Source organism: Leucopleurus acutus (genome assembly GCF_964270905.1).
Source record: "Leucopleurus acutus genome assembly, chromosome: 5".
NCBI lineage: Eukaryota > Metazoa > Chordata > Mammalia > Artiodactyla > Delphinidae > Leucopleurus > Leucopleurus acutus.
Window position 1 is genome coordinate 14436637 of NC_139147.1, and position 72089 is coordinate 14508725.

At 36.7% G+C, this 72089-nt stretch overlaps 2 protein-coding genes across 2 annotated transcripts; both read left to right on the top strand.

Annotated features, from left to right (window-relative positions):
* Positions 1-12934: 12934 nt before the first annotated feature.
* LOC309962499 (uncharacterized protein) lies at positions 12935-31722 on the top strand (the record flags this gene model as incomplete). The annotated part of the gene is made up of 3 exons (XM_082840384.1): positions 12935-13417; positions 15785-15836; positions 31193-31722. 3 exons carry the CDS (start codon positions 12935-12937, stop codon positions 31720-31722), a joined length of 1065 nt encoding a protein of 354 aa, XP_082696510.1.
* A 21379-nt stretch (positions 31723-53101) lies between these two features.
* LOC309962500 (keratin-associated protein 26-1-like) lies at positions 53102-54073 on the top strand (the record flags this gene model as incomplete). The annotated part of the gene is made up of 2 exons (XM_082840385.1): positions 53102-53538; positions 53953-54073. Coding segments are annotated over 2 exons (558 nt in total), but the record flags the coding sequence as incomplete, so codon positions are not given.
* Positions 54074-72089: the final 18016 nt, after the last annotated feature.

Consider the following 72089-nt stretch of genomic DNA (forward strand, 5'->3'; position numbering starts at 1 on the left):
TTCAGGTATTTCACAGCAAAAGGGTATATCAAGTTGATTGTGGACATTTGATCCACTGCTCCTAAGGCTGCACGGAGAGATTTCCCTTTCTCTTCTTTGCTTGCACAACTCCTGAGGTTCAGCTTTGGATTTGGCCCCACCTTTGCATGTAGGTCGTCCTCTGGCGTCTGTTCTTCACCCAGATAGTAGGACGTTAAAGGAGTGACTGATTAAGGGGCTCTGGCTTACTCAGGCCAGTGGGAGGAAGAGCTATGGAATGCGGGGAGAGCCTGAGGTGGTAGAGGTGGAGGCCTAGAGACGTTGCAACAGCCTGAGCCGCAACATGTGTTCTCTCTGGGAAGTTGTCCCTGGATCACGGGATCCTGGTGGTAGTAGGCTGCACAGGCTCCCGGGGAGGTGTGGATATTGACCTGTGCTTGTACACAGGATCCTTTGTGGCTTTAGCAGCAGCCTTAGCATCTCATGCCCATCTCTGGTGTCTGCACTGGTAGCCGCATCTTGTGCCCTTCTCTGGAGCTTGTTTAGGTGGTGCTCTGCATCCCTTCTCCTCGCACATCCTGAAACAATGGTCTCTTGCCTCTTAGGCAGTTCCAGACTTTTTCCCAGACTCCCTCCCAGCTAGCTGTGGTGCACTAGCCCCCTTCAGGCTGTGTTCATGCAGCCAATCTCAATCCTCTCCCTGGGATCTGACCTCCAAAGCCCAAGCCTCAGCTCCCAGCCCCCACCATAGCAGAGAAGCTTCTCAGGCTGCTGAGTGCTGGTCGGCACCAATCCCCTGTGTCAGAATCTCTGTACTTTTCCCTCTGCATTCCTGTTGCTGAGCTCTCCTCTGTGGCTCCGAAGCTTCCCCCTTTCCCACTCCCCGTTTCCACCAGTGAAGGGACTTCTTAGTGTGTGGAAACCTTTCCTCCTTCACAGCTCCCTCCCAGAGGTGCAGGTTCCATCCCTATTCTTTTGTCTCTGTTTTTTTCTTTTTTCTTTTGCCCCACCCAGGTACGTGGGGAGTTTCTTGCCTTTTGGGAAGTCTGAAGTCTTCTGTCAGCACTCAGTAGGTGTTCTGTAGCAGTTGTTCCACATGTAGATCCATTTTTGATGTATTTGTGGGGCGGAAGGTGATCTCCATGTCTTACTCTTCTGCTGTCTTGAAGGTCCTCTCCTCCAGAACACATTTTATTTTCCCTACTTCCTGGATCATCTCTTTCTAGGATTCACAAAAGAATAGAAAGATTCCAGCTTATTTTACAATAATTTGCTTAACTTAGGATAAAAAGTCAGGTTTACGTTTCTATTTATGTATTTCAGTGTGTTCTGTGTGCCTTTGGTCAGTTTTCTTTGGCATGAACATACATTGGTACTGCTTCCCCTAAGCAATACCATGTAACTGCAAGGTATAGAGTTTCTGAAGAATATGCAAACCAGGTGCCCCAGATATTGAAGTCATTGTTATAGTTAGATTCTTAATCATCTCTCCTTTTTCTCTATTTTCCTCTCTTGGTCTCTATCCAAACTTGGAGCCCCAAGCAAGATATTTTTTTAAAAGTCCAAACAATAATTGACCTCTCCCCATCTCTTGTGAGGTAAAGCAATGAGTACAACTTAAGAAATGTGCTGAGGAAAGATCTTTATTTCATGCTACCTGTTCCATTTGAGACCTAAGTGTTATCTCAAATAAGTAGAATCAAAATTCAGACTAAGTTCAGAATACAGTTCTTGTCATCCAGAAATATATTGCAGGCTCCTAACAAAGTCAGAGTTTGGGAGAATGTGGGAATGGATTTGCTACTAATAATTCAGACTTTCTTCATTTGCTCTATTGTTTGTGTATCTATATATCAACTCATCTGTTCAAAATTAATAAAATACCTATTCTGTGTAAGAAACTCATACTTATGAGAGCAAACTAAATGAATAGAAAGAGTAAATTAATGAATGAATGAAAAGAATGGAATTTGGAGTAAAATAAACCTGAACTTGAATCTTAATTCTATCACTTATAAGAAATGACTTTACATAAGTTGCTAATTTTTGTTTGTCTCTGCTTCTACATCTGGAAAATGTGAGTTATAATGGCATGTATTTCTTAAGAGAATTAAATTAGTTTGTATATGTAAAATTCCTGGTACGTAGTTGCTTTTTTTGTTGTTTATTTGTTTGTTTAATACATATTGAATCTTCTACTTTCTTTCTTTTCCATCTAACCTCTATGCTACTCCATATCCCCCTTTTTTAATCTCTCTGTACCCAGAAAGACTTTCTGGATTAAATTTTCTCGACTTCTTATTATTTGTGTCTATGCTTTCTCCTGTATGAGCTTGCTTCTGATTATTAGTAGTCCTGAACTTGTCTTTTTTATGATTTTTGTATGCTTAAATCTATGACATGTAAATTAGAAACTAAACTTTTCAGAGTTGACAAAAAAGGGTAACACTGATGAATATATTTGAACCAGGGGATCTTGTCAGAGCAAAGCTAGAAAGTCCTCATGAGTACCATTATTTGAGGTGGATCTAAAGTTCAACTCTTTGAATCAAAAGTTGAATCAAAAGAAGATGAAGATATTCAAGAAAGATTCAAGAATTTGTAATAAGTAGAGAATCAGGATGGAATATTTTGCTTTTTCTATTAAGGAATATAAAACATTTTTGGTGTCATTGAAGCCTAGGGTGGCATGAAGTTGTAGTATTTAGATCTTAGGTATTGTTTTTTTCTGGTTTGGTTCAATCATACACAGACTACAGTCTAATTAAAATTTATTTTCAACAGAATTGGGTTAACTGCAAACAAAATAGATCCTAAGCATTCCTCAACCCTAATTATTCCAATATTTCTCACTTTGTTCTTCTAATATTTTCTCATTCTTTACCCTGCCTCCAATCTTTTACTCTTGACCCTCCCCACCATCCTTATCCATCTTCCTTGTTATTGAGACAGTACACAGTTAAGGGTGTAGACTCAGATAAATCTATAATGGTATATAGTCTCTGCTCATCTGTGAGAAAATATAAATCATTATAGAACTACTGTGAGTAACATAGGATTCCTTATTCACCATGTATAATGCTTAGCACAATGTCTGACCCATACAAAACACTTATTAAATATTATTCACTAATGTTATTTTATTAAGAGAGAAAATTGAGATTAGGCATTGTGTTAAAAAATTAGTCATTAGACCATCCAATCTATGTTACCTGCTTTTCTGTTTTTAAGAACTAAGGATGTTTTCCTATATGTTTCTAGTTTCAAAGATCTCTCCAGGGCTTTCCCACTGCTTACACAAATTAATGATAATTAATTCAGTAATGTCATAGTTAAAATGTTAATAATCACAAGTATAGTGAGGGAAAATTCACATCCTACAGCAAATGGCAAATATAGTTTACAACTTTAAGTGAATAAATATATCTTAACAAATGTGTCTTCTATATAACAAAGATTTAGAGTCTCATGTTTCAAAGTCAAGAGTTCTTAAAACTATTATAATAAACATTTCAATATTATGGGAAATTAATTTATAATTTTTGGTAAATAAATACACAAGCAACAACTTTATGATGAGGTTTAGAGTATATATAGATTTAGTTTACATTTAATAACACTGGTATATTAATATTCTGAAACATTCTTTCTTATATATGTAAGCAAGATGTATTCATCTTTCCCAGATGGTGCTTTAGTTTTACAAAACACTTGTATCAAGAGCTTCTTCTTATTTTTTTTAAAGTGCTGTTGAGGTTTTAAAGCTTGCAACTTGAAATATAACTTTATCCTGTTGACTCAAAGATATTTAGATTTCCACAAGTTTTATATTATCAATATTATTAAAACAAACAAAAAATACTAAATCAACAAAAGGAGAACATGGTACAGCAACAAATAATTACATTTTTCTGATGAAAGCATTGTTTGCTAACACTTTAATTCCTGATAATACTTGATTTGCAGGTATTGTTTAAAGCCTTAATAACCATCTCTAGTGGTTAACTTTAATGTTTCCACTTGCCTAGTATATGGTGTCCAGTTGTTTGCCATACACCAATCTAGATGTTGCTGTGATTAACATATAAATCAGTAGGTTCTGAGTAAAGCAGACTACCTTTCGTAATGTGGATGAGCCTCGACCAATGAATTGAAGGCCTTAAGGGCAAACACTGAGGTTTCATTCAGAAGGAATTATCAAGGTTGCAACATTGAAACCCTGCCTGAGCTTCCAGCCTGCTGTATAGAATTCAGACTTGACTTCCTTATCAGTCTGAATTTCTAACTCGGTCTGTTTTGTAGGTTTCATACTCAATCACATGAGCCAATTTTTAAGAATAAATCCCTCCCTCTGTCTCCACATGCCCTCACATACATGTACACACTACATATAAGTGTGTATACATATCTTGTATAAAGACACACATTATATATATAGACACATATACTCATAAATATATTATATACATGCATCATACACATGGTTCTGTTTCTCTGGAGAACTCTAATACACTCTTCAAGAAATAGATGATTTCCTTAATGTTTGTTATCCTTATCCTCTCTAATCAAATTGACCATGTGCTTCCCAAATCTTGCTTGAACTTCACTAGGGAGGGAATGTACCCTTTCTTCACAGTCAGAATAGGGAATAAAACCAATATTTCAAAACTTTAAATACAGTATAATTTATAAAAATTTTGAATCTTTATTGTGTTTACCTAAAACAAATATAACATTGTAAATCAACTATACTTCAATTAAAAAAAAAGGAAAAAAATAAAGAACAAAATGTTGTCATATGAAAACTTGTGTAGATTGAATTATCAGAACATGAATTTTACCTTAGAGTCATAGAATTTTGCCATTGTCAAGACCTTCAGCAGCCATTTAGTCCTGTCTCTAATGTATGTAATAGCCAGTGCTGTAACTCAATGTTGTTCCCATCACAATACACTAAAACTTATCTTTGTCAGTGTAAGAAATTAGACTTTATAATCCATGGTTTCATACACTAGCATTTCCTTGGTAGGTTCAGTAATATCTAATTCTGTGAAATACGTTTGTGCGTTGCTCAATTCCTAGTTAGGTGCTTTTCTGTTTTGTCCACAACACTGAATTTAAACAAACAAAACAATAAAATAAAAAAAAAACTTAGAGTTGAATATGATACTGGACTCCCTTTCTGGTCCCTTAACAATTTTTTTCCAGATTATGCACATCTTTAAAAATTTTCAAGATGGTGATTTGAAAACTAAGTTTTGGAAATAGGAGTTAGATATTTTTCAATCCTCTCAGAAGAGTCAGAAGTGTTTATTAACTGACCAGCAAACTGGAGATTGAGGACTTCCACTAACCTCTGCCAGTTAAATGATCCATCCATCCCCCAGGAAAGGATCTTCACTTCAAACGCAAGGTGAAACCTATCACCACCTTCTGTCCCTTAGTAACACACCACTAAATGTGACAGCAAGAGGAAGTGAGGTAGAAAAGTGGCCAGGCATGTCCATAAAAAATAATGGCAATAAGACAACTGGGGCATCTATTCAGCTGGAGTGTGTATTCTATTTTGAAACAATAAAATTTAATAGGATTTAAAAGATGTTTGGTTTCTTTAAAAAACTTTTAATAAAGATAATCAATAAAATTTGATTTGAATGAACATCTGAAAGAGGGCAGGTATACTAGTATTACGTTATTTTTTAAAGATGGTTTCCATTTTTTGATGGGTAAATGCAAGTGTAAGATCAGAGAGGTCTGTAAGAAGAACCCTTTAGAAGTCAGCTATCCTGGCCTTTTCACTTTAAATAAAAGTTTTGGATGACGCAGTTCTGCAGATGTAAAATGGGTCAATTTGAAGCAGGAAAAAGCTGCAGTCATGCAAGTGGAGTACCAGTATCAAGAAGAATCTCTAACAATGAAGCAGGATGACCTCTGGAAAAGCAGCAGCCAAGGGCAGACTTCTGTGAGTACCTGCGAGAGAGGCCAGAGCAGAAAGGTCAAGTGGTTTATCTCAAGTCCTTTACCAAGAAATGATCTTTCAACCCATACCTAGCAATAATGCTTAACAGATGGATCTCCTACTGAGTAAGAAAATTTGGAAAGTAAAATGTTAATTAACGGATTTCCCCAGCAGCCCAGTGGTTAAGACTCCACACTTCCACTGCAGGGGACCCAGGTTCGATCCCTGGTTGGGGAACTAAGATTCCACATGCTGTGTGATCTGGGCCCAAAATAATAAAATATAAAAAAATGAGTAAAAAACTGGAAACAAAAAAATAAAACTAAAATTTATAATTTTTTAAAAAAATCTTAGTGAAGAATAGTTGTTATGAAGAAGAGCCTTTGGGGAAGGGGCAATACAAGGGTTTTGTAGGTCTAAACAAGGCAGTTTTGAGGACACAGGAGAAAAGTGAACAGGAAGGGAAAAAGTTCTAGTTGGAGCATATGGATTTCAACTCTTTCTATTACTGCCTAGTATTTGCCTAATTAGAAAGGTTTCAAAAATCTCTGAAAACTCATTGCAAAGGGGATTGTCATCTTTAAGACTGAGCTACATTAATATTGTGACCTGGAAAAAACATCATTATTCAAGTCATTCAGATCATAAGCTACTTATGACTAGTGGGTACTCCAATATTTGTTCTATCCTACATAATGTTGGTATTCCTCTATTTCTCAAAAAAAAAAAAAAAGTTTTCCAGTATTGCATTTTTCCTCTGACTTATCCAAAGAGTAAAATGTTTTTCTCTTAAACACTTTGCCTGTGTGTACAGAGCACACAGAGTATTTTATTAGTTCCAGGATGTACTTCTGAACTATTATAACAACTTTAGTTTTGTTTTGCTTTTTCTTCCTTTCAGAGGGACACATTTATTAGCATTCATGAGTTATTAATTAGCATTTGTACAAAGTGCACAAAAGACTAATGAAAAGTGTTCACCTATTAGGAATAGGCTGGGGGGAATGTTAATTGGAATTGACTTATTCCTGAATTATTTTAATATTAATTCCCAGACACAGAGTGCTGGTCTGGAAAAGCAAGGACTTCTTCATATTAGAACATCTTTCTTTTTTTAAGCAGAAGCCAATTATTAATAGGAAGAGATAAATATTATCCATTCTAAAGGAGTTAAAAGCTGGCACTATAAGGAATCCCCTGTGCTGGGGGTGACACATACATCTTTAGTAAATTTAATAGGTATCCATTCATAAAGCATAGCTTATTTTACTTCAGTGAATCAGAATGATGGTTTAAGTATTGCACAAGGGCACTTCATGTGATGCATGCCACACTTTGGATTCTGCATGGGAGAGATAATCATAAAACAAAGTCACTAAGTGCTCTGAAGCAGCGTGCTTTGGAATAAAGCAACTTAATTTTCAGGTAGTTAAGGAGCTCTCTTTCCAATAACAATTGTGAATGCCATTTCACTTAAACCAAATAAAATGTTAGATTTCAAAGAAGACAGGGCTTCCCTGGTGGCGCAGTTGTTGAGAGTCCGCCTGCCAATGCAGGGGACACGGCTTCGTGCCCCGGTCCGGGAAGATCCCACATGCCGCGGAGCAGCTAGGCCCATGAGCCATGGCTGCTGAGCCTGCGCGTCCGGAGCCTGTGCTCCACAATGGGAGAGGCCACAACAGTGAGAGGCCCGCGTACAGCAAAAAAAACTAAAAATAAAGATAAAAGAAGACAGATGGCCACAAAACCAGATTTCGAAAGCCCTTTTTCTTCTTCCTTTTTTCCCCATTAATCTAAGTATGGATTATACAGGATTTTTTCTCTTTCTTGGGTTATAAAGTAAAATATACTTTAAATCTATAAAGACCAGTGATGCATGGAATCATGGAATTCTACTCTGGAACACTATTCAATGCAAATATTCTGAGATGTAAATAAAGCTTTATTAGGCATTTGTAACTTAGTATAAGTAAGCTTAAGATTCATTTCTGAGACAAGTTAAATTTGCTTTTTTCTTTGCAGAGTATTTGAATCTTGACTGCATAAGGAAATCATAGTTCAAGCTTCAATTTTGTTTCAATCTTGCTGAACAATTAAAGGAAATTTATTAAAATTCTCTGGGACATTTTTTTTTATGTGTAAGTTCATCAGAGGATGGTAAAGACCCATGTAGATCTAATATTTCAAGTTAGTTGTTTCAGAAACTGTTAACCATTTCTGAAAATTTTCTTAAGGTAAAAATTAATAATTCCTGCTAAGAATCTGTCTTTCCATCAAAAAACAGAACAAAACAAACCTATGAGTTGATTTAGGGCATAAGCAGAGAATAATCCTTACTACAAGACAGATGCATCAGAAAATACATGAAGATATTCAAGTCTAGCAAACACTTCTATTCAAAATCTCTCTCAAAGAGTTATATTTATTGTTTCTTAAAAGAACATCCTCCAAGGAAACATTTTAGGCTTCCATTCTTTTTAAGGCAATCCATTGACCTGAACTCCAGTATGCTATCTTCACCCCTTAATTCTGATCATGAGCTCAGACATGAGAAAGCCAAGTGTATCACAGAAGAGGCAGGATGAGTGCTCTGCCAATGAACCCACAATTTAATTAAGTTAAATTAATGGATATCAATAATTATATGGATTTTATAACCAGGAGATCACTGAAGAAATCAAAGACAGAATCAAAAAATACCTAGAAACAAATGACAATGAAAAAATTATGACCCAAAACCTGTGTGATGCAGCAAAAGCAGTTCTAAGAGGGAAGTTTACAAGCAATACAATCCTACCTCAAGAAACAAGAAACGTCTCAAACAACCTAAACTTATACTTAAAGCAATTAGAGAAAGAAAAACAAAAAAACCCTGAAAGTTAACAGAAGGAAAGAGATCATAAAGATCAGATCAGAAATAAATGAAAAAGAAATGAAGGAAATAACAGCAAAGATCAATAAAACAAAAAGCTGTTTTTTTTGAGAAGATAAACAAAATTGATAAACAGTTAGCCAGACTCATCAAGAAAAAAAGAAGAAGAATTAAATCAACAGAATTAGATATGAAAAAGGAGAAGTAACAACTGACACTGCAGAAATACAAAGGATCATCAGAGATTACTACAAGCAACTATATGTCAATAAAATGGACAACCTAGAAGAAATGGACAAATTCTTAGAATGGCACAACCTTCCAAGACTGACCCAGGAGGAAATAGAAAATAAAAACAGACAAATCACAAGCACTGAAATTGAGACTGTGATTAATAATCTTCCAACAAACAAAAGCCCAAGACCAGATGGCTTCACAGTAGAGTTCTACCAAACATTTAGAGAAGAGCTAACACCTATCCTTCTCAAATTCTTCCAAAGTATAGCAGACAGAGGAGCACTCCCAAACTCATTCTATGAGGCCACCATCACCCCGATACCAAACCCAGACAAAGATATCACAAGAAAGAAAACTACAGACCAATATCATGATGAACATAGATGCAAAAGTCCTCAACAAAATACCAGCAAACAGAATCCAACAGCACATTAAAAGGATCATACACCATGATCAAGTGGGGTTTATCCCAGGAATGCAAGGATTCTTCAATATACACAAATTAATCTATGTGATAAACCATATTAACAAATTGAAGGAGAAAAATCATATGAAAATCTCAATAGATGCAGAAAAAGCTTTTGACAAAATACAACATCTATTTATAAAAAAAAAAAAAAACCCTCCAGAAAGTAGGCATAGAGGGAACATACTTCAACAGAATAAAGGCCATATATGACAAACCCACAGCCAACATCATTCTCAATGTGAAAAACTGAAACAATTTCCACTAAGGTTAGGAAGAAGACAAGGTTGCCCACTCTCACCACTATTACTCAACATAGCTTTGGAAGTTTTAGCCACAGCAATCAGAGAAGAAAAAGATATAAAAGGAATCCAAAACAGAGAAGAAGAAGTAAAGCTGTCACTGTTTGCAGATGACATGATCCTATACATAGAGAACCCTAAAGATGCTACCAGAAAACTACTAGAGCTAATCAATGAATTTGGTAAAGTAGCAGGATACAAAATTAATGCACAGAAATCTCTTGCATTCCTACACACTAATGATGAACAATCTGAAACAGAAATTAAGGAAACACTTCCATTTACCATTACAACATAAAAAATATACTTAGGAATAAACCTACCTAAGGAGACAAAAGACCTGTATGCAAAAAACTAAGACACTGATGAAAGAGATTAAAGATGATACAAACAGATGGAGAGATATACCATGTCCTTGGATTGGAAGAATCAACATTGTGAAAATGACTCTACAACCCAAAGCAATCTACAGATTCAAGACAATCACTATCAAACTACCACTGGCATTTTTAACAGAACTAGAACAAAAACATTTCACAATTTGTATGGAAACACAAAAGATCCCAAATAGCCAAAGCAAGCTTGAGAAACAAAAACAGAGTTGGAGGGAACAGGCTCCCTGATTTCAGACTATACTACAAAGCTACGGTAATCAAGACAATATGGTACTGGCACAAAAACAGAAATATAGATCAATGGAACAGGATAGAAAGCCCCGAGATAAACCCACACACATATGGTCATCTTATCATTGATAAAGGAGGCAAGAATATGCAATGGAGAAAAGACAGCCTCTTTAGTAAGTGGTGCTGGGAAAACTGGACCGCTACATGTAAAAGAATGAAATTAGAACACTCTAACACCATACACAAAAATAAACTCAAAATGGATTAAAGACCATAATGTAAGGGCAGACACTTAGAGGAAAACATAGGCAGAACACTGTATGACATAAATCACAACAAGATCGTTTTTGACTCACCTCCTAGAGAAAGGGAAGTAAAAACAAAAATAAACAAACGGAACCTAATGAAACAAAAGCTTTTGCACAGCAAAGGAAAACATAAACAAGACGAACAGCCAACCCATCAGAATGGGAGGAAATATTTGCATATGAAACAACTGACAAAGGATTAATCTCCAAAATTTACAAGCAGCTCATGCAAATCAATATCAAAGAAATAAATAACCCAATCAAAAAATGGCAGAAGACCTAAATAGACATTTCTCCAAGAATATACATAGATTGCCAATAAACACATGAAACAATGCTCAACATCATTAATCATTAGAGAAATGCAAATCAAAACTACAATGAGGGCTTCCCTGGTGGCACAGTGGTTGAGAGTCCACCTGCCGATGCAGGGGACACGAGTTTGTGCCCCGGTCCGGGAATATCCCACATGTCGCGGAGTGGCTGGGCCAGTGAGCCATGGCCGCTGAGCCTGTGCATCCAGAGCCTGTGCTCCTCAACGGGAGAGACCACAACAGTAAGAGGCCCGTGTACCACAAAAACAAAAAACAAACAAAAGAAAACCCAAAAAACTACAATGAGATATCATCTCACACCAGTCAGAATGGCCATCATCAAAAAATCTACAAACAATAAATGCTGGAGAGTGTGTGGTGCAAAGGGAACCCTCTTGCACTGTTGGTGGGGATGTAAATTGATACAGTCACTATGGAAAACAGTATGGAGGTTCCTTAAGAAATTAAAAATAGAACTACCATACGACCCAGCAATCCCATTATTGGGCATATACACTGAGAAAACCATAATTCAAAAAGAGTCATGTACCAGAATGTTTTCGCAGCTCTATTTACAATAGCCAGGACATGGAAGCCACCTAAGTATCCATTGACAGATGAATGAATAAAGAAGATGTGGCACATATATACAATGGAAGATTACTCAGCCATAGAAAGAAATGAAATTGAGTTATTTATAGTGAGGTGGATGGACCTAGAGTCTGTCATACATAATGAAGTAAGTCAGAAAGAGAAAAACAAATACTGTATGCTAACACATATATATGGAATCTAAAAAAACAACAACAACAGCAAAAAACAACACCCCAAAATGTTCTGAAGAAGCTGGGGCAGGACAGGAATAAAGACAGAGACGTAGAGAATGGACTAGAGCACACGGGGAGAGGGAAGGGTAAGCTGGGATGAAGTGAAAGAGTGGCATGGATGTATATACACTACCAAATGTAAAATTGATAGCTACTGGGAAGCAGCCACATAGCACAGGGAGATCAGCTTGGTGGTTTGTGACCACCTAGAGAGGTGGGATAAGGAAGATGGGAGGGAAACGCAAGAGGAAGGAGATATGGGCATATATGTATACATATAGCTGATTCCCTTTGTTATACAGCAGAAACTAACACACCATTGTAAAGCAATTATACTCCAATAAAGATGTTAAAAAATTATATGGATATTTTATTGAAGCATAGTTAATTCAGAATGTTCTGTTAGTTTTAAGTGTACAGAAAAGTGATTCAGTTGTACGTATATGTATATATATATACAAATGTATATTATTTTTCAGATTCCTCAGGAATTGTATGAATTTATCCAAATAGTAAAAGAGTAAAATGTTCAATTGATAGATTGTTGAGACTACTGAATATAGTTAGTATTTGGAGAAATCCATTATCATACCCTTTTGAAGAAACACTAAACTATTTTGAATAATAACCACTGATGCTCTTAATACCTAATGGAAGTGAAGGAAAATTTGTGTAACTCTACCTGGTAATACCAGAACACACTGCACACATGGATAAGAAGGGGAGTTATCTGAAAATGTTATCACCTATAACTCTGAAGATCAAATCACAGCAAATTCCAAGGAAAAGAAACTGAGTAGTTTCTTTCTTAGTTTATCTGAGTGCTTAAAGCATAATTAAGTATGTGACGATGTGATAAATTAAATTGAAGCAATAACCTAGAGAGGTATGCTTGTCTAAAATGGTGAGCAAGGAGGAGGGAACATCTGTCTGGACAGTGATGCATCCAGGTCTAAGAGTAATATATACTTGAAGTCCAGATCATGACGTTAAAACTCAGAGTCTCCTCAGAGTAACTCAGCTGAACTCAAATTTCTTGTCACCATGTCCTACAACTGCTGCTCTGGAAACTTCTCCCACTCCCTTGGGGACCACCTGAGCTACCCAGGCTCCTCCTGTGGCTCTTCCTACCCCAGCAACCTTGTGTACAGCACTGACTGCTGCTCCCCCAGCACCTGCCAGCCCTCCTGTGTGGTGTTCAGTCCCCGCCTGATGTCCTGCTACAGCCTGAGGACCTCCATGCTCTGCAGACACTTCCAGATAACTTATTATGGGTCTCTGGACTGTGGGTCCATCAGAGGCTGTTCCCTGGGTTATGGATCTAGAAGCTCCTACTCCCTGGATTATGGATCCAGAAGTTCCTCCTCACTGGGCTGTGGATCCAGTGTATTCAGACCCCTATGTTATGGAGTTCATGGTTTCCCTTCCCTGATCTATGGATCCAGGTTTTACTACCCAACATACTTGGCTTCTAGGAGCTTTCAATCTTCTGGTTATAGGGCAACCTATAGATCAGCCTTCTGTAGGTCAACTTTCTGAGTTTCCAGACCTTGTGAGCAAAATGTTTGTCTCTATCTAAAACTGTTATCATAGCCTTTTTCAGAAATGTTAGCTAACTCCTCTCTCCATCAGGCCTTCATCCTTTCTCTAGCATCAAGCACTGGCTGACAGACTAGTTCTTTCAGTGAGATTAATGAATGACCAAAATATTGAGTCCATGTCTGTAATTTTATTGAAACAATTGATTCAGAATTACATAAATATTTTCTTACAAGATACATGGAAATTCAGTTTTGTTTGAGCTAATAAACTCATTCACTCTTGCAACTGATATGTTCTCATTGTTCTTTATTGGTTTTAAGTTTGATTTATAATCTATCTCTGAGGCTACAGGCCTTCAGAGTACTTCTTTCTAGGAATGGGTTTGGATTTCTTCAGGAAATGGTGTCAATCCTGATGCATGGGAAATTTTCTGGGCACTCCATTGCCTAAGGGCTAACAAGTGTGTGTGTCTTCCACCGACAAAACTGGTAGGATTTTTATTATTGAGTATGCCCATAATTAAGTCAATATTCTCATTATGTTTTCAAGAAGGACACCTTGTGCCGACAACCATATATTATTTTGATTTTACATTTTCAAAACAGTATTGAGTTAGAGTTTGTGCAGAAGATGTCACTTCTGGTGATGAAATAGTTATAGTATAACAAATATTTGTATAAATTGGATATATTGGTATGAAAAAGACAAAATATGAAGTACCATGGGTTGAAGGGCATTATGGTTGTCTTTAAATATACAGGAAATGGATTATTAAGTGTGTGTGTGTGCGTGTGAGAGAGAGAGAGATCTATTCAGATCTGAGACAGGATACACTTTGGGTTTCTTTTCATTTGAACAAGTTATTTGTCTCAGCAGCTAAATGTGTGGCCAGAATTCAATTAAAACTTTTTCATAGCATACTTAGTAATAACTCTTCATGAGTGGGAAAATAAATATCAAAGATTACCATTTGCAGGCTTCCCTGGTGGCGCAGTGGTTGAGAGTCTGCCTGCCGATGCAGAGGACACAGGTCCGTGCCCCGGTCCAGGAGGATCCCACATGCCGCGGAGCGGCTGGGCCCGTGAGCCATGGCCGCTGAGCCTGCGCGTCCGGAGCCTGTGCTCCACAACGGGAGAGGCCACAACAGTGAGAGGCTCGCGTACTGCAAAACAAAAACAAAAACAAACAAACAAAAAAGATTACCATTTGCTCCAATCATGTGCTATGAATGTTTATTAATTTGCCTTCCTTCATCCTCAAGCTTTTTCTAAGTGAATTTGAGAAAAGAGGGCCTCTTTTCACTTATACTCAAAGACAATCATGGCTCAGCATAGGGGTGTGGGAACCAGGTCCCCTGTGTACAGAAATCTGCTCAAGAGACAGAAAATAAAGAAATAGAGAAGAGGGACACAAAGGTTCCTGCTGATCCAGGAGTCTCTGGTTCCCAGCATCCTTTAAGCCAGTTTTACTAATCCTTCATGCACTTTGATTATATGGACCAATAAAGTCTCCTTTTGGCTTAAACTAATTAAAATAAAATAAGATTTCTGTTACATACATTTAATGTAATAATTATAATTACATAATTATTATTATAATTAATAATAACGTGTCATCTAGATGCAGAGTTACTCATTGACTTTTGTATAAATAAGCAGTTAAATTTTTTATTAGTAAGATGAAAAGATCCTGTGTGTCTGCATTATTACCATTAGCATTGAGCAAGAATTCTTCTTGAAGTAATGTGGAATGAGTAACATGTGGACTAAAGAAAACACCGGGAAAATGAATTCAAAGGGGTCACACTAGCATGGCCCATGAGAAAGTCCTGGGAACACATTCAGCAAACCTAATGGAAATAGAAGTTTCTAACTTCAAGTAAAGTAAGGCCCCAGGCCCACAAAGGAGTGATGAGTAGAGAGGAAAGTTTAAAACTGAGAACAACCCAAGATGGAAGGAAGGGATACCCAGTGACATAGAGGATCTAGTTCTGGAATGACTTGGAGAATTTCCCATTCTAAAGGAATCTTTGAGGTGAGAGGTCAAAAATAGAAACAAGGAGCCAAAGCGTAGGAGAGGAAATACATACATTAGAATGTCTCAATATTTAAACTTTTCAAAGTATAGTGTGAAGATTGCAGGGATCAGACAAGATGAATACTCTTTGCATCCTTCATTTTCTGCATTGCAATATCTTCTTAGTATCATATCACTGTTAATATCTCGCTATATTTCCCATTTTTCTTGTCTTATCTATCCCTCCCGCCCTCCTCATTCCCATCTCTCTCTCTCTCTCCCAGTGATTTTCCATCACCTATGTACACTCTGTTTTTCTCCACATCCCCCCTCTAGGTACCAGCTAACATTAGGTGGGTGACTGACTTGGATGATGGTGACAGAGAGTGTAAGGGAAGACTGGGATCTATCAGACGTTACAAAAATGCTCAGAGTGACATAGGGCACTTGCCTCTCCAGCTCACTCTGCTCGTTCACAACTACCCCAAGTCTAATGCCCTTTAACATCAGCTCTTTGTTCTGAACTCAGCTCACTAGATATGTTTTGAACTTTAACCTTACCTAGAGTTCTTCTCTGAAAAATGCACAAGGGAACTTAGAAAAAACCAAGACCTTTGTCTTCCAAGAGTTAGTTCACATCTAGTGAGAGAGACAAATTTACTCCCATTATCTTGGTGGGAAGGGTGGGTGTGAAGGGTGAGTGTGAAGAGATCTTTAGGAAGAGCCAACTACATAAGCTATGGCTCAGTTGCTTGAAAGAATATGATGTGGGGTTTAGGGAGAAAAACTGCAAGATCTTTTTCTCATTAAACTGTGAGATGTGGACAATGAGAGGTAAGAAATTACATAATCATTAAAAGTGCGATTGCCTAACCCTACAGGTCCAGGAAAAGAGACAGAAGCAACACTTATGACTGAAAAAACCTGAGCTTTGTGTCTGGGGTGACAAGAAGTCGATGATCAACCTTCAGATTTAATATGCAGGAATGATTTGGGGGCTCATGTTTTTCTCAGGTTGCAAAATCAATGTGATTATTTATGTGAGTGGGGACTCATTCAGTTGCAAATAGCAGTCTAATAAAATGCTAACACACACAGGGCAGAGTTTAGGGATGCAGTCTATAACTTGAGAGACAGTGCACTCCAAGAGAATGTGAGTTACAGTTCAAGTTTAAAATACTTTACCCAGCTACTCAACAGGAAATTATACCTCTCACCATGTCTTACATAGTGCTGCTCTGGGAATTCCCCTAACTGTGCCCTTAGAGATCTTCTGATATCCTAGTGTCCTGCTATGTTTGTTCTCATCCTATCAATTTGGTTTCCAGGAGCATCTCATTCTTATGGGGACACTCACTTCAGGGTTGTGCAAGTGATGGCATCCTTCAGTGTTGCACCTCAGTCTCTCCACTGTCCTCACCCTAGCCCTGGTCCTTGTCTGCATATACCTCTGCTCTCTAATCATGCCCTGTGTTGGCTGTCACATGCATGCCACTTGAGAACTGCTGCATTTTACAGTCCCTGACAAACTCCTGACATGGAGTCTTTGGTCTAAGGACACAACGGTTGCCACCTGGGGGTTGTGGACTCTGTTTCTGCTGCCCAACCTACTTTCCCTTTATTTATTTATTTTTTAAAATTAATTTTTATTGGAGTATAGTTGATTTACAATGTTGTGTTAGTTTCTGCTATACATCAAAGTGAATCAGTTATACATATACATATATCCATCAACAAAGGAATGGATAAAGAAGATGTGATGTATACATACATTGGAATATTACTCAGACATAAAAAAGAACAAAATAATGACATTCTGTACGAACACACTTTCTTCTATAAATTGTTTGTATATTTTACTAAGTAGTCTGTATATATGGATTACTCATCAAACTGCTGCATGATCAAATTTTTCATGCAAAAGCTACACAAGATTCTAATGATGTTAAACCTTTCCTACACAATCAACTGTTGTCAAATATGAACATCCTCTTACTGGACTGTGGTCTTTCTCCTGGATCAACTGTACTTGTTCTAAGATCCCCGTTATAATAGGACAAGTAGCCATGTACTTAGAGAAAAGTAGCCTTTGTCCTTTAACACTTCCATTTGATTAATCCACTAAAAATTATTAAATCTTAGAATGTTTTATATCAAGTCTTATTTTTGCAATGAATTAGATCCTTACAAGCAAGTAGAAAATGACAGAGAAAAATGAGATTTTGGAGATTTATCTCATTGGCACCAAAACTGTCATTAGTGTGTGTGTTCTGGTGTATTCTTTGAATACTCTGGGTTTTAAATAAATATTTCTTTTCCTGTGAAATAAATGCTAAATTTTCAACTTATAAGAATGTGGTTATATATAGGATTTCTATAGGTAGATTAGAGTTCTGAAATCTCTTAATTTGCTATATTTTTTATGATGCCATACAAAGGAAAATAAAGTAAAAAACATGTTTGGAGTTAGGCTCTATTTCTGATTCTTCTGCTAACAAGATTTTGATCTTAGGGATATCCCTGGTGGCCCAGTGGTTAAGAATCTGCTTGCCAATGCCGGTACACGGGTTCGAGCCCTGGTCTGGGAATATCCCACATGCTGTGGAGCAACTAAGCCCATGAGCCACAACTACTGAGCCTGTGTGTCATAATTCCTGAAGCACATGTGCCTAGAGCCTGTGCTCTGCAATGAGAGAAGCCACCACAATGAGAAGCCTGCACACCGCAATGAAAAGTAGACCCCACTTGAAGAGTAGCCTCGGATCTCTGCAGCTAGAGAAAGCCTGCACACAGCAAAGAAGACCCAGTGCAGCCATAAATAAATAAATAAGTACATAAATAAATAAATAAAAGAAATGGAGACATTATATTTTAAAAAAAAGATTTTGATCATACACACATCACTTAACTTCTTTGGGTATCATCTTCCTTATATGTAAAATGAGATGGTCCTTGATGATCTGTGATCCCTAATTGTCCAACATTACTGACATATCCATATTTTATATGATAATAGTAGGTTAATAGTGGCATGTGAGAGGTGAGCTGTTAATGTCCCCCATAATAGTTTAAATTCTTCTATGTTGTCCAGGGAGGGAAAAACAGAAGGAAAATGTTTAAAATGTGATGCAATGTAAAACATAATAGCATTAAGACAGAACATTTCAAAAAAGTAAAATCAAGATCCTCATGCAAATGAAAAACACACATATTAAATATTTTATTTAACTCATTAGTGAATGAGGGGGTCACCATTAAGAAGCCACAACTGGTTCAAAGAGAACTCAAAGAACACACTTATATAGGCTGTCAGAGATGCTGAAATAAATTTACAAAGGCAGATACAAAGTGGTTACTGTACACAGAGGAAAATATCAATGAAACTCCACTAGACAGAAACCATTTTTATTTTAACAGACAAGAATCATTTGCATTATTATCAATTTTCTACAGTGTATAGAATTATACAAGAGATGAAAAACAATGAAAAGGGACAATACCCTGAAACATGAACTAGGTCGGCCACAGGGTAATTCATTCCAATGTCTCTCATTTCAAAGTCTCAGAGTTTTTTTTTTTTGTCTGACAACAGAATGTGAAATCAGTAATGCTCACTGTAAAACATAGTAATAGATGTATTGCAACAGTGTAAACATCATTTTTTTTCTTCATTATAGAAACTAAGGAGAAAAAAGAAATTACACGATATCATAGAAGGATCTAGTCTATTTTATTAGTGTACTCTTTTCTAGTGGTACTGCATCTGCTTGTAATTTGGAGGAAAAGATGATTACATAGGGGTGCAATATTTTGACTTCTTGCCCTATTCCATCCCTCACATCACCTCAATCCTTACACTACTACTGTCAGCTTTACTCATCTTTAAAAACCTCAGATTTAATTAACTTAAATAACATACTTAAATATGGAAGAGCAAAATGGAGGTCCATATTTCTGATTCATTACACTTTTTAATTTTCCTAACATAAAAAAATAAATAAATAAATAAATAAATAAAATAAGACAAAAATATCAACAGAAAAAAAAAAAAAAAAGTTAACCATTAAAGAAACAGTTCTTCATCTGGATTGTGGTCATGGTTACGGGAAATCTAGACATGAAATTTAATTATATAGAACTATACACATACACAAATGAGTGCGTGTTTAAACTGGTAAAACTGAATGAGATCTGTAATCTAGTTAACGGTATCTCAGTGATGTCAATTTCCTGGTTTTGGTACTGTAGTACAGTTGGATAAGATGTCACTTTTGGGGGAAGCAGAGTGAAGTTTAAAGGGATTCTATGAACTATTTTTGCAAATTTCTGCAAGCCTATTTATTTTAAAAAAAAAACTAATTATTTAAAAAAAAGTTTAATGAAAGTTAACTGTATATTGAGAACATAAGTAGGCTATTGATTGACAAAATGTCTTATAAGTTGTATAATGGATGTTTCTGGAAGATTCATATAGGCATACTAAAGTCTGTCAGTTAAAGTGACAGGATGCAGTTATCACTGATGTATGGGAGCTCCTAATCTGCTAAGGGTGAATGTGGGCCATGGGAATAAAGTGAAAGGATTAGACATTGCCCAGAGTTTTTCCTTTCTTCCATGTTCCATTCGTGTCTATTTCAGAATTTGTAAGATTTCCCCATGAATCTCTATTTTGTTTCCTGATGGAATCAGTCAAATCTTTCCACTCCCATCAATCCCAAATGACTGAAGTCCCACTTGCCAATGTTTATTTCTTGGAACACTGTTCTTAAGGGATATTAGTAGATGAGATACAGTGTTTGCATTTACACAATGAATATTGGACTAACCAAGTTAATCAGGTTTGCTTTCTTCCCCTTTCAGAGTTTTTAATTATGCTTAAGCATATTGTGAATTTCCAAATGAAGAAGGGAGAATTAGTGTTTCCTTCCCTCACTTCTCCATGGTGAAATTGGCAGAGACACAGCATGAGTTTTCCTAAGTTTTTTGGTCCAGATAATATTGTAACTTTTAGTAAAAATTAATTTTAATCAAAATCCAAACTCCAGGTAATGAGTTATTTCTCTTATTTCAGGGAATTTCTGAAAAGAGATAATAACTAAATTTGTTTTTGAAATACACACTCCTTTTGGTACTTTACCAGAAAAATAATCCCAGTCACGTAATTGAAGAGGAAGCTGTTATCACACTCATAATCATAAAAAGAAGTGAATAGTGGCTGATTCTGTGTTTTTAACAGCTTACTCTTCCTGCTGGGCAAATGACCACAGAGGTTAATGTCTTGACCATAAAATTGATTCCAGGGGGCTACACTTTCTGTGGATGAATATTGGATATTGCAAGGTGAAATGGTGTCATTGATTGTTCATCTTCTCCAGCTTATAAACCAAATTTGAAAAATGCTTTCGCTTCAACAATTTTAGGGTGATTTTTCACGGTCTATTATTGCACGAGGTAAAGCAAGAAAAACAAATAGTCAAACCACATTTAGCACATCCTCTGGAGCTACAAACTTCATTCTGGGATAGTGATGTGGAAATGTTCTCTTAATCGATTGTCGACATGTGGGGAGGAATGCTTTGTGCAGCAAGTCTGTCTTTATTGAAGTCATAAGATGGAATTCTACCCAGCAAGTTTTTCATTTTCAAATTCTAGACAAGAATGTGGTGCGAATTCTAAAATGGCTTGCCTTTACTTTCCTACCCAACACCTTTTGTCATGTGGTTTAACACTTTGCCTAGGGTATTATCCTCTTTTTCTCCATTTTAATCCTATTTTTAAGTGTTCAAGAGCTTAGTAATAAAACTTCGACTCATCTGTGTCATGCATTTGGTCCTCAGCATTTGTTAGCTTTATATTGTGGCTTAACAAACAGAAGGTAGGCTTGGGTAATGAAATATCTGAAGACAGAGATTTGGTCTCATTTTCTGGCTCTATAAAGTTTTTACTAAAATAATTTCTTACACATTACTTAACATATCAATATGCTTTTTTTCCTGAAAAGTGAAAATAATGCTACTTAATTCATAGAACTATTATGAGGAATATATGTGAGAATTATGTAATGAAGAGTAGGAGTGTTTAGATTTTGAATTTATGGAAGGTATTGTGCCTCAGATGTCTTTGTTCATATGAGCCCATTTCCCTTGATATATGATGTGATTATCATATATTTGGCAATTAGTGTTAACATATTAATCTCCTTTTAGCAAGCAGGAAGAGCATACAATAGGCTTTGGTCTGCATTACTGAGATTTCAAAATGTATGCAAAGGGCGTCTCTATTTCAAGCATGAGCAAAACAACTACTGCTTTTTCAAACATGGAGAAAAATAAATGTGTGTTCCAAAGTTTACTTGTAACTAGTTTAATATATTTTCTTGCCTAAATCTTCACTGATTGCTATGTTGGGTGAGAGCAAAACAGGCAAAAAATATTCAAACCTTCCTTCAAAGGGTCCTTACCAGTTGAGACACTACTTTGGATAAATCTCTATAAATCACTGTAGCATATGATGAGAGACACTGAAGTCAGAAAAACATGACTATGGAAACAAAGTTCCACACATTAGCCCACCAGATTCTATTTTTGGGGGTAATAGTACCAGTCATGTCTCTATCATGATTCTCTTGGGAATGCCAAACAGAAAATTGCTTACTAATGGTCTTGAAATTCAAAACAAATGAATACCATAAGTTATTATCATTGCTTCTTGAACTTTGAAGTCTTTCCAATATGAGTAGAGAATAAAGGCCCATTGCCTTTAACCTGCTGAAACAATGTAGAATTGATACTGTCCAAAGAATTCTTGCCTGTTGTTATGCACACGGTTCCTGAATAGCAAGCCTCTTTGGTAAGTCATAACGTGTTTATTAACAGTGACTCCTTCTTCCCAAAATGCAACTGCAACTAGGATAGCTTATCTGATATTAGGTACAGAGTTGCTAGGGATCAAGCCCATTAATAAGACAAAGGAATCAGTGCTGTCCTGTCTATTAACCAACTGACATCCCAACCTGGGCCTGGGCTCCCTTGTCACCCTCCAGATAATGAGATCACTTGATCCTCAGAATGCCTCAGTCTGGGTCCCCACTTTGGTTTCCCCACCTAGAAAATTTCTGAGTTTTCATGCTTCAGAGTGAGTCCTTAGAATATGTAAGCATTTCGATAATAATTTTTTTTTTTACTTGGACATCAGTTTGTCTGCTTTGAGAGTGAACTTATTTAAACTGGGTTTAAGAAGAAACACTATGTATATTTGAATCCCTTGATTCTAACAGTTATTGGATATTTGTCTTGTACATATTCAATTTCCTTAAATGTAAAATAGAGATGATGATAGTATTTATATCACAAGATTACAATGAGGAGCAAATGATAAGATATGTGAAGCAACTAGAAGGGTTCCTTGAATACAGAAACCACTCTATAAATGTTACCTATTATTAGACTATAAATGTATGTAACTTATGTCCAAAAAAATAAATGTGTATGGCTCCATTGACCTAACTCTCTGGTGAGCCATAAACATCATATCTTTCATTTGGCCCAAAACCAAATATTTATGCTCTCAATTCCTAAACATTTTAAATACACAATAAAGTATACAATAGAATACTTCATTCCATCCCAAAACTCATAAACATGCAAATAAATATGTTTTGATCCATTTTCTTTATATAAGTTTTATATAAAGTTTTTACCTTGGGTGTAAACTAATTTAGCATTTTCTTAATCCTTTATTTATTTATTTATTTATTTAATGTTTCTTTTATACTGTGATTTTCCTGGGCAATCTTATCTCTGTGCCTTTAACTCTTGGTCTTCACTAATGTCTGTCTACCCTCAAGCCACCAAATTCCTATAGTTAGGTTAATCAAGGATCTTTAGGTGTAATGCCCACCCTCATATAATACAGAAATGCGACTATCTGAAACATTGCTTTGAAATTTTTTTATTTGTTCAGCAATTTTCAATGTGCTTGAAGAAAATAATTTGGTATTTGCTTTACTGCTTATAAATACAGCCCCTAAGGGGCCATTCAAAATTTACATGCTATACATTTGATAGTAGATTACTTTTTAAAAGTATTGGGGCTAAAATTTCCATCTTCTTTTCTAATATAATTTAAGTCCACTTATATGAGGCATTCCATATTCATCCAGCTGGTAAAGAGAGCCAAGCAGAATTATTTTTCCATAAAACATTTGATTCTTACAGAGTATCATGATCAGGCAATGATATCATTGTCTTTTATGCACCATTTATATCACACGTATCAGTTGTTACTGAGCATAAGTACATGCTTTATAATATGGGACACCACATTGGGAATGATTGAGCAAAGAATTGCAATAAAATATAATGCTGAAAAGCAGGGAGGAAAGAAAATACCTGTAACTCAGCATCCTGTAAATGACACTTTGATTCACAAGTTAAACCAGCAATGATGACCAATTATTCTGTGCATGCAACAATCATCTCAAGTCCAAGGCAATACTGTAAACTGTCTTTTGGTTATAAAATACAAGTAAGCATATTTATCATGGTGTTAATCTATTTGATTGTAATTAGACAACACACAAAGGAGATGTTCTTATGCAAATTGTAGTGTAGAAAGATACTGAGGTTGGCTGTCAAAAACATCTCACTCACAGGTTGAGAGCACATAAGCCCTCTAGGCCAGCAGGGAACATTCAGACCTTCTCTGACACTGTTAACAAATGAAGTAGATGTAGTGATAACATGTCACAGCTGCTAGGTTGGAAACTTCTCTTCCTTTTCTCTTAGAGAATTCCTGGTCTAGCCAGTCTTTTCCTGTGGCCCGTCTTACCTCAGCCACTTTGTCTACTCACTGACCTCTGTTCTCCCAGTCTCCTCCAAGAAAAGTTTCTCTCTAATGACTCTCAAGAGAGCTGCTAGAAGCCCATCAGCAGCCATAAATGATCTGTTTTTCCAGACACTATGAATTCAATGGCTCCCAGTCTTTAAATTGTCAATCCTCTGATTCCCAAAACCTGAATTATCTTCCCAGGTTCTGCCATGCAAACTACTTTCTTACTAGCGATGTCCTGCCAGCTTAATACAGACCAGCCTAGAAGCCTGGCTTCTGTAAAGCAGCTTAATGCCTCTTCATGCTTCTACATGAAATTCTGTTTTCTATTTTATTCATTTACCACAATCCCAACTTCAGGATGGACTGACCACCAACTACTGACCACCAACTACCAACTACTAGCCAGAAGCCTGGCTTCTGTAAAGCAGCTTAATGCCTCTTCACGCTTCTACATGAAATTCTGTTTTCTATTTTATTCATTTACCACAATCCCCACTTCAGGTTGGACTGACCACCAACTACCCACTACTTCTGTCATCATTACACAATCAGAGTAGTCAAACTTGGGAAACCACCTCAGAGTTTTATATGTTAGATATTAAAAGAAGTTACACATAAAAGAAATCATGAGGTTATTTCATATGTTCTTGTTCTCCTACAATGTGACAGAACTGTTGTTATTGAATAAATTTTCATGGAATTCAAACACATTCATCTTTCCTTGAATTTTTTAAAGAGTTTTTGGCTGACTGGGGTTGCATTTTTTTAACTACTTGGAAAAATTACTACTTGGATAATTTTGGTCATTGATTTTATAAAAAGCAATCTGTAAAACCAGAGCTAAGACAATCCATTTGTATAAGTAGGAAAATATTATAGTCTAAAATGACTTCTAATTAGAGAATTATTATTTCCTATGTAAAACATAAGATTCAAAATAATTCACAACATGTGAAATGCAAAGGGCATAAGATTCTATTTGGCTTTATATAGTAGCTGAGGGATCTTTAAGAAGAACAAAAGTGATTAGGTTTACATGCATGTAACACATTTTAAAGTCACCTATCTTCTCTTAACATACTTCTCATTTTCCAGAATCAGATGAAGGCATATCTCTTTTGGATAGGGCCCTTTCTTGGTCCCCTGCTCATCCTCACCACCCACAACAGTGTTTTGTGCTCTAATGTGTGGTTGCTGAATTCACTTGAAATGACTCTCTATAGCTTTCATATTCCATGTTAGTATATTGAGAAAGTTGGACAAGATGGTTTAGTTTAACAAGGGTTTATTTTTTAGCTTCTACAATGTACTGAGCACTATTGAAACTGTGGTCATTTCCATATTAAATTACAAAACAAAGCAAAACAAAATGATAGATATAGATACACATATAGATATATAATATTTGATAGTGACATGCTTAAAATCTAGGAGGACCATCTAACTTGACCTCCCTCCAACATTGGATACTTTTGACTTCTTTGGTTTATTTATAATGCATTTTCACCTTGATTTTGTTACACTCCCAATTTTCTTTAAATTTTACTGGATATTCTTTCTCAGTTTTTTGTAGGTTCCTCTTACTTTGCCAATTCCTTAAATGTAAGGTTTTCTCAGGGTGCAATCCGAGGCCCCCTTCTCATCTCATTTAACACATGTTGTAGAGCTTTAATAACCATCTTTATGGGAGGCAGTCAAGCACTGTAGTTAAGAATATAGGCTATTAAATCACATTGCCAGGGTCTGAACCTAACCGGGGTCCACTCGTACTCTTATGTGACCCTCCAATCCATTCTTCTCACTGCAGACAGAGTCATCTCTGTAGGAGGCAAATTTCATCTAATTATGTCCATATTTATAACCTATCAGTGGCTTCTCATTGTTACAGATCCCCATTCCCTTGTCCAAGCCAATGTGGACAGATGAGTTTTGGAATCCAGTTTTTTCAGACTTTAGAATGATAATAGAATGCGTAAACTGTATGTAATATAATAACCCAGGTAGTATCTGGGGAAAAAAAAACCTATAATCAAACATATTTGTTTATTTCTGAGGCACAATATATCCACACTAAGGAGAGGAAGAAAAAAGTATATGCACAGTTTCCATTAGTTTGATCATGTCATTCTATCCAGAGAACAGAGAATGCCTTCTTTCATCACCAAATTAGTTCTAAAGAACGTTTTTGATTTTCAAAGTGTTTTGGACTTTTGAAGAATGTCCAGAGCCCCTTGTCATCTGGCTCCTGTCTGTCTCCGGTCCCGCCTGTTATCTTCTCTCTTCCAAGACTCATCACTGATGCTGAGCTTCTTGAAAATAGATCCTCTTACCTGACTGACTTCTTTGCCTTCAGTCTTAAGCTAAGTGGAAGCAATCTAGTATCCTTTGAAGATAAGATTAGGGCATAGAGACACTAGGTATGAACTAATTGGGGGTCAGATCATAAGATGATTTGCATTAAAGACTTAGGAAATTGAATTTGAGTTTGAAAACACCAACACAGACTTTAGGAAAAAAAAAAAAACATTGTGAGAAATGCATAGGAAATAGAGTTGAGATAGGCAAGACCAGAGGCTCTGGAGACCACCTATAATAACAGACAAATAGTTGAGTTATGGCCAGGTAGAAAAACAAAGGATTTTACCATTTTTGGAGATTAAAAAAATAGCAAGGTATGCTTATCCAAGATCAGATATGGGAAGTGAGGAAAAGGGAGGTCATGGATATATCCCAAGAACTGCATAGATGGGTTATTGTAACTATAATAGTGTGCAGAGAATTAGAAGTTGTTCTAATTCAGGAGATGGCTTAGGAGAGCAGTTGAGCCTCTGTGGGGTTTAATGTTTTTGTGAAAAATCCAAAGGTATATGTGGATCAAGCAAAAGTTTGGAGGGAGAGAGACAGGATAAGATAGAAGATAGGTGATGATAATCCCATCAATTCCCTAATTTATCCATTAAGTAAGTATTTGTTGAGAAACAACTATGTAACTTTGATTATTCTTGAGCTGAGTATTCACTGTTGAACAACAAAGAGTATATTTTTTGTCTCTCCCAAGAGATTACAGTCAGAGATGTGCCACTTAAGAAGGGTCATAGACCAGGTGAATCAATGGTGTTATCAAACCTATGATTTAGTTAAGCTAACATCTTTTAATCATGCAGGAGTTCTTAATGAAGGAAGCAATACACTCATTTACTTGACATACATTATTTGTCTCACAGCAGATGGTAACTGACTCCCATGGACTGGTTTGTTTTGGTGGCTCTGCTCTAGCCTAGAAGACAGTCTAAAAAATAAATATGTTATAAAAATAATAAAATTAATTACAGGGATGATAGCTATCATAACAGGAGAACCTAATTTATTCTAGGATATGGTGGTTAAGAAGTAAGGAAAGGCTTAATTATCTTAATTATCCAGATGAAGAAAGAACATTCAGGGCACAAGAAAGAGCATGTCCTTGTGGTAGGAAAAAGCTTGAGCTATGTTAATTATGGAACAGAGGCAGTGTGTTTGGGAGAGAGGGAAAGGGTATGGTGTGAAGATGAGGTTAGAGACATGATCATGCAACCTTACAAACCATGTAGAGTATTTGTGTTTATCATACGTGTATTAGAAAACAATGGGGAAGTTTTAATCAGGACAGTGACAGGACCTGATTTTTGTTTTAAGAAAATTGATCAGGCAGAGATAGAGAGAAAAGATTGGAGAAGACATTTTTTTGAAAATGAAATAGGCAATGTTGAACATTTTCAGTAGTTCCACCAAGAAAGGAGACTACCTTGAACTAGAACAGTGGTTCTTCACCAGAACTGCTTTAGCCCTCAAGCAATTTTTGAAGACATTGTTAATTGGCATAATTTGTGTGTGTGTGTGTTTGTGTTTGTGTGTGTGTGTGTGTGTTTGTGTGTGATGTGCTACTGGCGTTTAGTGGATAGAGCCAGGGACACTGCCAAATATCTTACAATGAACAGGATACTCCCCACAACAAAGTAATACCCAGTTCAAAATGTCAATTATGACAAGGTTGAGAAACCCTAGACTGGAAGGAAGGCAGTAAGAGGACTGGGGAGATTTATGATAAGTTTAGAAAATAGAATGGGTCATATTTAGAATGGATTGCATATATTAAGAGGATTCCAAAGTTTCTGAGTTAAACTACTATGTCTTTCAAAATACTGCTTACTCAGATGAGAAAAAAATATTTTTTTTCTCCCTAGGGAAGAATAAAAGTTCAATTTTATACACATACAATTTTGACAGCCTTATAAAATCTCTAAATGGAAATGGCTAGTAATTGGATATCTGGGTCTAGAATTTTAATAAAAGGAGGTGTGTACTGGAAATATACATTTGAATGACACAATATGGACAGTATTTCAAGTCATGAATGGGAGCCACCTCCCCTACAGAGAAAATAAGTGGTGAGATCAGCAGTAAGCCTCAAAAAACAAGAATCCAACTAATGGTAAATTGAATTTGGTGGAAGTTAGATAGAAAATCAGGAGTGTGATGTCACAGAAGTTCATAGATGAACATATTTCAAGATCAGGGACACAGTTAACTGTGATAAATGTGGTTAAACATTTGCATAGGATCATCCCCCAAATGTCCACATTTAGCAGCATAAAGGTCACTGCTGACCATACCAGTGAAATTTCAGAAGAGTGTTAAACCAGAGAAAAACAACATGGTTATTGAAAAGACAATAAGAATTTAGATAGTTGACAAACTGATCACACAAATCTTTAGAGAATTTTGTCTTTAAAAACAAGAAGAGCTATATAATCACGGAGGAAATGACACTAAGATTTTTGGGTTGAAGATGGTTAGCTATGTCTGTAAGTCTGAGAAAACAGAGCCATTAGAATGGATGGGGATGAAGCTGTTGGACAGAGAAAGGAATGATTGATCAAGGCCACAAAGGTAACTTTGCTTGGTCTGGAGGTGAGGGGCAGAGATCTAGGGTAACCTTAAGCACTAAACTGGTTATGATTAATTTGGGAATTATATTTAATTATGAAAGAGATATTTATACTCAATGTTGTATTAAAGGTAAGTTTTAAAAGACAATTAGTGTGCATGCACTTATTTTAAATGAATGTAAAAATAAAAAGTTAATGATTTGATATATTCCTTCATTTCATAAATAATTTGGAGCACTCACTGTGTGCCAGATGCTTGATCAAAGAAAATTAAACCCTGTTGTTGATCCTGAGGAACTTCTGCGTACTCCACTCTTACAATGTATGTGACTGTCCTGCAAGTTCAAACGACTGAAATCTTACTCAGTCTGCACAATCCATTTCAAAAGACATCTCTTCCAATTCCTCCGTGTGTGTGTGTGTGTGTGTGTGTGTGTGTGTGTGTTTGTTCACCCAAATGGATAGCTAATATGATACTAAGATACTTATTGCAGAAGAGTTTAAACAGTTGAGATGAACACCTGTCAGACATGAGGAATTTGATTTTGGCTTTGAAGGATGAGAAGGATTTGGGGAAGCGAGCAAGACATCTGGTAGAAATTTGCAAGCAAGACAATGGGCAGACTATTCCATTGTGCCAGATAAGCAAATGCTGTAGAAGATTAGAGAAAAGAATCACCAGGAAGCAAATAGAAAACATCAAATTACATAAATAGGTTTTTGCTTTCCAATTTCTAAAAGATGCTTTAAGGCAGAAGTTGAATATTACAATAAGTGAGAAAAAAGACATTTCTAATTCTAAGACTTTTCTATCATTGATTTTTTTATAGTGATAAGGTTAATTTTAACTACTTAATATGAAAGTACATTTTTTGCTGCTTTGTCTTTCGAGAACGATGAACAAAAGAGAAGCTCAGTAAGGAGTGAAATGAATCACTCTCTAAGGTGTCTCATTTCTCACTCCCAGCTGAGTTGGCAAAGGTTAGCACACTATTAAAATTCAAGTTGTTGCAAATGTATTTCATTGGTAGTCAACTCACTCAAGGTATACTAGTTTTCAGCAATTATTCTCAGTGATAGTCTACGTGTTCGCCAAAGAATCTCTGTGTCACGTGGAAAAGGAATTCAATAACTCCATGCAGGATCAAACATGAGTTGCTTAATGATAAGCTAAATGAGAGGACAAATAGAAGAAGAGCTTGAAATAACCATCTCCATGGTAACTTTGAATGCTAAAAAAAATAACCGAAAGCATTAGGAATCTGGTGGCTGTGTTTGGTTTTCCATAAAAGAGGTAAGAATGTATAGGTAGGCACATCTGACAGAATGCAAATGTTATCACATTGAAATGTTTTTCTCACCTCGGTATTCATTGTGCACGTGAGTCTGGAGCTGAAAAGTTAAGCTTCAGCACAGCATTGCTCTTCCTGCTGGCTTTGGAGGTAGTCACACCTGGGCTGTTAAATGGGTGATAATTCCTATCTCATAAGGTGGTTACAAGGATTAAATGATCCCACAATCTGCAATGTTTTACACATAGTAAAGGCTCCATAAAACATATATAAATATCTGAGACGGAGGTACTTATGACTGTTAGGAGTCACAATTTACACACTCAGGCACAAAGTCAGTCAATCTCAGTGAGGAAGCAAGGGCACCATCGTTATGCATCAGGGCCAACGTCTTTGAAGGCAAACCACACCTAATTTCTGAAAAAAAAAAAAAAGAGAGAAGAAAGAGAGAAAGAAGCAGAGTGTCTTCTATAAAGCAGAATAATTGAACAGCAGTTAAGAAAACACAGGAATGTGTTCAGTGATAATTATAGCCTAGGTTAATTGACTGTTTTCATGACAAGACATGCACAAGAACAGGGAGGGTCTGCATCACATCCAGTGTACTGAGGATATATATATATATATATATATATATATATAAACACGGCTGGGAGAAGACAAGGATATCAGAACATCTCACAGTAACTCAGCTGAACTCACATCTCCTGTCAACATGTACTACAACTGCTGCCTTGGAAACTTCTCCTCCCGCTCCCCTGGAGGCTATCTGCGCTACCCAGGCTCCTTCCAGCCCAGCGACCTGGTCTACAGCACTGACCTCTGCTCTCCTAGCACCTGCCTGCTGGGCTCCTCTCTCTACAGTAGGTGTCAGGAGGCCTGTGATGAGCCCACCAGGTGCCAGGTGTACCATGTGATGTCCAGTCCCTGCCAGATATTCTGCTACCATCCAAGGACCTCCACGCCCTGCACTCCTTGCTGGTCAACTCACACTGGATCTCTGAGCTGTGGATCCAGCAGAGGCTACTGCCTGGGCTATGGATCTAGAAGTTGCTACTCAATAGGCTGTGGATCCCGTGGCTTCAGACCCCTGGGTTCTGGAATCTGTGGCTTCCCTTCCCTGAGCCATGGATCCAGATTTTGCCATCCAGCATACATGGCTTCTAGGATCTGCCAAATTTCTTGTTACCAACCAACGTGTCTATCTGACTTCTACTGCTGATCAATCAGCTTAAGGGTTCTAGACTGTGACTTCACAGTTATATCCCTCAAAGTTAATCTCAGCTATTATCTGGCTGGAGTCTATATTCTACTACCTAGACAAATGATAATTTTTTAAAATCCTATTAATATTAAAATAATTTATCTCAGAGAGTATCCATTCTGTTTTCTTCTATTTTCCCCCTTAATTCTCTAGTTAAAAATAGTACAAGAGATCTCTTTTCCTTTCAAATAACTCATTTAATCTGATATCAGTTCATAAATCTTACTACTAATTTTTTTAAAAGATGTCTGTTGGGAATTCCAAATCTACTGTTATTTGCCTAAAAAGAAGTATTTAATTTATGGAGCAGATTCCCTGATTGGAAGAATTATCTGCCAATACAGAGTTAGTTCCCTGGAATTTTTGGCAAGTGGAATCAGAGTTTGGGCAGGAGATTATCCTAAACTCTTCTATGAGTGGTCATTTCAGCCGTATCAGGATATCTTACTTTGGTTAAACTAATCATGGGTCAGATCCAAGAACAAAAGTTCCAGAGACAGCAGTGATGCTTCAGCAAGTACTAGCTTGGCTGTTTTAGATGAAGGAATTGTCAAAATACTTTTTAGAAGACCCTTTTACAGACTTATGCAAGCTCTAATGGAATTCTGAGGTTACAATATTAACTGACTGCAGTAACCTGTGTAATGAAACAAACATGTTAAGTATGGATGAAATTAACCACATATTCATTTTATTATAATAAAAGGAATACAATTTCTGAGTCATTTTTTAATGTTGAGGCGTCATTCTCTTTCTTCTATTTGATCAGTATGAGGCCAGCTCTTTTCACAGAAGTCTCCTGAGAACTTCTGGAAACATGGCAGTATCATGAGTAGGAAATAGCTGAGAGGGAGGACTCCTTGATATCATAGGCTTATATTTGGATATGATAACTAGATAGCTTACTCAGTTTTCTTGCTTGGGGGAATGCATATATCTACATTTGAAAATACATAAGTGGAAAGAAAATATGTAAGTGCATGTGGGTAGCCTATTGTTCATTGCCCTCATAGTTGTTTTTCTCCTCTCTCCTCTTCCCACAAGAACTGAATTTTGCTTGTTTATCTCTTCTTAACTACCCACAATCATTTCTTTATATCAGCATGGCTATGTCCCAGGTTTCAGGATTGAATCTGGCACCCCAATCCCTACTGAAAGTGAATTGTTCAGAATGGAGCATGTGATCTGACTTAAACCAATGAGAAAAAAGGAGTGATCTGGAGAAGTGCTTATGGTAAAGTTCTTCTTGTGGAGTTTTTCTTTTTCTTTTTTTTTTATTTTTTAACATCTTTATTGGAGTATAACTGCTTTACAATGGTGTCTTAGTTTCTGCTTTATAACAAAGTGAATCAGCTATACATATACATATATCCCCATATCTCTTCCCTCTTGCATCTCCCTCCCACCCTCCCTAACCCACCCCTCTAGGTGGTTACAAAGCACCAAGCTGATCTCCCTGTGCTATGCAGCTGCTTCCCACTAGCTATCTATTTTACATTTGGTAGTATATATAAGTTTGGTTTTTTAAAATGCTTTATTTTTTTCGCTGTGTTGGGTCTTCATTGCTGTGCACGGGCTTTCTCTAGTTGCAGCAAGCGGAGGCTACTCTTCGTTGCAGTGCATGGGCTTCTCATTGCAGTGGCTTCTCTTGTTGTGGCTTCTCTTCTCTTCTCTTGTTGTGAGAGCATGGGCTCTAGGCACACGGGCTTCAGTAGTTGTGGCATGCAGGCTCAGCAGTTGTGGCACACGGGCTTAGTTGCTCCGCAGCATGTAGGATCTTCCCAAACCAGGAATTGAATCCATGTCCCCTGCATTGGCAGGCAGTTTCTTAACCACTGAACCACCAGGAAAGTGCCTTGTGAAGTTTTCTGAAGCAACCATGTCTTCCTCTGGATTTTGTCATACCATATGTGGAATGCTGCATCCATTTTGCATGTGGCCTGAATATTAAACCATCACATGGAAGAAGGTAAAACCAAGAGAAAGGCTGAGGAACAGAGCCCAGACCATCTTATTTCTGGACTTTGGTAAACATGAGACTATAAATGTTATTATTTAAGCCAGGGGTCCCCAACCGCTGAGCTGTGGACCGGTAGTGGTCCACGGCCTGTTAGGAATCGGGCCTCAGAGTAGGAGGTGAGCGGTGGGTTAGCAAGTGAAGTTCATCTGCCGCTCCCCATTGGTTCCCATCAGTCAGTAGTATCACCACCTGAAACATCACTCGCATTACCACCTGAACAATTCCCCCTCCCCAGTCCATGGAAAAATTGTGTTCCACAAAACCAGTCCCTGGTACCAAAAAGATTGTGGACCCCTGATTTAAGCCATTTTGAATTACAATTTCTGTTACTTGTAAGTAATGTTTTCCTAAATGAAACACTCACTTAAAACCTGAAACAACGCCTTTCCCAATAAAGCCTCTCTAATACAATGTTAAAGGTCATTTACAGCCCACCTCTGCCCTCTCCTAGGTCCCCTTCTCACCACTCCCCACATACATACACTCCACCAACATGCACTCCATCAATGCTAACTACTCCCATTTCCTTGAACACATGGTGTAGATCTGAGCTCTTATATGGTCTAGTACTTCTAGAATTAATGCCACATCTCCCTTAACCTTCAAAACCCATGGAAATGCTACCTCTTCTCTCACTTCTTTTAAATAGACTCCAAAATCAATAGAGTTGATCATTCCCTACACAATGTCAGCATTATATAGACGCACGGGCTCAGCGGCCATGGCTCACGGGCCTAGCCGCTCTGCGGCATGTGGGATCTTCCCGGACCAGGGCATGAACCCGTGTCCCCTGCATCGACAGGTGGACTCTCAACCACTGCACCACCAGGGAAGCCCAATGCCAGCATTATATATATTTATATTCTGTTAATTACAAAGTCTCTATTTTTAATGTTTCATTTAAATTATTATTTTGTTTAATTAGTACTGTTTTGTCTGTTTGTTTACCCTTGTCATATTTTCAAAAAATATGATGGAATCTTATCTAACAGAATCTTGAAAGTAATAAAGACTCAATAAAAGTTAATTGAATGAATGAATGAATGAATAAAATGGAGCTAGGGGACTAGCAAATGTTAATATTCCACCCTCTGGTGGCTAGGAGGTACGACTGCAGCTGCAATCGTGTATACTTCAAGACCAGGAAATTGTTGTTCAACCATTTAGTAGCAAAGTGTCCAATCTCCACAAGAAATCAGGAAATTATTTCTACCTATTTCTCAAGAATTCTATGAAATAGACTACATAATTATCATTATTCAAGTGTCTACAAAATTAATACTTAGTTTTTAGTAGGTTGAATGAAAATAATTGCAAGGTGACCAGCTGTCCTCACTTACGTCATTCGATTTTAAGAAGCCAGGTAACTCCCTCTAAAAATTCAGCACCAGTCAAAATCAAAATTGTATGCTGAAATACCTACTAATTCAACACTCAGTTAGATAGAATGTGCAAGTTAGTGCCTCATCCCAAAGAGAAAAGAACTCACGGAGTGGCTTTATTCACAAATGACAGACCTACTCACAAATGACACTATCTTACATGTGGAGATTTGGAACTGCACAGACATTTACTAATTTACTACACATTGTGAGGTTAATAAGAAGGCTGACTGCTGGGGAAAATTGTGTGAATGTTGGCCTAGAGGATGTCCTGTCTTTGCCCCTCAGAATTTAGCAACAGGATTCTGTGCTGACAGTGAAAAGTGGTGCCCTTTTTCTTGGTAAAAGCTTTCAAAAACATTCCTATGTGCAATCAAATGTTATTTTAAAAGAATTGACTCAGTTTGTGCCATGTTAATAAGAGGCTTCCTTAATGATTTTGTTCTTATTTCACAAAGGGGTAGTTGAAATGTAGGCATGGTTATCATTATTTCTTTTTCTTTAAGCTCTGTACCCTTGCCAGTTCTTGGGTATGTTCAGGTTTCAGAACTGTATTCCTTCAGACATTAAATTATAATCTGAGTGAATTTTCATTTAGCACCTTCTATTCATTAATTTTTCAAAATATGTTTATGGAGTTCTTACTATGTAACAGCCAGAAATGGTGTTCAGGGTTGGGGATATGATAGTGAGAAAGATATACATACTTCTTGACTTTATGGAACTCACAGTGTAGTGGCAAAGACATAACGAAGAAACAAGTAAAATGGTTATAAACTGAGATAAGTTTTGTGAAGAAAAAAAATGATTCTCTGAGAATGGTATCTTTTTTAAGTGGGATGATGAGGGAAATCACTTCAGTTGAGATGCAACAAATGAGGAAGGGAGCTGTATAAAGGGGGGAGAGGGCAGTGAAGGACTGAAACAAGCAGCTGCACGTGCAAAATACTGAGGAAAGGAAAGGCTTGACATGGTCAAGGAGCTGAGTAGAGACCTGGGAGAATAAAGTGTATTGGGCAGAAGAGAAGTGATAAGATTTGGAGTTAGAAAAATAGGCAGCAGCTGGATCTTAAAAGGAGCTGTAGGCCAGGCTAAGGGGAATGGATCTTATTTTTAAGAGCAATGAGAATCCAATTAATACATTTAAGCAGGCAAGTCATAGCTGCAATAGAAGCCTCTGTGTAATGATACATATAAATGTGCAAAGAATTAAATTAGTTGTTGTAGGGTTCATGTGGAGGACATACTGGGATCTTTCATCACACAAGAGTGGTCATTCAAAATTATAAATAATTTGCATCTATTACAAAGACATTACGAACAAGTTGAGTGTACAGCCTGTCAAGCTGAATGTGGACACTCAGAAGTGTCCTTTTAAATATATAATATCCCCAGACCATTATACATCAATGAGGAGCTTGTATAAGTGTCGTTCAAAGTTTCTCAATGTTCTTGGTTTGCTTCAGACCCAAGAAAAGCAGACCAGAGTGCTGTGCTAAAAATATACTTCTGTTGTTTCACTGTCAGAAGCTGAGCTAAATAAATCATAGAATGTGTTACAGAAATTGTGCCTGGTAGGTTCTGTGCTATGAGTTTGAAACTATGCTAAATGCAGCATGATAATGTGAAAATGTAGGAGTTCATCGTTCTGCCGTCAGAAACAAAACACTGAGTAAACAAAAATGAAAAGCATACCTGAAACAGGTTTGTTAGAAAGCAAATTATCAGGCACAACTATAAGTAAACACATTACTTGGTGTAAAGTACAATCATAATAAAGAACGTGTCAGAATCCATTGGTAATTCAGAGGAATAAGTAATAACATCTAACCAGGAAAATCAGGGAAAAGCTTTATAAAAAGACAACATTTAAATTTTGCTTTCAATAAGATGAGAGGAACAAAATGTCAGACAAAGGGAAAGATGTTTATAGGGCAATGGCCTCATTCAGTACTTTGGGTGAAGAGCAAGAAGGATAATGAGGGTGGGTGGGCTCAATCAAATCAGCCTCTTGGGCTTCCCTGGTGGCACAGTGGTAGAGAGTCCACCTGCTGATGCAGGGAACACGGGTTCGTGCCCCGGTCCGGGAAGATCTCACATGTTGCAGAGCGGCTGGGCCCATGAGCCATGGCCGCTGAACCTGCGCGTCCGGAGCCTGTGCTCCGCAATGGGAGAGGCCACAACACTGAGAGGCCCGCATACCGAAAAAAAAAAATGCAATATATCATTTGGTACTTTATATGATATTTGTTTCTTGGACCTAAGCCTAATTCTCATGATTTCTCTATACTGAATTTAAATTTTAGGACAGAGACCGAGAAAAGCTATTCATTATAGGTGCAAAGGACATAAGTAGTATGGAACATGACCCAGATAATCTGTGTAGCATTCTCAAAAAATGTAGAAATGATTCACTGGGTACATGCTACAGAATATTCTTCATAGATCAAGGAATTTCTTCTTGTCTGAACAGAAAGGCTTTCATAAGATTTGTGTATTGACATTGCTTACCCTAGGTTCTTCAAAACGTAGATAGCTTAACAACATGCTTTTTTCCTAGAAGCCAAGTATAGTGAATTTAAAGAACATTTCCTTGTCTATTCATTACTGTGCCAAGAACCATAATATACCTCTTAATAATTTGATTCTAATTATTTACCAGTCACTGTGTACATATACTTCATCATTTTAAACTCAAACCACCCAGTTAGATAAATACTATTTTATAATTTCCATTTGTTTTTCAGTGAAGATGAAGACACAGATAAATTAAATAGGTTGTCCAAGATAATACAGATAGTAAATGTGTAGCCAGGATTTTGATCCTGTGAGTTGGACTTCAGAGTTTGAGCTATAAATTTTGACTACCTGATTATATTAGATTTTTTTTTTTTGTCACCAGACTAGCTGAAACATGGGTAAACGTCTCTGTGTCATATGGAAGGTCTGCATACAGAATTTGATTGAAAATTTTTGGTCTGGTATATTATATTGTTGTGAGTCTATAGAGGCTACAGTCAGAGAACTAAGTATAGTTGATCAGACGGTACATTTGTAACTCAGGAATAAAAGCAAGAAAGGAATTATGCATATTTCATTGGAGTCTGTAAAATGTTATAGATTTTCAACATCTTAGAAAAGAGCATGAACTCCAAATCATATGAAACTGACATAACCTAGGTGTCAAGGAAGGTGTTTGGATGGTATGGAGTAAGATTTTTCTAAAACATGAGATCGATGGTCTGAATGTTGTTAGCAATTCTGTTTTTCATACCCATTAGTCCTTACCTGTTTTTTTTTGTTTGTTTGCTTGTTTGAATTTATTTATTTATTTTTGGCTGTGTTGAGTCTTCATTTCTGTGCGAGGGCTTTCTCTAGTTGCGGCAAGCGGGGGCCACTCTTCATCGTGGTGCGCGGCCTCTCACTATCTCGGCGTCTCTTCTTGCGGAGCACAGGCTCCAGACGCACAGGCTCAGTAGCTGTGGCTCACGAGCCTAGTTGCTCCGCGGCATGTGGGATCTTCCCAGACCAGGGCTTGAACCCATGTCCCCTGCATTGGCAGGCAGATTCTCAACCACTGCACCACCAGGGAAGCCCCCTTACCTGCTTTTAGTTAAATAATAATCCTTTTGAAAATGTTGAGCTTGTCGTAGACACTAATGGGATAAGAGAGATTATTTTGTTCCATGTTGCATCAGAGTCACTGACACCTTTCCTGAAGCCAAAATAGTCTTCTCTAGTTCTGTTTCCCATTTCTACCTTCTGAGAATGCCTATTACGCCCTCAGTTAGAAATTCTTTCATGTCAGGAACGGTTCCATATTCCTGCCCTAGGACCCAAACAGAAAGAATGATAATTGATTGAAAAAGAAAAGCCAAGAAAAGAACAACAAACCAACACAAAGCAAAAGCACTATACTTCTTTGGACAATTGATAACTCATCACTACCAGTTATATCGAGCGATGGCTTTGATAAGCAATAAAATATGCCATAGGCAGATAGGTACAAATAGACTAAACACTTAAAAATTAAATTTTGAATTAAAAAATACCTTTTTGTGGTTGTCTAGTACTAAGTCATTTGCCTGACTTTTACATAACTTTTTCTGGCTTTATGAAAACAAATTCATTAATGACATTCAAAGAGAGTTATTCCTTGGTGGCAAGAGGCAAAACCAATGTGGTTGCATCCAGACACAAGAACAAAGAAATCTCAAAGGTAAATACTGAAAATGGTCCATTACTATTCTTCCATCTCTCTATATGGTACTGCTTCAAGCCCAGGGCCAATGCCCCAGCAGGAGTTCAGTAACTACTAATTGTCAAAGATAATGAGAAAAGAAGACTGAAAATTCAATAAAAGACTAAGAATAACACCTCCCGTAGCAGTTCACTGCCTTGTCACTATTGCTTCATGGTCTGTATCATGCTGTTTATTTAAATTGAATGTGCAGATTGTAACACTTGGATTTAAAAGCTCTCTTCCACCATAAATCCTGTCAACCTTTACAGTAGGGCTATTAACTGTTGTTGTTTCCCCTTGGAATGAGCTACATTCACTCTGACACTCTCTATGTTAGGAAACCGATGTAACAATGCATGTTGAGATTCTCAAGAACAAAATATCATCCTCTAGACTTCATATTTTATTAAATGAAGCTGCAGGAAAAAGAAATAATTTAAAAATTTAGCTATATTGATACTCACAAGTGCTCTACTCTATTTATTTAATGATTGGATTTACAGTAAATCATAGTAAAGCTTTGTAATGATCACAGGTGTACTTAACATATTAAAATTAGAATATCCATTACTACTGAGTGAAATATTTTTCAGAAATCTTTCTCAGGAAACAGAAACAGACGTCAGTGTAGTTCTTTCATTTTTCAAGTCTATGTTTGTTCAGCAGATTGTTTAAAGTGGGCCTGCTCCCATTTCCTTTCTCCCAGATGCTGCAGCTGATGGTGGCTTGGTCCCTGGGAGTCTGGTTTAATTTCCTGCAGTAAATGACTATGGTGATCAAAGCATTGATCTTGAGATGGTACTGGAGGGTCTTCTAATGTAAGGCTAGCTCTCTGACGCCCTCAGGCTACGAACAGAATGCTAGGCAATCCAAAATATATAGGCTACACTCTGACCCCCGAGCCAGTCTGGAGGACAAATACCATCTGAAGCTGTGTTCGGTTCTGAAACATGTCCAATCAGGGTTGTGTCTCCCATACATCCATCAGGTAGCTGAGTGAAATGCTGAAGTCCCTAAGTATTTGTTGTAAAGGCCAATTGCCCATTTGTACATGAATTCTTCTTATGGTCCCTCATTGCTCTCACAGTTACATTTTCATAGAATCACAATTATTTCTAAACGTTTAAGAGATGTTTAATGAGCTTCACTTATCATACAGTTAGTAAATATTCTTGCCAAGGTTATGTGATTTACTTAAGCAGTGTCCCGGCTAGAACTCAGGCCTAGTGACTCTCATTCTGGCGCCCCACTGGCCATAATCCAGAGTATCCCTCATGAGAAATTTATTAAAAATATTTAAATGTACTAAGCACAATAATTTTAATGACCCTTATATGTACATTAAAGGCCGCACATAACACATAAAAAACCTTTACTGGATCATAAATGTGGCCTAAATTAAATTAATTATGCAGATGTAATAAACATTAATCTATCCTCAGATTTTCAAGTATCTTTTAATGAAGGTTGGAATATTGTTTTTCCAAATGCGTGGTTTGCTGAATGGTAAATAAGACTATAATTTCTTTATTTTTGAGATTCAGTGGGTACTCTTCTATGGTTTTAATTAGTCATATTTCCTGACTTCTAAATAACTGAGTTATGTTTATCAACATTTTTGAAACTGGGAGTCAGAATAAATCCTGCACTGGATGCCAATGCTCATCACTTAAAACCTTCTAGAAGTCACAGCACAAGAAGGAAATAGCACTAAGTGTAGGTAATTTGCTTAGAATCCACACTGAGGTCATCTTGCCTTTCAATAATTGCTCAGCTAAAAACTACAGCTGTGATTTCCCTGGAGGTCATCGCCACGTTTCCTTGTCCCCTCTAGTAACACTTCCTCCATGTGATCCTCAGAGGTGTTGAAGCTGAATCCGGCCACTATACCCTGACATGGAATTAAATCTCAGAGACAGAGTTTTGGGTGAAGTAGAAAAGAATAACTTTATTGCTTTGCCAGGCAAAGGGGGCCACAGTGGGCTAATGCCCTCAAAATTGTGTGTCCCGACCTGGGGGGAGGGGTAGTGAGAAGTTTTATAGTAATAGTTCAAAGAGGGTATGATCAGCTCATGGACAAGCTTCTGACTGGTTGGTGGTGAGGTAAGTGGGGGTCAGCATCATCAACCGTCTTGTTCCAACCGGTCTGGGGTCGACGTGCTTGTGGGCAGCATACTATCCTTTACTGTTATTTTCTCCCCCTGGTGGTGGTTTCAGTATCCACAGGACAGCTCAAAAATATTGTGATGCATATCCCTTAATGGTGCACCAGGACCCTGCCCCAAGGCTGCACTACTGTTTCTTTTGACTGCCCGGCCCTTGTCTCCACATCCCTTCCCTTCCCTAATTAACAACACTTTGAATCTGCTGGTTGGAACTCAGGGAAGGTCATGGAGGCTGAATAAAGCCTATTTCCTGTAATCAAGAAATGGGGGACACAGAAAGGCTTTTGTGCCCAGGAACCCCACAGGGCCCTGCTCTGTATCAGTGTCCTCTGCTTAGCAAGTGGCAGTCATGGCAGAACCCAGCTCTTGAAGGACTGCCAAGAAACTGGAAGGGATCCACCTACTGCCAACCAGCATGCCTGCACACAGCTCCTGTGAAACCACGTCCTACACCTTTCTGCTGATGGTATGTTCAGAGCCTGCCATACAATCATTACCTGCCTTTATCTTCTGAGGTCTTTAGTCCCTACTATCCAGCAACCTGCACTCAAAACGTTGGGCTACATGGACAGTACAAGGCTACATACAAGGTCTCGTGGCTATTCATCCTTGGGCTGTTACTTATGGCTCATCCATGACTGAGGTTCAGCAGTGCTGACCCCTAGTGCAGTGCTTTTGCTTGTTAACAAATGAGCTACCTTATTCAACAACTTTTGCCCCTGAGTTCCATATCTTACACTTGGAGGTGTTTTGAGTAATCCCTCATAGTTGCCAATTCCTAAATAAATTACCTAAACTGTACTACTTAGCCTGGTTGAGAGAGGTGGGCTCTCTTTTAAAAGACATGTTATATGGCTAGATTGTTCTAAAGAAAAATTTGCTATACCCAACTATTGTTTCACTATTGACTGTTTATTAACTAAACCATGATTTACCATTTTTCCTTTAATTTGTCAGTTGTTTTTTTTTTTTTTTTTTTTTTTGCGGTACGCGGACCTCTCACTGCTGTGGCCTCGCCTCTCCTGTTGCAGGTGGGAGGCTCCGGATGCGCAGGCCCAGTGGCCGTGGCTCATGGGCCCAGCCGCTCCACTGCATGTGGGATCCTCCCGGACCAGGGCACAAACCCGCGTCCCCTGCATCAGCAGGCGGACTCTCAACCACTGTGCCACCAGGGAAGCCCAATTTGTCAGTTTTTTTAATGTCCTTTAAGTTTTTAAGATATGTTTTCAATATGGCATCAAGCTGCTTACTTCATCTTCTGATAACTTTGATTGATTTCCACTAGTTACTGCTGCATAAATTTGTCATCATTATTTCCATATTATTATGATTATTGTATTTCTATTAAAAATTTCTGTCTTAATAAATGATTGCTAAAACAGAGTTAGTTAGGACATTGCAGTGCCACAGTTTCAGCTAGAAAGGAGAAACTGGTCAGAAAGGGCAATAAGAACCATAAAATGTCCAAGATTTTACCCTATTTGCAAGCTAACAAGATAGCCTGTCACAGCTTCATGGATGCTGGCAGAAGACATGCAACACCTGGATCAGAGAAAAAGACTTTATTATTCGTGGCAATAGCAGAGCCAGAGTGATAGCCTTTGCAGCAATTTCCTGAGCCTCAATTCACAAAGGCCAGTAGTAAGACGGCCAGATGATATCTGTATACGTAGTGAGTTGTTTTATAGGAGAGGAATCTTGAGCTCAGGAAGCCTGAATCATGGACATGAGAATGGACAATAAGCATGCCTGTCACTTGCCCCAGAGAGAAATACTACATCTATTTTCCAAGGCTGTTTGCTATACAAATGTTCTTGCAAAGATAATTCAGAACAGAGGGAACCAGTGACTGTTCTAAAGACAGGCAGAAATGCAAGAGACCTATGGGGACTTTTTCCCCCCAATATCCAACACGTCTCTACACTGCACTGCTTCTGTTGCTGAAATATTAGCTTCCCTGTGCACTGAGGCTGAACAGAAATACAGAGACAGGGATTTTAGAGGAAGAGAGAGATGGCTTCATTTTTTCTGCCAGGCAGAAGGGAAGACACAGCAGGCTAGCGCCACAAGAACTGTGTCTCCCCCTCCTTGGGAATCAAGGAAGATTTTATATGTGGGGCTCACTGTCTGGGATATATGATAAGGATCAAAGTAGTGAACATCTTGCATTCTTCCTTTCCTTTGCATTATTTCAAAACAGTCATAGCTAGCATCAGGAGGCCTGGAAATTGGTGTCTGGCAGTCTGATAATTGCATCTGTTTGCCTCTGGTTTATCGGCCGGTGAGCTTGTTTCTGAAATGCAAAAACTATAAGGGGTGATTTGTTATGAGGGACATATAGAATGTAGGTGCCGGGACATAATAATGTTAGGGAGTGAGAGGCACAGGATGTAAGTCACACAGAGTTAGGGGTGATAGGTGCCAAATGTAAATTACATAGTGTCAGGGAGTGAGGTTAGCTTTGTAAGTACAAACCTAGTTACTACAAATTAGTGACAGTTAAAGTAAAACAAGGAGTGATTAACACTTTCAGGCCAGATTATGTTTCTTCTCTAGCCTGTTCACTCTTCCCTTTATTTTCCTTGTTCTCAGGGAAGGGAAAACTTCAGTTCTATTTTTGCTGCAACACTTCTCATGAATTTTCCTGTGAGTTTGTCATTCCACTGGCTACTGTGATTAACCTGACCAACAGAGTCTACAAGCAAATCTATTCAATATGTCTTCCTCTGTATTTCAGTGAAGTTACTATTAATAGGTCCCCAAGCAGCATTAAACGGGTAGAGACTCCCTTTCACAAAGATTCCAGTTAGCATAATCATCAGTCACGGGATCTTGTAGCTGAAAGGGGTCCCAAACCTACTAGCACTTCTATACAAACAGTTCTTCACAATCAAGGGGAATCTCCTTTGGAATTGACAGAATGGGGAAGTATAGGCCTATAACACTTGAAACAACAAAAGTACATTGAATGGACCCAAAAGGCCCCACCTACAAGGTCACATTATCTTCGCTTTCTTTCAATTTCTTCATTCTTTAATTTTTTGCATGAAGATTAAAACCTTAAGTCAGATCATTCATGCCCAAGTCTAATGTTGAAATGCTAGACATTGGATGATTATTATGAAAAGTACTGTTTTATTTATCATAAAATTAGGTCTTCCATAGTCTTAGTGATGTTTCATATCATTATCAAGGAACTTACTGATTTAGGACTTTTTGTTTGTTTGTTTGTTTGTTTTTTTGTGGGTTTTTTTTGTTTTTTTTTTCTTTTTTGTTTTTACCGGTACGCAGGCCTCTCACCGTTGTGGCCTCTGCCTTTGCGGAGCACAGGCTCCAGACGCGCAGACTCAGCGGCCATGGCTCACGGGCCTAGCCTCTCCGCAGTATGTGGGATCCTCCCAGACCGGGGCACGAACCCGGGTCCCCTGCATCGGCAGGCAGACTCTCAACCACTGCGTCACCAGGGAAGCCCTGATTTAGGACTTTTTTTAAGGTAAAGGACCATTTGCTACATAATCCAATCCACAAGTATTTTAGATAGGAATATTTTTAGTATTTTAGATAGGAGTATTTTTCCCCAGAATAGACCTGAATTTCTCTGGAGAAGAACTCCTGGTGATATAAGGTAGATGAGAATGGAACATATCTCCTTTTCCTACTTCCAACATGAAAAAAAAAAAGAAAATATGGTTACTATTTATAGTAACCAATTCTCAGGTTTTCAGAGTATTTCATCACAGATTAACTTACCTGAATATAAAATAATACCATCTCTAGAGGTATTAGTCAAGGAAAGAGATGAGAGGTTTTCAAATATTATGAGAAAACTTCTAGAAAAATAAAAAACCTCTTCATCTTGGGGAAAAAGAAAGCAAGAAACTATTCTATCAGAACTGGGGAATAGCCTGTTATAAAGACCAGGATAAAGACCTGAATCAATTAAATGTCAGTCTTTTAATTGAAGAAGATTCTCTATATTTTATGAAGCGTTATAAAATAATGCTTCAGAGGAAAAAAAGGTTTTAGGGAACTCAGAGTCTTCATTTGTCCCTGCTGTTCTCTCTGGCGGGATAAAGGTTTGCTAGAGCCAAACTCCCAGAAACCAGCTATTGATTTTAGTGGGACTGCTGAGCTGCTGACAAGTCATAGCATTGCTATTTTGATCTCATGTTCTATTAAAAACAAACAAACAAGAAACAACTAGAAAACCTTTACACTCTAAAATGATAATTTTTTCTTATAAAATCTTTTTCTGGAGTTCCTATGTGCCTAGAGAGTCTGGGGTAAAAAGTAGCCAGGAGAAGTGTTTATGCTATGAAAGGAAATAGCTGAACAAGGGTCTTCTGTGACCAGGAGGTGAACTGAATACCCCTGGCTATAAAGTGCATTATATGGGAAAAATCCAAGACAAGCACTATAAAAGACCTATGCCTCTTTCTTTCTAGGAGGTTTAGAGTAAATCTTTGCTTTCACTGTGAAAAGCTCTCAAGGAACCAAAAACAACGATTAGCTCTAATTTATAAAACTAAAGGTCGAAGATATACATCAACATCCAATGAACAGATTAGGAAACATTGGAAAGTACGACTTAAGACAGACTCTTTTCATTCATTTCTAAAATAAATGTTTACAAAAAACAGTGAGCATGTTGGGCATTTTTAGCAATACAAACATAAATAAGGCTATAATGTCGTTAATATAATTATTACTGAGAAGCAAAAATAAGATGTATACTGAATAAAATATAAGGTACGAAATGATTAGTATAATAGGAGATAGGTAATGTAGAAATAAGTTCAAAGGGAAAAGAAATTACTTCTGCTTGGGCAGAAGTAAAGATGTCCTGGTAGTTGTTATGTTTGACTTGAACTGTAAAGAATAAGTAAGATATGGATGGGTAAGGAGAGACAGGGTAGAAAAGCATCTAAGGAGCAAAGAGGAAACCAGCAATGTTAGTGAGTCATTCATTTTCAGTAAATACTGAGAATGGCAAATAGGATCATCCAAAAAAAAAAAAAAAACCTGAAGGACTTATGATTAGCAATGTATGTTTTTTGGACCCATATTATGAATAGCTTTGAATGACAATTTAGGGATCTTTGATTTCTTTCTTTCTTTTTTTTTTCTTTTTGTGGGCAATAGAGAAGTGTTCAAGATAAGTGCAACCAAGGAAGAGACATTACCTGAGCTAAATTTCACTATTAATCTCATCTTCGGGAATATGATAGAGATAGAAGTATTAATGAGGATAGTTTTATAAGTTTAAGCCCATGTGACTAAGAGAATATGGTACCATAAGCAGATATAAAGTTCATGGGAGGAGGAATCAACTTGGGGGAAAGCACTATGTACATTGTGTACATATAAATATTTAATTTGAAGTATAAGGTGCCCCAGTGGAATGATCTAGAAGACAATTGCAAATGCAAGTACAGATATCGGGAAAGAGAGCAAGCCTATAATTATTAATTCAGAGGAATTCATGTAGAACTATTAATTGTATGCTTAACATTAATGAATGCAGATTGATAAGAATGCAGAAGAAGAAGAGGCTTAAGAAGGATCATATTCTGGGGAATAGAAGGAGAAAAGGGAAGTAGATAAAGACGAAACAGGTATTTCATGGAACAGAAATAGAACCTTGAGATTAAAGCATTGCTGAAATAGAAGGAGAACAATGTTTCAAAGTAGAAAGTATGGAGAGCAATGTCAAATGTGCCATGGAGTTCAGAACGAGGGCCAAGATAGCTGTTGGGTAGGGAATTAATCATTGGTGATCTTTAAGATAACAGCTTGAAATGTTGGTGAGGATAGAAATTAGATTTCAAAAAAAAAAAGAATGAGTGGAGAAACATAGGCAAAGAAGTCTTTAAGACACGAGGTTGTATTTCTTAAATACAACATCAAAAACACAATCTATAAATTAAAAATTAATAAATTGAACTTCATCAAACTTAAAAATATCTGCTCTTCAAAAAGTCATTATTACAGGAATAAAAAGACAAGCCACAGACTGTTAGGGAATATTTTTAAATCATATATCTAATAAAGGAGTTGTATTTAAAATATTTAAAGAACACTCCAAACTCAACAATAAGAAAGCAAACAACCCAATAGAAAAATGTACAAAACATAGAGCAGTTTCTTTATTAAAGAAGGTATAAAATAAGCAATGATGGAAAATGGAAAATAAGCAATGCCTATGCTCAGAATCATCAGTCACCAGCAATCTAAAACCACAATGAAATACTACTATATACAGTTAATAGAATGACTAAAATTTTTAAAACTGTAACTATACCAAATGTTGGAAAAAAAACCTGAAACAACTTGAACTCTTATACACTGCTGGTGGGAATATAAAATGATGCAGTCACTTTGGAAAGCAGTCTGTTCCTTAAAAGTTAAACATTGACGTATCATATGATCACATCATTCCACTCAAAGTGTCTGCCCAAGAGAATTGAATGCATGTGTCCATTCAAAAACTTGTATACAAATGTTCATAGCATATTTGTGTTTGTAGTTTCCAAAAACTGCACACAACCCAATTGTCCATCAACTTATGAGTAGATAAACATATTATATTATATCCACATCATGGAACACTGAACAGCAATTCAAGGAACAACTATACCATGGATGAATCTCAAAATAAGTATACTTAGTGAAAGAAAGAAAAAAAGAATATAGGTTCTACAATTTCATTTCATTTAATGAAATGTTAGAAAATAGAAACTAACACAAAGTGGCAGAAGGAAGATTAATGGTTGCCTGGGGATGGGGTAGGGGTGGAGTGATGTGGAGAAAGCTGGAGGGGAAGGACTACATGGGGCATAAGGAGATTTTTGGGGAGTGATGAATATGATTATTATCTTGATTTGGGTTTAAACAAATGTGAAAATTTATCAAACTGTACTCTTTAAATATGCTCAGCTTATTGTATGTCAATTATACCTCAATAAAGCTGATAAAACATATTGGCACAGAGAGGAATTCAAAACATTTGAATAGGGATGCTGTGAGGATTAAATCAGTTAATACATGTAAAATCATGTCTGGTATGTAATAAGGACTCAGTAAATAGTAACTAATAATGTGAAAGGGACACAATTCAAGGATTAAATATAAATTGTGGAAGGGGTACCTCCACCTATACTGTCTTTAATACAGGAATGAAAGGATTCAAATGATTTTCTAACATCATGGAGGGAAAGTTCTTGCGTAAGAATAAAGTAGGAATGAGTGTAGCAAATTTTGTTGAAATCACGCGTAAGCCATAGTTTCCATACTCAAGAATATTATAGTAAAAATTCAATTGAAAGTAGATTACAGCCTGACAACTTTATCAGTTACTCTACATTACTTAATTACTTAATTAGTAATTACAGTTACTCTACATTAAGCAAACTCTACATTACTTAATTCTTTCAATTGATTATAATTTCATGATTTTACACATGACATCCAACAGGGGGTGCTAAAATTAGAACGCTTCATTATGTTGCAGACTGCAATGTACTGACTTCAGATAATTAACTGGTTGTCTTCTCTAAGCCAAGCTAAGATGAATACTAATCAGAATATTAGGATGGGCAGGAGAAAAAAAAGCTTGACAGAAGGGTGTTCAGTCCACCTGAATCTCTTTCTGTCTTCGTTTTCTTTTATATTCCTTGAAAGTTGACTTTCCCTGGTGAAAATGGATAGATGGTGATAAAAGTATGTAAAAGAGATTCTTGACTAAGTAATGGTCAATTTTTATTGGATAAAGAAAATCTAAGTTATATTTTGTGAATGTTATATTTATTAAGGATCAACTAAGTTTCTCCACATGCATTGAGAATAATGATCACGCCTACTTGAACGGGATGTAGTGAGGATTAAATCAGTTAATACATATAAAGCACTTAGAACAATGCCTGGTGTATAATAAGGACTCAGTAAATAATAGCTAATAAGTGTTCCGTAATATATTCAGAAAATAAGTCATGTAAAAAGAATGTTTTTCTTGCAATGCAAAGAAAGGAGTGTGTGTGTGTGTGTTTTCACACACACACACACACACACACACACACACTCCTTTCTTTGCATTGCAAGAAACAGTGGGTTTTCCCTCTTTCCAATCTGTGCTGTAATTTAATCATAGCTCTCTCTTCTTGAAATCAGTTACTGGATCACTGTGCCTGTAGGACAAAATCTTAACTACTTCCTTGATGATTGAGTTAGATTTAGCATGTGAATCTAAGTTTACTTACTACAGCTTGCCTGTAAGAACCCTCCACTGAAAACATGGTCAACATTTTTTTTTCTGTCTTTATACCTTTTGCCACAGCGTGAATTGTCTTCATATTCTCCTAAACACCTGCCATTCCCTCCCATCCCTCAAAATTAATATCAACAGCCAACTTTAGGTAAAGCCCATGAACAACGTTTGCCCTTCTCCATATACCATTTATAGAACTTATTAAACAGTGACTTGGATTGTGTATCCATCTTATCACATCTACAAGATTGGATGTGTCTGGAAGCAGAAATCAATAGTATCTTTGTATCATTGTCAACGTCTATCATGTTTTGCACATACAAAATGTTCAATAAATATTTGTTGAATGAATGAGTGAATACAAGGGAGTCATTTATTGGCATAAGTTTATTGTTGCAATGCTCTGAGGATTCTTTGTGTCCAAGGAAAAGGGAAAATCAGGGTTGTTTTTTCTAGAGCAGGAGAGGTAAGGACCCCTAGTTCATTGAAGAAAAAGCAACAAAGTGGGTAAATCTGGAGGAACACACAGAATACCCAGTTCCTCAGTCCCTTCCTGGGCTCTTGCATCAGAAGAAGAGCCTGAAACATGTAGTTTATAAAAGCTTACTAATGAGGTACCTGCTGTTATGTCTGCATGAGCTCTACTTGTATACTGAGAGAGTCATTATCAAAAAACATCAGTTCAACATTTGTTATATTAGGGGACAAGTTACATTCAAGGCACTTCTAATTTTTGAAATCCATGAATATTTTTGCAGTGTTACCTACTCACAACAGAAAAATGAGAGTCTTGTGGAGGTGCTCTAAAGGCATTAAACCCAAGGTGGTACTCTTTGGAATGGGTTAAGAATTTGAAAGCAAGAAAATTAATTATTCTGCTATAGTGTTTTGCAGTTTACACTTACTTTTTCTTACATCTCAACATATCCTAAAATGACACTGAAAATAGACATAAATATTTCTGTTGTTTCATGAAAGGATACTGATAGTGACTGGGGATCAGAGTGATTATGCAAATTGCCCAGGGTCAACCAGTTAGTAAATGATGGTATCAATGTATCTATATACTGTCATATTGGATAATGGGAAATAAAATATTTTAGGGGTCAAGGACAAACAAATGTTTGAACCCCCTTTGTTTAAATGTTTCTCTTCATATCAAAACTTTCCATATCTCAATATTTCTCATATGAATACTTGAAATTTTAAAATTTACTGTAAAGAATTATGAGGATAAATTGACATTACACATGTGGGTATGCACATTGCAAGGTGTTGCCCAGAATAGACACTAATACATATACATACATACACACAAATATATTGATGTACTTATGATGCAGATGTCAGACTCTTGCTTATAAATGAGAAGAGCAGGCATAAACAGCATTGACCTATAAAACTGATAAGCCTTCAATTAAATATGGCTATACTTATTACTAATGCCATTCAGCTGAAGCATCCAGGATTTCACAACAGGACTCTTGCAATGTGTACAAACAGTATCACATGATGAAAGCTGGCAGGGTGGGGAGAGGAGTGAGGGGGGACTCCTCAAACACATCAGGTACAAATCGTCAAAGGGTAATGTTCTCTGACCTAAAATACTGAGATAATTTCAACACGTTAGCACAGAACCTCAGAGGCTAAATCATTTTCTTTTCCTATTTCTCTCCCTGGCAGTAAAATAGTCCTGTATTGGCTCTCAGAGAAATCAATCTATTTCACAGATTCTACTCCAGGACAGAGGGAGAATTAATAAGCATATCCACTGAACATAAAAATAAAAGAAAGTGCTGTGATTTACATTGAATTTTTAGCTAAGGGGAATTGGAACTTAGATCTAGTAGATAATTTTTTTTTTAAATAGCCCTTGAAACCACTAGATATGTTGGTATATGAAAAATACAGTGGGATGGTTGAGGCTAAACACAATCATACATCGTTTAAACAAAGTTTTACCAGAAAATATATCCCCAAATAACCTTCAAAGTATTCATACTTAGGAAAACTCTACAGTTATTTTGATGCTATTGCCCATGTACAGCAGTTTAAATGTTCCTCTTTGGAAACTGCCATCAGAATCAATGTAAAAAGCAAAACCAAATCCATTTCTATGTCTTAATCATTGTTCTAATTTTTTTTTTAACCAAGAACATTAGTTTTCAGTTGGAACATGAGTAACCATGAAATGATAAGCCTATAATAACTATGAAAAATGCCATGTTGTATCATTTTTTTAAAGGGGTTTTACTTATTTGCTTCTGTTTGCAGGAAGGTCCATAATTTAAACGGAGCCCAATTTATTTATTTGTATTAAGAATACACATAAATCAAACTTTCAACTTGACTTAATTTATTTATTGAAATGAATAAAATGAGCAGGACTTTTTAAAAAAGATATTTCACTGGGGAGTCACTTTCCACCAGGATTCTAAAATAGAGCAAAGCACACATTTCGGCACATTGAAATTTTCTATAGTATACTATTTTTATTTTTATTTATTTACTTATTTTTTGCGGTACGCTGGCCTCTCACTGCTGTGGCCTCTCCCGTTGCGGAGCACAGGCTCCGGACGCGCAGGCTCAGCGGCCATGGCTCACAGGCCCAGCCGCTCCGCGGCATGTAGGATCTTCCCGGACCGGGACACGAACCCATGTCCCCTGCATCGTCAGGTGGACGCTCAACCACTGCGCCACCAGGGAAGACCAATATAGTATACTATTTTTAGACTCTCTCTGCCCCAAATCGTTTAGGTTATAGGATTTTTCATTCTTTTACGACAAAATTGCTTTCAAGTTTTTTACCTTTGGCAATTTCCAAAAAGCATAGAATTCCCCCTCAAAGAGAGATAATTTGCCATTGTTTTAAAGAAGTTCGTTACCACTATTCAAGTCAATTTCAAGAGACAAATTCTAAGAATGTTTATGTAGTGGCGGTTATAGTTAGAATAAGTAAATGACCTTTAAAATACCTGTTTAGGTTGGATAATTTAAGAAACAGAGGTACTATTAAAATTCCGTCACACTGCTTTATAGATATACTTAATCGATGGAAGGCATTGCAAGGAACACCCTGTGTTATGGGAGGTGGTGACACCACTTCTTGGGCTATAATAGAGTTCTGATGCCATCTCAGGCAACAAGGAGGAAGACAGTCTGTACAGAATCACTACCTTCTGTGGGTATTTCAGGGAGCAAGCTGAATGAGAAACTTGAAACCTCACTTCTTTCAAATCAACCGCTGCCTGCTCTTGAAATCTCACTGTGCCTGGGCACAATGACTGCTCTGGAAACTACAGCTTGAGATTCCTTAGAAATGCCTGTCATGTTCCTCCTCCCTCCTCCATTGCCCTCTGCTCTACCAATGTGAGCGGTGGGGATGTTCTCTGCTTGCCCAGCAGCTGTCAAGACCATACCTGGCTCCTGAACAACGGCCAAGAGACCTGCAGTGAACCTACCAGCTGCCAGCCGGCCAGCTGTGAGCCCAGCAGCTGTGAAACTTCCAGCTGCCCTTCCTCTGGTTGCTATGTGCCCAGACCCTGCCAAGGCACCAGTTTTCTTCCTGATTCTTCTTGTATCTCTGGATCCTGCTTCCCAGTATGCTATAGACCTCTGAGCTATGCGTCTAGCAGCTGCCAACCCCTGAGACTCCTCACTTATGGATGCCGCCCCTTGGGTTATTTGCCTGGTGGTCCTCATACCCACAGCATTACCCACTGTAATGCTTTTCTCCCTTGATCCACTGAAATTGTCTTTTCATACATTTACCCTTTCTATTATCGCCGTCATCACTCAAGTTGGGTTGTGTTCCCCTTTGGTGAATACATACATTTCTTACTGCCATCTTGACTCTTATCTCTAGTGTCTTCTCTTTAGCTTGAATACTGTGTTTAGAGTTAATACTCCTAAAATTAATTTCATCATACGACTCTTACTCAAAAATGTCAATAACTCTCTTTTGCCCACAGAGAATTATCCAAACACTTGATTTTCCCTCCTCTACTTCCCAATAGAGACTCTCTATATTTGCTTCATGTCTCCAATTACTCCACATTGGCCCTCATTTCATATCATCTTCTTGTTCACCCTACCCTTCCTCTCCTTTGGGATAGTTCTTTTGGCATTGTGTCCAACGGTCTCAGACCTCTGCAACCTCTCTTCAGTGGATGCCAGCCTCTGACACATGTGTTTAGTACTTGCCATCCATGTTGCTCTGCCTGGGGAGGCCTGTAACTTCCTTATTCCAGCTAATAATCACGCTGAAGATCCAAGACAAAAATTTAAACTCCATGGACTTTTGCTTCTTCTTTCCTAGTATGTAGTGACTGCTTTTTCTTGATTTTCCTGTGCCTGATCTAATGAGAGCTGTTCCTTTTACATTTTTATCTCTTTTTTCATCTCTCCTTGCCATAAAATTATTTGGTTTAGAATGCTATTCAATGTCGCTTAGGTGTGGGAAGAATTTATTTGGTTTGGGTTGTAATAAATGAGTTTAAGTCAGAACTAAGAATCTAGTTCTTCAGTTTGTCTTTCATTATTTTATTTTAACACACACATGGCCAACCTCAACTCCCTGCAGAAGTAACTAGGACATGGTACACTCAACCATATGTTTTTATCTCACAGTAGGGGAATAGCTTGATGGTTTATTCCTCAAGCTGATTTATAGATCTCTGATATCTCTGATCCTACATACTTAAGAGACCCAAAAAGTCCTTGGTGGAAGTTATGTTGAAAAGGTAAGATTAGGAATGATTTCCTTATCTTTCTCTTCCAGTGAACATATTTTGACCAGAATGTCCTTTCTGAATCATATTTCACTCTTGCTTAAGTCTTTGATGGCTTCTTATGATCTATTCCTATAAAATGAAAATACAGACCCCTTATCATGACATCTGTTTTTTTTTTTTTCCATTGTCTTTCTCCCTCCCACTTCTTTGGCTTCATCTTCTCAGTATTGCAAATTCTAAGCTCCTATGATTCTACTTACATGTAGGTCCCTAAACATGCTGCTTCTTACAAGCATCCACACTTTTGCATGTCATCATCAAGACCAGGATGAACTTCTGATCTACCCTGAAGACTCATAGTCACTTTTAAAAACACAGCCCAGCTTTATTAAACTGTTAATTTATTCAGTAAAAGTTTTATTACTTACTTACTACATCCCAAGCCATCCTGTGCCAGGCACAAGAGATACACAGGTACATAAGACAAACTTGAACTCTCTCAGTATTTACCAGAAGTCACATACTATGGGACATATCTGTATTAAAGGTACAATTTTTTCCTCATTCAACATAAAATGTGTAGGGGTATGTATTTCAAAAAATAAAGTAAGGGACTTCCCTTGTGGTCCAGTGGTTAAGACTCCGTGCTTCCAATGCAGGGGGTGCAGGTTCAATCCCTGGTCAGGGAACTAAGATCCTGCATGCCGTGGGGCATAGCCAAAAATAAATAAATAAACAAACAAAACCAAAAAAAATGCTGCTTTATCAGCAAACAGAATTTTAATAAATAAAATAAAACTAAAGTGTAAAAGCATGAATGTTCACCTTTTTGAGGAACTGTAATATTTAGAAACTTTGTCAGTGTGCAAGAAAGACAATGTTCTCTAGATGTTAACTAGTGGTTGTTCCCTTTAGAGAAGGCATGTACCTCTGGTTCTCAGAACCCATCTCTCCTTATGGATCTTCTGACATGGAAGCTGAATGTTGGTTTCTCTTATCACTATGTTCATGCTACTGTTTCAAAACCCAATTTAGTTCATTATTTTGCCTTACTTGCCTGGCTCTCCTAGATATTTTGAGTTTGTGACATCTGTACCCTTTATTTTTCGAAGCTTTTCCCAGGCCCTCTCCTTGCCCCTTACGCTTATGAGTAAATCACACCTTGACTTAGCTTTCCTTTTATCTCAGACATATTTCTATTGCTGATCTTGTTGGACTGATTATTTTTTAAAATAATTTTAAATGAGATTTTAGTTGAAATGTGATATACTATGAATTTGTACACAAATAATTACTTCACAGATGTAGCCTTTATTCTGACCTCTAACCCATACATTAGTTTTGCCTGTTTTTGAACTTTAAAATGAAATTATATAATATCTACCAATTTGCCTTGGGATTCGTTATTAAATATTGTGTTTGTGTGATTCTTGCACGCTATTAAACATACCAGTAGTTTGTTTATTTTCCTTTATGTATAATATTCAGGGTACCGAAACAGCAAAAGGTATTTATTCATTCTGCCGTTGTTGGTCAGAAAGGCTGTTTCAAGCTTGGATCTGTTAGAAATAATGTATAAAATGCTCTTTTATTCTTGTACATATCTTTTGATATACAAATGGAGATATTTCTATTGGGTAATATATATAGGAGTAAAGTTGACAAATTGTATGAAACGTGCCTGCTCAGCTTTATTTTATCCCATGACAAAGTTATGCCTTGTAGCTATACCAATATTGATTTCTACTCTCAAAAGCATAAGAATCCCAGTTGCTTTATATCCTCATCCATATTTATAATTGTTAGTTCTTTTAAGCTTAGCCATTCTAGTGAGTATGTAGTTATAACCAATATTGGTTTTATTTTGAATTTCTCTGTTGATTCATCAGGTTGAGAACATTTTTAAAATGAGTCTGGCCATTTGAATATTATTTGTGTGTGTGTGTGTGTATGTGTGTGTGTGTGTGTATGTAGTAGATATTCAGGTCCTTAGCTCATGGTTTTAGTTGGTTGTCTGTTTTTAGGATGCTAAGAGTCTTTTATGTAGTCCATATATTAGGTCTTTGTTGGAGATATATATATTTAATATCTTCTCCCATATCACTGCCTGCCTTTTCACTTAATCATGCCTTTAGACTGGCACAAGTTCCTTACTTTAAGTTAGTCCAATTTATCAACCTTTTATTTATGGTTAGTACTTTTTTGTCCTTATTAAGAAAATTAATGAAGATACTACATGATAACTTTAGAAAATGTTTTTTGTTTTCCTTTCAACATTTAAATATACCATCAATGTGAAATTCATGTGTGTTTGTGTGTGTGTGTTTGTGTGTGTGTGTTGTGTGTGTGTGTCCTAGGGGCCAAAATTGCAGTTGATCCAGCACCATCTCCTAAAAACGTGCTCCATTTTCTACTGCAGTTCAATGCCCTTGGTACATAAATCAAGTATCTATATATGGGTATGTCAATATCTAGACTCTTTATTCTGTTCTATTCACTATTTGTCTATTCTTACATCAATGTCATGCTTAATTTTTCATTTCAATTGTATTTCTGAACTCCTCTCCAGAATTTGAGCTCTTTGAAGGTTCCTTTTATTCAATATATGACTAGACTTTCTGTAAATGTTTGTGGATCTGAGTTTAAATAAATTATATTTTGGGTCAGATGATAGTGAAATCTAGGGAAAGTGGTATTTAGATTTAGGATAGTACTGATGAGAAATTCTACATGTTGTATTTTTTTTTCCATTTGGAGGTTTATTCTGTGTGAGTGGAGACAAATATTCACTTCTCATCTCCCCATAGTTCAAAATTCTAAGAGCTGGATAATTAAGGGAAATTTTACATCCAATATTCCATGACTAGATAGGACTTGCTGATAGTTATACATTAGCCCACATGTGATAATTTTGTGTTGCCAGCTGTGGGTCATGTTTCTTATTTAATTAATTTAATTACTTTAATATCTGGCAAGGTAGTGATAATTGTTCCTAATTTAGCCAAGATCATACAGATTGTAAATTACTGATCTGAGATTTATTTCCAAGTTTTCTTAAAGCATATGTTTCTCTAGTAAACTACATTGTGATTACAGAACAAAATTTTGTTTACCTTAGCCAACTAATTCCAGATCAATATATTGATATTAGCTGATATTTATTGACTTATAGCTTCATAGATATATTTCCTCTGGCTAAAATAAGTGGAGCATAGGTATTTAAGCTCTTTTTTCCTCAAAAAATTAAAAATCCTTTATTAATATTTAAGCACCAATGTGTTGATTGTGATTAACTCTCTGGGTATAATTGTCTTTAAACTGGATATCAGAGGACTGCCTTCCTTCTGTCAGACCATGAACTCAAATAATATATTGCCCTTCTTTAATGAACTCCAATCAAGAGAGCACTTTAGGTCTCCATTATAACCAATCATGAAGCATTGTCCCTAGAGTTCAAAATCAGACAGAATCATCTTTTCCTTATCTTGCCTAAGATAGACTGAAGAAAATTAAATATTTACACTTGAATGATAATTAGGTTAGGCTTTAAAGCAGCACACATAAGGAAAAAAATGTAGGGTTAGTCTAGCAGACTGTTCAGATATTTTGAGCTGAGATTTTGGAATCTGAGTTTTTACTCAAAGCTTAATTCTGAATAATCACTTCTCAAAATAGAGAGTAGTTTCTTTCTTCTCCACTGGAACATTTTCTAAAAATTAGAAAAGGTGAAGCTATTGGGGGTGACTCTTTTTTTTTTTTTACATCTTTATCGGAGTATAATTGCTTTACAATTGTGTGTTGGTTTCTGCTTTATAACAAAGTGACTCAGTTATACATATACATATATTCCCATATTTCTTCCCTCTTGTGTCTCCCTCCCTGCCACCCTCCCTATCCCACCCCTCCAGGCGGTCACAAAGCACCTAGCTGATCTCCCTCTGCTATGCAGCTGCTTCCCACTATCTACCTTACGTTTGGTAGTGTATATATATCCATGCCTCTCTCGCTTTGTCACAGCTTACCCTTCCCCCCCCCCCGCATATCCTCAAGTCCATTCTCTAGTAGGTCTGTGTCTTTATTCCTGTCTTATCCCAAGGTTCTTCATGACATTTTTTTTCTTAAATTCCATATATAGGTGTTAGCGTATGGTATTTGTCTTTCTCTTTCTGACTTACTTCACTCTGTATGACAGACTCTATTTCCATCCACCTCGTTACAAATAGCTCAATTTTGTTTATTTTTATGGCTGAGTAATATTCCATTGTATATATGTGCCACATCTTCTTTATCCATTCATCCAATGATGGACACTTAGGCTGCTTCCATCTCCTGGCTAATGTAAATAGAGCTGCAATGAGCATTTTCGTACATGACTCTTTTTGAATTATGGTTTTCTCAGGGTATATGCCCAGGAGTGGGATTGCTGGGTCATATGGTAGTTCTATTTGTAGTTTTTTAAGGAACCTCCATACTGTTCTCCATAGTGGCTGTACCAATTCACATTCCCACCAGCAGTGCAAGAGTGTTCCCTTTTCTCCACACCCTCTCCAGCATTTATTATTTCTAGATTTTTTGATGATGACCATTCTGACTGGTGTGAGATGATATCTCATTGTAGTTTTGATTTGCATTTCTCTAATGATTAATGATGTTGAGCATTCTTTCATGTGTTTGTTGGCAGTCTGTATATCTTCTTTGGAGAAATGTCTATTTAAGTCTTCTGCCCATTTTTGGATTGGGTTGTTTGTTTTTTTGTTATTGAGCTGTATGGGGGTGACTCTTAAGGAATGTATGGACTTCCAGTTTCAGCTCCAACATGTAAAGAGCTTAGAAGTCATCACTTCTGTCTAAAACAAGAAAAAGTTGAACAACTTGAAAATCAGTGAGTTTTCCTGAAACCATCAGAGAGCTGAAGGAAATTGTATACGTCAGAAGCTCCTCATAAAGAAAGGATGAACAGTGGAGAAATAATCTCTTTAATTTTCCTTATTCTTAATTGATCCAAAAGAAATGTACACAGTAGCATGACTACTTAATCATTGTTCCCTCCATCATTTAAATTATTAAACCAGTCTCTTGCTTTGTTTTTTTAATATATAGTCCCTGAAATGATTGAAAAAATCTATTTAAATGAAATAACTGTTTCAGATTTACAACTCAGTATTTCAGTGTATCATTTTGATTAATAAATTTGCATCATTTGAAGTTATTTCAGTGTGCATAATCGTTCAGTAAGTAATAAGGAATTTCTATTACATGCCAACTTCTGTAAAGGGTGATGGAGATGCAGTGATAAACAACAAGACAGATACTACCCCTTCCTTTATGGAAGTTACACATTATCTGGGGGAGTAACAGAAAATAAGAGTAAACACTGATAAAGGTATGATACTATTAGAGTGTATAAGGTAGGATAAAGGGAGTGAAATGGTATTATAAATGGGGGGGGTCAGCTACTTTCAGCAAGTTCAGAGGCATTTTGTCTTGTAAAGAATGACACATGCATTGTAACTAAAAGGCTTAGGAGAGCATCCCATGATAAACTGAAGCAGGTGCGTTCTAGGCAGGGAGAACAAGATCAAAAGCACAAACTTGGAGAGTATTCAGAACAGGAGGCTGGTGTGAATGGAGGGTAGTGAGTGATTTGAGAGTAGTACCAGAATTGACCAATATATTCAATGTATTAGACACTTATGCCAACAACAGGGCCATCAAATCTCTCAGGTATGTTTAAAATGTATTTAACAAGCTTTCGTTGTTTTCCAAAAACAGAGTAAACACAGCCAGATGGGCATCTAATTAGAGATGAATATTTCATCTATACTTATCATGAATCAGAGCATCTTGCTGAGACAGTAAGACTCAAAGTTCTTCATATTACATAAGAAAGACTGATTCTCTCACAAGACGATCTTTTTTTTAAAATTAATTTTTATTGGAGTATAGTTGATTTACCATGTTGTATTAGTTGCTGCTGTACAAGAAAGTGCATCAGTTATACATGTACATATATCCTCTTTTTTTAGATTATTTTCCCGTACAGGTCATTACAGAGTATTGAGTAGAGTTCCCTGTGCTATATAGTAGGTTCTTATTAGTTATCTATTTTATATATAGTAGTGTGTATATATCAATCCCAATCTCCCAATTTATCCCTCCCCTTTTCCCCCTTGGTAGCCATAAGTTTGTTTTCTACATCTGTGACTCTATTTCTGTTTTGTAAATAAGTTTGTTTGTACCATTTTTTTTAGATTCCACATATAAGTAACATATATTTGTCTTTCTCTGTCTGACTTCACTCAGTATGACAATCTCAAGGTCCATCCATGTTGCTGTAAATGACATTATTTCGTTCTTTTTTATGACTAAGTAATATTCCATTGTATATATGTACCACATCTTCTTTATCCATTCATCTCTCAATGGACATTTAGGTTGCTTCCATGTCCAGGAAGACAATCTTTAAAAATAATTTGCAACCATAAATGTTAGTATTTGTTAATCAGTCATTAATCTAATGTTTCATTGGAGTAACTCTAGCTTTGACCTAAGATTTTGTAGGGTACACACCACTGAGGAGGAGAAGCAGGAAGTCCAGTAAGAAATTTTGCTTTGTGAAATGTCAGCAGCCATGCAGGGATAAGCAACAGTACTGTCCTCTAGATGTTTTAACATCATCTATTACTTCTATTCATGCATGTGTTTCACCAGATGAATAAAAATAGAACAGCAGAATTTGAACTTTCAGATAGCTCCTTTGTAGCTATTATGTGACAGAGAATATATAACGTGTGTAACTCTCAAACCAATAGAAACAAGAAGCATAGCAAATTTGAGATTATAGTACAAGATATGGAAGTGCCCTTCCTAACCAAGTAAGGAAATGTAGTTATTTTTCCCTTGCAATGTCCAATATCTTCCAAATTTGGCTATGGTGGTTATTGACCTTCCATAGAAAGCTACTTAACCAATATCTTAACAAACCCCTTGCTCATCTTTTGAAGGTTAACGAATCACAAAAAGTATATACTGAGATGTGAAAGTAACCCTAATTGTAAGCTTCAAAACAAATATTTAAAAGAAAACATTCTTAATTCTGTAACTTTTCTGATGACACTTAAATATTTGCTTGACATTTTTCAAGGTCTAAGGACTTTTCTTCTCTCAAATTATTTGGATATTTCTGCTCCTTTTTACTGTGTGCATTACTTTTTTGTACAGAAAATTACTCAGCATATTTTAATGCACTCTTTTGTCATTTCTTATGTCATTATTGTTAATACGTTCACCATGATCATTTTTCTACTTTTGGGCGTGTATATAGATTCTCAAATTTTGGGTTGTACATTGAGAGGAAAGCAGGTTATTCTACCTCCTACTTATCTAGCTTGTGCTGGGAAATATCTAAAAATGAAAACTAAAGATCTACTTACAAAATACATGAGGTTATTGGTACTCTGAAGTATCTAGCAATGGCCTTTTAAAATAGGATTAATTAAGAAAAATCCTATGGATGGTGAAAGCATCCATGTCCTATGCATACTCTAACATTTTCATATTGTGGAAAATAGTGACCTTTTCCAAGAGGGTGAGTGCCCTTTGCGTGACATCTGGACCTCCAGGATGTCATGAGAAGACAGTTTACTGCCCACAAGGAGCCTACATAATGTGTCACATGTAAAACATGCTGCTAGTGAGAGCTGTAGGATGAACTTACACAAAATCTTTCAAGTTCATATTCCAGCAAGGGTGGATGAAGAACAGCACTTCTGTATAGACAGCAGAGTGTCAAACATGTCACTTTGATAAAGGTACCTCACTTGACTCCAGAGAAGCAATGCTGCAAATTGGACATTCGGTATATAGATCTGTCAATCAGATGCTAGATTTTTTCAGTATTAGAAAAGTAATCCAGACAAATTTTATATAGTAATTTAAGCTAATCTTAGGATCATTAAACTCTGTGGTCCCTCAAAAAATTTAATCTTAACTCAGAAAATTTCTTAAAGTCCTATGTAAATTCATCTAAATGTGAATTTAATAATAAACACCATATTATTATTTAATGCCTTATTGCAGGATATACGATAGCGCCAAGCATTTAAAAATTTACCTGTGAACGAATGCAATATTGAACACGTGATGTTTTGCTTTCTTAATTACAGCCATGCTGACCAGTTCTATCACAATGTGTATGTCAAATTACTTAGCAAAACGTAGCATATTTTTTGAACAGAAACTGTTACATTCAAATGATCCTATGAAATAGGCCCACATGAAAATTTAGAGCAATAGAAAATTAAATTATAGGAGCTCATACTTCCATATGCACACATCTCAGTTATCATTTTTGAATCATTTTTTCAACTTTAATCAGCTCATTTTTAGACATGAACCTATAAAGTTTCTTAACTCACAGTGAGTACTGGATCACAAGTGTCTTAGCTTTGTATTTCCTCTACAATTGTCTTATATTCTCATCTAAAATCCAGACACTTAACTATTCTCTGGAAAAAAAAATCTCAAAATAATATATTTTATTCTTTGAATATTTGCATCTTTTGGCAATTATTTAGAAATTAAAGGAAGGGTTATAAGGATTGCACTATAGGATATATTTAGTGAGCAGAATCGACCATAGACTAGGATTTCCTCTGAATTCAAACCAGAGCTTTATTGAAAACTGTTAAAATCCTTTTATTTCTATGACAAAGAAATTGAGTTTACTTAATAAGGCATCTTGCATTGAACATTCAGAGGAACAATTTAGCTTTATCTAGGCACTTAAGGTCAATGGTTTCAGAGGCAAATTGACAGGACACAAAAACATATTTTGCTGCTTCTCTACCTTTCTATTTTTTTTAAATTCCATATGTGAGTACAAACCACCTTTGTTTCCGAATATAAACAGACCATTGTCAGATCTAACTACACAGTAGAAAAGAAAGACTACACAAAGAAATATTATGTGGCTCACACATAACACATTTCCTGTTCCTGTTTGTGTTAACAGCAGTTGCATTGATGAGCCCTCATTCTTCATTAAAACAGAAGCATACTTTCCATTTTCTTTATGGAATTCTTATTGGTTGATAAATATCTGGTATCGTCAAGTCAGCACGAGCTGCATCTTTGGAGGTGATGATGGACTGTAAGATATATCTATAATACAAATTTATGAATTGATTACAGAACATTCTCGATTGCAGGATGAAAGACTGCTATATTTTAAAGCATACTTGACGTCTTGTTTCTTGTAGAAAACCCTATTCTCTATTACTTTATTTATTATTAGGTTGAAGCAGTGCAGTACACACAGCGCTTCTGTTTTCTTTCTAGTGGTGTGGGGAGAGGGTGGAAAAGAAGAAAGACAAAGATAAGGAGGGCTTGAAAGGGAAAAAAAAGGTTGCCCAGGGATAGAATCTGAAACTGTGTTGATTAAATACAACTTCATATTTTTGCTTCAAATTGTATCTCCAAAAGCATTCATTCAACATCATGTATTCAATAAATATCTTTGAGTAGTTATTATATGAAGGGCACTATTCTAGGTGCTGACCACAATTTATTTTCTTGGATGCCTTTACTACTGAATCTTCTCTGTCTAAACAGGAAGTTTAGTTACCACGTGAATGCTTTGGCATCTGAAAGCAAAACTCAAATAAAGCTTAAATCTGGTGTGTTACTCTGCAAACTATCCACCAAATGTCAAAGAAATTTGATATGCATTTGGTGTTGGGGAGTGTTTTCTGAAAAAGATAAAATTTACAGAAAGTTGCATGAAAGCTTTCACTGGAAATGGACTCTTTAATGGAAAAGAGTATCTGTCTTAAGAACCTCTGGAATGCAATGAGGTTGTTTTTATTTTATGTAAGCACAGCTAATCAGCGACTTTGAGAATTGGTGGATGCCTAGGGGATTTTCTTGTCTAGTGGATCCATAACCAGGCTTTGTAGAGACATCTGGAAGGTAAATAAAGTTCTTGGGTCCAATTACAACTCTCTGAATATAAGCCTCTAACTGATAAGTCCAAGAATCTGCTTTATTTTTTTCCCTAAAAACTCACCATATTTTCAAAGCAAAGTTTTGTTTGGCAATAAATAATCTGAACTATCCTTTCTAGATGCTTATTTTTTTCTGGGTTCTTAGAATAAGATCTCATGTTATGAAATATGCTTAACAAATGATAGTAAAATTAAAAATCAAGATTGAAAAACCAGGAAGGTGAACAAATAATTAAATATACAAAAATAGGAAATCTCACCAGTCATCTAAAAATGCATATTAGATTAATAACAAAATGTTATTTTCCATATCAAATTGGCAAAAATAATGATAGCAATTCCAATGCTGCTGAGGTTTTGGTGAATCAGGTATTCATTGTATTAGAAATGTGAATTTGGAAACATGTATCAAAAGCCTTTAAAACATAGTGTGGGGACTTCCCTGGTGGTGCAGTGGTTAGGAATCCGCCTGCCAATGCAGGGGACACGGGTTCAAACCCTGGTCTGGGAAGATCCCACATGCCGCAGAGCAATTAAGCCCCGTGCGCCCAAACTACTGAACCTGCTCTCTAGAGCCTGAGAGACACAACTACTGAGCCCGTGCAGGAGTAAAGCAGAAAGATGAGCAGCCTCCAGACAAATCTTTGTGAATTTACCAGTTGTCATGGGGATCTATGAAAATATTTGCAAAATTGTTCAGGTTTTTGGAAAAATCTTTACCTCAGGCAGTGAGTATTCCGATTAATTTGAATTTTACATGCCAGAATATTTTAAATGGGGGGATTTACATGTGGATATAATCCGGATATAATTTTAGAATAAGTGCAACAGTTTATTTTAGAGAGTTTAATTTACAAAATCCCATCACATGGTGTATATTTTTCTCATTTTGCTGACAACCAGAATTGTGAAAACTTCAAGGATGAGAAGTCATTCTTGCTTTGGGAGACACTAGCTTATTCTTTGTTGTTTGTACCCACAGTTTATGGATAAGAACACTTACTATGTTCTCCCTCCCTTCTCGCACCATATCCTGGAGAAGGAATTCCATGTCAGCTATTTATAACCCTCACACTTTGCTGGAAGTAATCAGAATGAGGGTATCTGGGACAGGAGTGTTTGAAAATACAAGTAAAACTTTATGAGACGTTTAGAGGGTATTTTCACTGGCATCTGAACAACTACTAATAAGATGCTATCTAGTAAAAAATCTGAGCAAGACAAGAAATGAGTATGTGTATGGAACTGCTGGAAAGCAGTAGGGGTATATAGAAAATTTACTTAGAAGGAGACAATCACATCTGAGAAAATTTGTATAACTCTTCTGAAACTAAGTCTGTTAACTTCATGTCTTTCAATAACTGCTGCTCTGGAAATAACCCTGCTCTTTTGGGAGTCATTGCTATACTCCTTTTTTCTTATCTGTTGTTCTCTGCTCTGGAAAAGTGATCTGTGGAGGTGCCCTCTGCTTAATCAGTAGCTGTCAATCTGGCTCCTGGACTACTGCCCAGAGCCCTGTGGTGAGCCAACCAGCTGACAACCAGCCAAATGAGGGCCCAGCACCTGTGAAATCTCTTGATACCTTTCCGCTGACTGCCATGTTTCTAGACCTGCAGAAACTGACTTTGCTCCTGCTGCTTCCTGTGTGTCCAGTACAGGCCACCCACCAACCTACACCCGATGCCCAAATTGCCCAAGGTTAACAGCTGCCACTGCCTCACCTATCTCTTCTTTGTCTTCTAGCCCTTCAAGTGTATGTCTGGTTGCGGCTTTCCTTTGGTCTATGACTCCTGTTGTTGCAGTCATTGACTAGGTACATAGCAGCGTTCAACCACTAGGCTTATTGTCCAGTCACTTTAGACCTCTGATTTATGAATCTGGTAATTTTTGATGCTTGTGTCCAGTCTGGAGCACCTGGTATTATTTATCTTCCAGTAAGTTTGGTTAAGGACAATCAATATTAGGATTGGGATTTCTTGCTAAAAATGTCTCTCCATCTATCACTTCTTACAGAAATGTTCCAAAGACAGATAGATAGGAAAATAGGTAGAGATAGATGATAGATAGATAGATAGATAGATAGATAGATAGGTAGAATAGATAGATATAGTTAGTTAGTTAGATAGACTTTTTTATACTAGTTGTTTCAAGATGCTCCTGGACAGCACAGTCTTTAACTTGGTTTTTGTTCACATGTCTTCCAGCATGTGAGAAAAGAGTTGCTTTAACTCCTAGTAAATATGTTTTTTCAGGTGCTATAAATAAGGCTTTTGTTAACATTCATTAGTTTATTATAGTGAATTTATGGTATTTTTAATTAATGAGACGGCTCTGTCCACTTGATAAAGAATGGCAAATGTAACCTGAGTGATTTTTGACTTCTTCATTGATTCGTTAAGCAAGTATTTATTAAATTTCAAAATTGTGCCAAGCACCATGTTGTGATATTTTCTTTGGATCCTTCTGGATGTTGGTACCCTAAGGTTTTGGTTTTTTTTAATTTTATCATTTATAAACTACTCTGATTAAAGCCACTCTCAGGCCCTGATTCTGAGGCTCTCATGGGCATATGACTAGAAGGGAGTGAACCTCATCCAGTGGTGACTCCCAGGCTACCAGTGAGGAGGACAGTACTTGGCGTTTATTCTGCCTTGTCATGGCTCTCAAGGATGTCAGGTAATTAAACTCGTGCAGTCTTTTTGTTGAGTCTTCAAGTAGCCACTATAATTAAAAACATAAAACCTGCTAAGTACACATGGTGGGAGCGGTGGAGGTGTGGAAGAGCAGTCAGTGATTGTTGCGTAAAATGCATGGGTAAGTCCCTCATAGTGAATCAGTGTGTGTTGGAATTCCATCAACTCTTCTGCAACTGAGAAAAATATGCTAAAGTTATTTTCAAAATAATATTTTAAAAATATTAACTGTACCAATTACTGAAAAGTGTGCACTCTGAGAGTTTACACAGAAATACAATTTGACAGAGGAGTAAACATATTGTGTATAAATGGTTCAATTGTTCTCAGTGTTTTTTCAGTAGCACTGGTAAATTAGTCACATGAGTTGGTACAGTATAATGTCACAAGAGTCTCACTTAGGCTTTCCAGTAATGTATTGGTTTTCTATAATCTGGTAAAAAGCAGAAAAACATGTGTTTTTTTGAAGTAATAGCTCCCAGAACTCAGGAAGACATTGAGATATATCTACCAATGGTGCATTTACATCTACTGTCTATTCATCACAAATAGAGCCACTAAATTGTCACAAGTGTTAAATTCTTCTTTGCTTGGATACTGTCTGGTGGTATGTTGGAAACCTAATAAAAAGGATTTTCACCATGGAGACCACTGGATTTTCTTCATTTCCTGAGAAATAAACTATAAGAAAAGCTATAATCAATTGTCCTGTTCTTATTAGTAGAGGGTCAGTAGATTATATATGGGGGATTCACTTAGGAAAGTATATTATAATTATTGATTTTTCAGGCTACAATAGTGCTATTTAGCATCCAAAAATCGTATAGTAACATATTTTTTTTTTGTCTTTGACCATAATCAAATGAAAAAGAAACCAAAACAAACATTTTCATGATGGGGGAGATGTCACAAGAGCCGGCTTATAGACTCAGCTCCATTTCTTAATAATTCTGTGACATGGATACATTGTGTAGATTTTTAAAAATATTTTATTTATTGATTTATTTATCTGGCTGTGTCAGGTCTTTAGTTTTGGCACGTGAGATCTTCAATGTGGCACACAGCCTCTCTAGTTGTGTCACGCGGGCTCTAGAGTGCATGGGGTTAGTTGTCCCATGGCATGCAGGATCTTAATTCCCCAGCCAGGGCTCAAACCCACGTTCCCTGCATTGAAAGGTGTATTCTTAACCACTGGACCACCAGGAAGTCCCTTGAGTAGATTTTTAAATTTATCTTTTTATGAGGAAATCAAATCTTCCTGCCTTAGAAAGCTGCTACAAAAATTAAAAGAGATAAATAGGATAAAGTGTTTTAGAATGATACCTGAATGGTACCAAAATGTAAGTTATTAAATAGTAGCTTATTTGACAAAAGAAGTTAAATCCCAATAGCCTGTGGTATAAACTGATGAAAATATGAAATAAACAAATCTCTTTAATTTTTGAGTAGTAAATAATTTAGCTTGTAGTTTGCATTTTAAATAGATATTTTATTTTAGAATTGTTTTAGATTTACAGAAAACTTATAAAGGTGATACAGAGAGTTCTATATACTCCACACTTAGTTTCCCACACCAAGTTTAATAATAACTTGCAATGGTATTTGCATTTGTCACAATTAATGAAGTTATCATTATGATCTAAAATCCATACTCTGTTCAAACTTCCTTAGTTTTACCTAAAATCCTTTTCATGTTCCTGGTTCCCATTCAGGATGTCACATTATATTTAGTCATCATGTCTCCTTAGGCTACTCTTGGCTGTGACGGTTTCTCAAATTTTTCTTGTTTTTGATTCCTTTGGGAATTCTGAGGAGGACTGCTCAGAACGTTGTAGAATGTCCTCAATTTGAATTTGCCTGATAGTTTTCTCAGGATTAGACTGGGTTTATGGGTTTTAAGGAGAAACACCACAGAAGTTCCGTATTGAGAGTACATACAATCAACATGACATCATTATTGATATCAACCTTGATTGCTTGGCAGAGGGAGTGTTTGTCAGGATGCTCTGCTGTAAAGTATTTGTTTTCCCTCTTTGTCCATAACTGTGCTCTTTGAAAGGAAGACACTGTGTGTAGTTCTTACTTAAGTGGACGTGATGCTCCACTTCTTCAAGGGAGAAACATTTACATACATTATTTGGAATCCTTCCATATAGGAGATTTCTTAACTCTTCCCTATTTATAATTATTTATTTATATCAGTGGGGACACATGGCTATGTATTTTATACTTTGGAATATAATCTAATATTATATTATTTAGTTTGTTGTTTGAATTGTTCCAGTATTGATTATTAAGAGTTCTTTCAGTTGGCTCCTGTGTCTCTTTGACATATCCTCATAATTGTTTAGCTTTTACCTTTGTTTTTGAGAATATTTTACTTCCTGGCATGAGAAAATGCACGAGGTCCATCTTGTATATTACCTTTGGGGGAGATATGTATATTCAACATGAGTATGTTATGTTTTAACTTTGCAGACTCATTGGGTATTTAGTCTTAGAGAGGTGTTGCTTAGGTAAGCTTCATCAAGGTATTACTAATAGTAAACTTATGCTTATATCATACCTGCTTACCAGTTTTTGATGCCTGATATGATATCATGTTTGATATATTAAATAGAAACTGTTATGAAAAAGAAGAGAAAACAATTTCAAGAACATAAATGATCACATAATGCATATATAGATACTTACACTGGCAATATCATTCTGTTTTGTATTAACAGGGAATTAAATATTTGTTAGCTGAAAAGTTACATTCCTTTCATATTCAAGGGACACTTGACAGAGTATTGCTACTTGTTTTACTTGAAAAACAAAGGAAAAGAAACTGCTTAAGAGTGAATATGTGTGTGTGTGTGTGTGTGTGTGTGTGTGTGTGTGTGTATGTGTGTATAATCTCCATTCTGTGGATAAAAATTAAAGAAGTGGGACTTTAGTCTAAAGGGGAAACCTGAGTTGTTATTGTTTTTATTCATGAAAGGTATCCTGAGAAATTGTTCTTTATGATCAAAATGACCATACGTGGGAAAAGAATGGCTTAAGATTAAACAGGAATGGTGATTGTTAGACATAAATAAGATTTTTACAGAAAAAGGAATATCACTATAATAGGTTACAAAGTATGAGATCTATATGTAAATATATTCAAAAAGAAGGTAAATTGACTTTTTTTAGTGTGTTTATTAGATGTTTATCTATATGAAAGCAGAGGTTCAAAAGAGGTAGTTTGGACTTTTGCTACTAACCAAGATGTGATAACAGCGACAGGATTTATTCTTCCACTTAAAGTAATCATAATACTGGGCAACACATTTGAAACATGGATTTTCAGGACATTGGAAGATAGGCAAAGAAGTGCATGAGGAGAGAATGAACGTCAGAGAGGAGAGAGTTGAACAGAAAGAGATTTTCAGAGATTGGCAGCAGGTCCACCAAAGCCTTACTCAGAACCTTACTCATCAGTACATGCATGGGAGAAAACTACACTAAATTGCCAAACTCTTCCACCTGAAAGAACTGATGGAGAAATATTCAGAGCTCACAGAGAGCTGTGAATAGTTTGTCCTAATACCAGACAGAGTAGAAAACTGGTAAAGAACTCAGAGGGGTTTTCCCATGGTGCTAGGGCAAAAGTAGCCTTAGATTAAACCATGCTTTAGCCCTACATGCTTAAAAGCAAGACCCAAAAAGATGAAACTGTTTCCACATAACTTAACTCTGGACCAGAACAAAGTTCAAGAGTATTTATAATAATATAAAAATATGCAACTCACAGAAAGTGAAATCGTAATATCTGGCATCCAATCAAAAATTACCAGGCATTCAAAGAAGCAGGAAAATAAGACCTATAGTAAAGGAGAAAAATCAATCAATCAAAACTAACCCACACATGATCCAGATGCTAGAATTTTTAGACAAGGACATTAAAACTGTTGGTATACCTGTATTACATATATTTCAGAAGCTAGAGGAAAGATTGTTCTTATTAAATAGAGAAATGAAAGATAGAAATAAAACAGAGATAAAAACTATAATACCTGAGGTAGAAAATACATTAACAGATTAGACACTATCAAAGAAACCATTAATATATTTCAAGACATGGCAATAGAAACTATCCAGAATGAAACACAGAAAAAATACTGAATAAAATGAAAAAAAACAGGGTGATTTATTGGGATCTCTCTTACTTTTACAAATTCATAACATGAAATACAGATAGAGCCATAGTAAAGTACAGAATTTTGTCATCTCTCACAAGTGGCTACAATTGACTCTGATCCTTGCTATTTCCATAACCTATGAAAATCCTGTACCATCCTGCTATTTCTACAATTCCCTGGGGATTGTAGTACTGCTGCTTACTGCTCCTGTTGTCACTAGTTCACTAATTATCTACCCAGAAACTATACACAGCCCTTCTCTACTTTCCAAAAGAAAGAAATGAATATTATTACTGGGAAGATAGGTCAAATGGTGGGTCATTTAACATTATATATATCATATCCCCTTCCCATACCAGCTCCTCTGCTCTCATTTCCCCATTCATTCTTATTTGAATTGATCCTGAGAACTACAGAATTTTAATCTCCAATGAAAACAAGTTCCACCCCCTCTGGATCTTATTCCCAAACTTACACATCTAGGCTAGTCAATGTGCTCAAAATAACAAATTGACTTCCTTGTACGTAAATCCATTTTAGAAGGCAGTTGAATAGATTATGAATAGGGTTTTTTTTGTTTTGTTTTATTATGTTATATTTGGCCTCAGAGGAGAGATAACAACATTTCTGATTTCTTTGTTACTTTGTTATTTTAT